The sequence below is a fragment of the Drosophila innubila genome, assembly GCF_004354385.1.
Source record: "Drosophila innubila isolate TH190305 chromosome 3R unlocalized genomic scaffold, UK_Dinn_1.0 2_E_3R, whole genome shotgun sequence".
Lineage (NCBI taxonomy): Eukaryota > Metazoa > Arthropoda > Insecta > Diptera > Drosophilidae > Drosophila > Drosophila innubila.
This window is the reverse complement of record NW_022995380.1, coordinates 13605134-13676566: the sequence shown is the minus strand read 5'-3', so window position 1 is coordinate 13676566 and position 71433 is coordinate 13605134. Positions and strand designations below refer to the sequence as shown.

The window sequence follows — 71433 nt, the reverse complement described above, 5'->3', positions numbered from 1 at the left end:
ATGGTCTCCCTCTAATTTATACGCATCGCCTGCATGTGACACGAACAAGTTGGTCGCATTTGTTCTGGCCAAAGTTTTTGGTCAATCCATTTGCAATTCCGATGATTTTTTATGGCCAGTTGAGAGCTCTTTTTTTTTTTTTATCCTTCCCCTCTCTCTCTCTCTCTTTTTTTTGTAAATGACCACTTGACAAAAAACTGTTGCATTGACAAATCTAATAAACAAATGCCTGACAGCTGTTAACAATTTATCGACGGTGACAAAATGTGCATATGTTAGTTGACCAGCTAAGGCTTTTAGTTAATGAAATAAATAAGGTATTAAGATAAATCAGATAATATATTTATTTTAATACTCTACACTAAAGTCTTTATAGATATCAAAAGCTATGTATAGTAATTTTTCTAATCTGGACCATAGTACACTTTCTCATCAGATTACTTGTAAGTCGCAATAATATTTAATAAACTTAAATTTTAGTACAAATTTCTTACTATTTTCAAACATTTCCATATTCAATTTTGTAATTGTATTCGTACCAAGATGTTATACATATAAGAAAAGACAGAGGCATTCCTTCTTTATATGGAAGCACACTCAGCATTGTATCCTTGTCCCTATTCCTGCTCAGTTCTTATCCTTATGATTGCCTTTGTGCATGTTGGTTAATTGTTGTCAGCACATTGTTCAATTGTTTTATGGTTCATATGCATTTTACCGACGCTCACTTTGCCTAATTGGGTCGCCCATTATGAAAGATGAAGACCCAGTCTCAGTTGCAGTTCCGAGTCCGACTCCGACTTCGACTCCGAGTCCCAGTCTTAGGTCTCTGACTCTAAAGTCAGCAACGTGCAACGTTCCAGTTTTATGTGTGAGCTGCAAGTAAAGACAACCATTTGACAGCATCTTTTAAGCTCTTCTCCCCTCCTCTCTTCCCTTACCTACTTCTGCTCTTATGCTCTTGGGTTTTAGCTGTTCGGCATCATCCGCAGCCGCCCACTGTCACTCAGCTTAACTGCTTGAGGTTTTTGGTTAAATGCGCTGCCTCCATAAGCCATTAAGGCTAAGTGATTTGTTTTTGTCTGACAAGGCAGCTCTCCCTCTGTCCCCATCCAGGCTGCACCTAAGACTAACACCTTGCAAATTGCCAGCTCAAAATGGAAAATTCTTTCCCCATCCAGACAAACACCCAAGGCGCACAATTGGAACGAACTAATTGTGCGGAAGCGCAGGCCATTTGCATGGTTTGAGTTTGAGTTTAAGTCTGAGTTTGAGTGCTCCAGTTATGAGTACATGGATATCTTGGAGCATTGTATCCAAGCAGCAGTCCAAGTAGTGTCAACTGCTCGATGAAATCTCTGGGCTAGAGCCAAAACGTGTCAAAGTTTATTTGAAGAGCCAAAGTTTGCACAATGCAACTAAAACTTGACAAAACTCAGAGATACCAAAGTTTCAGTTTTCATATTTCTTATACAAACTATGGAAATGTCATGGCTGAAATATACAGGGAACTTTGTATAAGACATGCTGATTATATCTGGTCCATTGTTGGGCCAGTGACATACGTGACATTTGCCTTCTGATGGAGAGCAGAGTGTCAGAGGAGTGTGTGTCTCACATATGTATGGACCTGGACCTTGATTGTTGATAACAAAGGGTTGCTTGGCCTGTGTATTACGTCATGGGATAGGGACTGTGCTGTGATTCAATTTAGCCAACACATTTCTCTAATCATATGCAAAAAGTAAAAAATTAATCAATGATTTACAAGAACAATACGTGTGCACATGTCGCTGCCTTGGGCTTGGACTGAGTTGAAACGCAGTTCGGAATCACGAAACCCAATTCTCCTCAGCAACTGGGCAGCAACGTGGCCAACACCCGCTTGTTAGAGTTTGCCAGCGTGGCCACCCATCGCCCAGGGGCAGCAGAGGTTGGCAGGCGGTCACAGGCTGTGGCGGTGTTCATGGTGGTGGTGGTGTCAGGGGTTGGAGGCAGGACGCTGCAATGAGCATGAACACAAATAAGGCGTCGGCACTGATCCTTGTCAACCACCAACAATAATTTCAATGTGCGCACAACTGGCTGTCGACCAGGCCACAGCCTCAGTCTCAGTCTCAGCATCAACCTAAACCACAACCACAACAAGTTGAATAACAACTACAGAAAACCCAACCACTGACTGCAGCCGCTAATAATTCAATTAGTTGCCTCAAAAAGATGCCAAACTGTGATGCTGACTGGTCTTCTGACTTCTACCGTTGCTGGTGCTGGCGTTGGTGATGCTGATGCTGATGGTGGTGCAGACCGGCGGGGTACCGCTGCCTTCGTTTCTCCTCATCTGCTGCAGTCGTTCAGAAGTTTGCGGTGCAACGGGTTCGATTATCATATTGCCCACGGCCAAATATCGCACCACTGCATAAATTTGATGCCCAGCATTGAAAATTGTTCAAAATGTTTGAGTTCTACTCAAAAATTTACAATTCCATATTATATATGTATATTTTATTGTGAATAAGCTTCAGTCATACTTTAGTTAGGACTCATTACTAATGAGAAGTAATATATACAATCTATCTAAAACTTGTAATAAAAATTTCAAACTTCCATGTTTCATCATAAATAAAAAACAAATTTTTATGCATGTGTAAATTTATTATTTGCTGAATATTATAGTTTTAAATTTTCTTTCTTCAAGAAAAGTTCCCCTTTTATTCTTATGTATAATTTTCGATGCATTTTTTTAAAATAAAATGCAAAATTCGAGAGTTATTTTTCCAAAAATCTTACAAAAAATAGTTTTAAGCACTGGCTAAATTCAATCAATCTATTACAATCTATCTAAAATTTCTAAAAAAAATTTCAAACTTCCATGTTTCATCATAAATAAAAAAAAAAAATTTGTATCCATGTGTAAATTTATAATTTGCTGAATATTATAGTTTTAAATTTTCTTTCTTCAAGAAATTTTCCCGTTTTATTCTTATGTATAATTTTAGTTGCATTTTTTTTTTAAATAAAATGCAATATTCGAGAGTTATTTTTCCAAAAATCTTACAAAAATAGTCCTAAACACTGGATAAATTCCTAATAAATTGCCAAGTCAATCGTTAAACCGCAGCTCAGCATAACAAATCCGTAGCTACATACAAGTAATTGTGATATAAATAAAAATCAACATATCAAGATACAAGTCGAAGGATGTACAACATAAGCGTAACGAGGGTTGGTGAGTAGAGGGGGTACTGCGGTCGGGGACTATTCGGCACATGTAAATTTTAAATTGTAAATAATCGTAAATAACGCAAATATCGCCTTAAGCACTGCCAAAGCGACAAAAAGCGACGGCCGGTTCCCAGTTGCCAACTCACACTTGGAACTTGGAATAATCCTATAATAGGTTTGAGTCAAGTGGGAGAAGCTGCAGATACAGTTGAGGTGTTGTGGCTGGAATGGGTGCCAGACGGCAAGTCAGTAGCCACAGTAAGGCTGGCCGCGGGCTGAAGGCTAAGTCGCTAACCACCCCTCGCGTCCCATTATCCTCCACGCTCTTGCCACACCCGAAGTAGTCGCAAGACTTGGGGAACAGATTTATAGAGCAACACGGCGCATGTTTCGGCTTCCAGTCAACGTGTGCGTATGCAAAGTGAATTTATTGAGTTAAAATGCAAATTTCACATGACTACAAGACGAATCAGAAGGAGAAAAAAGAGATTTCACAAATTTTCGCATAACATGTACTTTCGGATTTCCCCCGCTTGATAGATTGGCAGGAACAAGTCGAAATAGTAGCACTGGGAGATTGAGAGAATCAAGTATGAAGGGAGAAAGACTGTTGAAGTCGTATTGTATTTATTTAAGCCTGTCGGTACAAGTGGCTTGCAATTTGTTGAAGATTAAATGCCATCTTATGTGTTGACAATTTGTTGTTTTTAGAAGTGGGTGGGGCCAGGGCTTGAGCTTGTTTGCATGCGATTACTTCTCGGGAAAGTGGGAGAAGCTTCAGGAGCATAGTGCCAGACCATTTAAGTATTTACTCTCACATCTAAAATGATGGCTTATTTGCTATATATTTATCTCTGGGATTTGCTTTACTTAAGACTGTCTTGTATCTAGATTGAAGAAAGCAGTTTTAGGCCAAAAGTCAGTCAGAAATGGTTAGTAATGTAAAGAAAATCAGTGAGTCTGTAATTTTCAATGCCCCACTTAACCATCTATTAAATCAGTGCAAATTTGTGACTCTAAGCTGGTCTGCTGATTTTTTCAAATATTCTTGTGTAAATTATGTGTTTATTATGCGAACTTTTAAGAGTATATACTTCTAGTGAATAACACATTTTCTAAGATTTTAATGGATACAGGATGTAAAAATAAGTATATTACTTTAAAACTGTATTATTATTTCGAGCTTTGAAAAAATAGTATTTACAATGTAAATTGTATTAATCTACAATATAAACAACATGTTCTGGAAAGTATTTTTTAGGTATATTCATATACTAGTACACCAACTAAGTAAATATTCTTATCTAACAGAGGAAAAACAAACAAGTTTACATTCAACGAAATAATTCAGTGGCAGCTTATCAGCCGTTTGTTCATAGACAAGTGCAAAACTTTGGACACACTTTCCGCTAAGGTGAAAGTGAAGGCAAACAAATAAACAAAGTTGGCTAAAAGAGAAAACCAAAACGTCGTAAGTAACCTTTATTTGTTGTTGTGGCAAGTGCGGAAAGGATATCCGACGCTGATAAGGTGCGACACAGAGCCATTAAAAATCCCTTTTGTTTTAGAGCAAACGACGGATAAACAAAGCAACCCCTTCACCACCATCTCTATGCCTCTTGCATGTAGAATAATACATGATGTTGAACAAATGTTATGAGAGGCGGCCAAGAAATTAAGCGTGTCGGAGCTTGTTGTCTGCAAATGCCAAAGTTGTGAATGAAAAGCGTAATAAAGTGCGCCATAGAAGCCGCATATTATAATTTTAACCTTTTACGCGCCTCGAACTGTTGGCCAGATGCCTGGTGAATCTGGGCTTTCCTATGGGTTGGGCGAGGGGGTGACGGCGACATGTGTGCCCGCAGCGATAAGCGTAGAGCCTGTGGCCTCGTCTAATAGAATTAAAACCCAACGGAAGTGCTCCAAGCGAGCATGGCGCAAAGGTCGTGCCGGATTTGAAAAGTACCCCCGGAACCGCACTCCCGGGACCATAACCTTAAGTCTCAACCCCCTCGAGTGGCATATGAGTGAAAATAATAATAACAGTAATTTGAATGCTCAACTAGGCAAGAGTTCAAAATTCATATGCAAATGATTTGGAAACATTGCTCAAACCCAGTCATGAGATGCGGAGGAGATGCCCTCAAGTTCCCCCTCTTTCTTCCCTTAATGGGTAACCCTTATGGCCGTAAATTGAAAATAAACCATTTTTCGTTTTGCATTTTACTATGCCAAATAATAATTCAGGATTAGTCGCAACTTGTTTGCCCCACGTCGACTCCAAAGGTTAATTACAACATTTGGTCAGGTCGTCCGAATTGCCATGAATGGTCGCCCGTTTAGCTCAAGATAACGTAATCGCTTTTCTGAACAATATTCTCCATTAAGTGAGCCCCACGACGTTACATACTATTGTAACTGTAATTAGAAACGTGATCTGTGTGAAAAGAAGGTATGTACAATTGTTATTTAATATAAATATATATAATATAAATATTAAAATTGTCTAAAAACATTGAATTTAATCGTAGAAATAATTCATTTTATTATTATTTTAAAATTGTTATAATTGATTAAGCAACAGGTTAATTGAGTAACTTGTGCTCTAGCTTAGGCTAAGAACAAGTTAACGCTTTGGCAACTCCCACGTCAAAGTGTCAATTCATTAGCACCTCTTTGGGAGTTGTTAACATTGTGCAAATGTTTAGTTTAGTCAAATTAAATGTAAATTTTTGCTGTGAGCGTACTACAAACATTAATTGTAAGGCAATCAGTTGCAGTGAACCCACGCAGTCAAAAAACAAACACAACCAACAACAGCAATTTTCTTGATGGCTTCAATCAGCCAACAATCAACGGCATAGAGAACAGAGATGGAGATTGTGAGGGGGTCAGCATGATCTCTTTCTCGCTCTCTATGGCAAATTGTTGCCAGCACCGCAAATTGTGGCAAGCAACACAAACAGAGGCGTCAATCTGACATATAACACAATACAAATAAAAGAGTGAGAACTTCGTTTAAACCGAAAACACACACACACACACACACAAAATTGTTAACACCACAACAACGAAAAAAATATTTTGTTATTGTGGTTTTGTGGCGTCTGTTGTTACAGTTATGCAAATAAATTTCTGCAGTTCTAAAGTTTAGTTTCAAATGAACTTTAAAGATTTCTAACACTTTAAGACTACCCACTCGTACTCAAGGCATTGTTACAGAGCTACCAATGAATTGATCATGATTTCTCCTATGGATATAGTTTATCTTTAACTTTTCAAAAGAAGTTTCCAAATTGAGTTTTAGTTCGAACAGACATAAGTTGTAGATACTATAACCCATATCCCCTATGATTCGGCCTGTTCTTTCACTCAATATGACCTCTCAAAAATCATTATTTATAGAGATAAGAATATTTCAAAGAGAATATTTAATTAAAGGATTAGTTAGGGTAAAGAAAACGAAAAACTTTGTGCCAATTTACTGAAGTCTTTTCTGTTGCTTTTCTAAAACTGTCTTTGTCATAAACTTGCCATTTCCCGAGAACATGGATATTTAATTACAGAAGGATTTTCACTAATTAAAGCAACGCCTTGTCCACAACAGAATTTAAAGCATATCAATGACTTATAAATAGATGAGACAAAGAGTTAAAATTATTCACGCTACATAATTAAAACGGAACGCGACAAGGAAAGGGTTGAGGTCTGAGCTTTGGCATCGTGTAACCACAGGCAACCGCAATGTAACCACTGAGCAACCACAGTAGGAAAGTGTTGTCATTTGCTTTGGGTATTTGCAAACAGCGGAGCAGGATTTAATTACACACAATTACCGAATACCACAAGGCGATCCATTTACACTTGAGCTCCACTGGGCACAGCCGATGACACTTTTCAAGGCAACAGGTAAAGTCCCCGAATCCCCCGCACTCCCAGTGGCTTGCTCATTAATGCCGTTAGACATTTTAACGAATTTTATGCAAATTGAAAACGGAAACACTTTGAAATCGCAACACAGCTGACTCCCCTGGGTAGTCCACAGACCAACGCTTTGAATCCTTGGCACACGGCACAACTCTTTCGCCAAATGAAACTAGAACCGGAGTAGCATCAGAATTGGAGTGGGAGAATAGCAGCTTGTCGCGTCGTTTCGTGTTAGTTGAGTTATTATTGTAAATTAATTTTTGTTCATTAGATTTTATAATGTCACAAACTTTTCGACACGCAGCTGAGACTGAGTGCTCATCTGTGAGCATTGGATAGGTTATACTTAAGGGCTATGACCAAGATGCTATGTGGTTTCATTTGCATAGAGTAGTTGCTGTGGGGTGGCTGTAGAACCTGAGAATATACAGATCAACTAAAATCAGTAACTTTAATAATAGAAAATTCCTAGTCAAGCTTTTTTTTAGGGAGCACTCAAATCATTTTTACTCCGCTTAGGATTGTGTTTTTCGTATTGTTTATAATTATAATCATAATTATAATCATAAATGTCGGAGAGAACTTGATCTTTAATATTTCTCTTATTAAATGTTCTAGAAAGTAAAAGTACAGTTCATAATCTGCCACTATATCTAGATGCATAGATGATATATGAGTGTCTTCTTTGATATTGAATACCTTTGAGTCTTTTGTGTGTGCACATACACGCTTCAAACTTTAGCCTATTGGCTTCTGCAACCACACACAGCCACACACAGCCACACACAGACACACACATGTGAAATGAGCTGTAAATAATCCTTTTGAAATGCCGCAAAGCAAATTAATTAATGTGCCACACAGCCGGAATTTATGGCATGAATAGCGAAGTGCGGTGGAGTGCAGATGTTACAGGTGCACCTGGAGTGGGGCAGGTAGGGTTTTTGGTTGGGTGGTTGGGTGGTAATGCTGTGGACTTTACATTCATAATTACATTCATGTGCGTTGCCTGATTTCAGCCCAATGGGCTATGCAAATCGATGCGATTGAAACTTTCACCGCAAACTCGTTTTGCATATTTTAGTTTTGAATTATGGCTGAAAGTTGGCTTTTAATTGAAAGTACACAGTGAGTACCACTGTGGCCGTTATGAACTCATTGATATCGTCGCATTATGAAAATGAAAATGTTTATTATTATCATTTTGCACATTTGGTCCTGGCGACACCGAGATGACAAAGCATAATAAATTGCCAGACTCCAGTCCAATTGTGGCTCCCGTTCTGGCTTTTGATTTGGTTGGTGGGAAGTGCATTGAGTTTTAATGAATTTTTAATTAGTTGCAATTAATATGGTAATTTGTTTAAGTGCTAATAGACACTAAGAGTACGATAACTTGATGCTTTTAATAAATGCTGTGCACGAAAGTCAAGATACTGTAAAGTTGATAATTATGAATAGACAGTAGGTACAGAATACTTCTGACAGCTTATTATGTTTAGGGAATAATTGAAAGATATTAGAAAATAAAATCATACATATTTATTGCTGTCGATATTAATATTAAAACAGTGTGTTTAAATTTCCTAATGAATAATATAAAATTAAATAATTATTATAGAAATGAATGTACTAATCAGACTGAAGTCTACGAAAGTCTCGATATACAAAATTAGTTAATTAGTTCCGTTTTACTTTTGTACCATGCTTATAAATACTGTATACGCACATTCGATAGACTAAATTAATTTCTTTATTACTGATAATCTCAACTTAATCTTTACCATTTATTTACACTCATTGCCCGGGGCAGGGAATACAAATGCGCACAAACAATTTCATCAAACTGGAAGGCAAAGCCCTCGGGCCAAAGTCACGAATCCAGCTGCAGATTAATTGCATTAATTAATCGCTAAAAACAAAGTACATAAGCAAACACAGCCCACACTTCCATTTCTGTCATTCCTGTCTATCCCCTTCCTTAATGCCTGGACGGAAAGTACGGAAAGTTGTAATAAGACGCAAAAGCTTTCGGTGCCGTTGATGAGGATGTTGAATGATGCCGAAATGGGAAATAAAACAAGTGGCGTTTCCGTTTTTCATTAAGTCTGTCAGACGAAATCCGAAATGATTTGTTTGTTTAACTTCATTTGAATGCAACGTTGGACAGGCGATTGTTCTGTCCAGTTTACTACAGATTGGTCGCTCTATGGAATAAAGCTCAATTTCATAATTAGTATGGGTTTAATTCCATATCCATATCGTGCATTGCAATAATCATAATAATAGCAGAGTTTCACCCTGCACAGAAAGATTTGTGTGTCCATGTTCAGTCAGTTGAATGAAATGAAATTTGATTTGAATTGATTGATCATTCCCAGCGGGTGTTGCCCAAACTAGCCCACCCGTTGTACTTGTAATGTATCCTGTAATCGAGTGTAATCCTGTAAAGACCTGCACAAAACTCACTCAGCTGGATGCCATTCATTGTTCAGCGATCCTTTTCATCCGAAACTTAACTTTGGGCAGTTGAATTAGCTTCAGTATCTCTATATACAACTGAAAAGGCAGATATTTCTATATCTTTTCGGGAACCTTAAAATAACCCTGATTAGATATTCATTCATTGGAGTATTCTGAAGATTTACCTGACATTCATATGCTTATCTGATGACATCAAAAGTCATCTGGCATGATGTAACTGCCATATCTTCAGTTTGCCCACACGCCGAGTCCCAAGAGTCAATGGACAAACACAGGGAAAAATCAAAATCAAATGCCATAGCAAAGTGGATTTTCCACCCTTTTTATTAGCAATTGCTCAATGCCCCTGCCCCTGCCTCTGCCCCTGCCTCTGGCTCGAGTTCGGATTCGGGTTCGGTCTCTGGCCCTGTCAATGCCAACGTCAGCGCCACTGTCCGCCCAACCATCGTTGGTGGTTGGCGGTGTGTCTAGTGGTTGTGGTCGTGTACGGTAATCCCACAATGAGCTGCCATAATAGATGGCAAGCAAATTGAAGAGCTTTGTCGACGGCATCGAGAACATTTTGTGGCCTCGTTGCGGTTGTCGCCGTTAAAGGCGGTGGGTTTGTTTGGGTGGTGGCGTTGACTTCTGTGTTGTGCTTAACATTTGCGGTTTCGCACTTTTGCAACAATTCGACGATGACGTCGATGTCGATGTCGAAGTCGCAGTCGTGTGCCAGCGGGTGACCCAAACCCACTCCTTCTGCTAGGACGATGCCTAGCGTTGATTGTACGCAACAGGGTGGAAAGTTGAAGTGCATCCGGATGGTCAGTAAATGTGGTTGGATGGTTGCTCTTTGCTGTTTGCTGTTTGCCGTTTGTTGATTTCCACACTGCCTAAATTACAAAATGAGACTTTTTGTCATTATGCGAATTATGAGGTGGATAAAAGGTATTAAATATTTTGGTCATCAGCCGTTCGGCCATTCAGCTGGTTTTAGGCTAATTGAAACCCGCCCACCTTTTATCATGAACCTCAGCTGGCCAACTGTTTGGGCAATTTGCAAATGGTCCATTATAATTCCAGCCTACCGAAATTATGCTCACATTTTAATAACTGACTTTTATTATCTTTGGGCTATTTTAGGTACAATACTCGCATTTTAGTCGATTATGGAAAATTTATTTAAAAATGTATAAAAATGGGATTCCGATTTTTGGTTTTTCCTTTTTTCCATTTATTTGTGTTTTCAGCGAACTCTTTGTCAATATTTTGTTATCAGTTATTCATGCATGACATCATTCACATTTAAATCAAATCAGTGCGGTAGCTACGTGTCAGCATTTTTGACATTATTAAATTTAAATTTTGACAGTTTGATGATGAACTTATGGACAGGCTGTCATTCACCTTTACACATGTGCTTTAATATCCCGTTAGGTTAAGATTTGTAAGGATTCAAATGCGCAAGAAAATCAAAAGTATTATTGAAGATCAAACATGTAGTTGAATCTCAGTCCGTGATTCTGTTATTCTCTACAGTTGTCCCAGACGATTTTAGAAAACTGTAAACTGGACGTGTTCATGAGTTCATTTGCATCCAGTTGATGTTACGTATGTGTTATTAAATTGGGCAATGTGACAATTCATTTTACCCTTTTTTATTTTTAATTTTGCACGCATGTGCAACCCTTTTGCTGTACTGCCACGCCCCGGCACTGTCAACGCCCCTCATGGGTGAGAGGAGGTTGAGTGTTGTTACATTATCATCGACATCAAGGAGCGTTGTGCCTTCTGTGCTCCTGAATGTCCTGCCCTGACTTTTGTGCACATCTCCCTCAAGCTCAACTGTTTGTAGTCGTATTATATGTCATAGCTCTGAAGTGTTCTCAAATGTTGCGCCTCTTCGCTTTTTAGCGTTTTAATGCAACCGCGAGACTTGCGTATTTTAAGTGATTTAATGGATTTTGCATGCATTAATTTGAACGAGAAGCCAAGTTGTTAATTGCATGCGAATTTATTATTATTATTTACTCTCTGTCCGTTGTCAATCCTGTGAAGATAAGGGAAATGCGACAAATATGAAGAGCTCTACAGAGTGCAATGAGGCGGAAAGTTTTTTTTCTATGGACAACAATCTGCATTTCAATGGGGTTAAAGTTAATGGACATTTCAAAAGTATTGTATATAGTAGAAGTACAACACACTGACATAACCAAACTCTAATTAAGAATGAAGAATTATTTGTATATTTTCATGAATTATGCAAAAGGCGACATTTAAAACTCAAAGGTATGTTAAAATAATTTCTAATCTTTTTTTCATACAATACTTATTTATTTTTTTGAGAACGCCAAATGGTAATTTAAGAATTAACAGTTTCATAGCAGGATTTTCAAGTGTCAGTGTAGGAATTTCTCCCAGTTATTTATACAAATCCTGACCAGTTTCAAACAAATCCGATTTTAAATTAAGATCGTTGTTAAAAAAAAATTATTTTAGTCTACGCTCTTTAGCCGCGCTGATAAACTCAAAGCTCATAGCATTTTGATTACAAATTACCATCACTTGTAAAAAAAACTAAATGGAACTATCCTTAAATACTCTGGCATCACCAAAGATACTCGCAGCTTGTTTTCAGTTAAATCTTCATTTGAGACAATTGAGCAATCAGTTTCCCTTTTTATGTTTCTTTTTCTTGTTTTATCACGATACTTACTTTTGCTTTCTTTTTGTCGTAACGAATAATTAAAGAATAACAAAAGAGGAACCAAGAGAACCAACGAACAGATTGACAACAACAACTGTCAACGAGCCAACATTCTATCAAACTGTCAATAAGCAATTCATTTGCAAATGCGATTGTCAATGGGAATAAAAAAAGAGAAAAAAACCAAAACAAGAAAAAAAGAAAGAAAACCACAGAAAATACTCCCCAATAGTAGGTGAGTCCATGTCATTGTTTGTCAAAAAGCCATTGCGTTTAGTATCGAATTTCAAGTAGCAAAATGACAAAAAATACAATGTGCAATCTAAAAAGTGCTCGACTTGAAACTACCCTGCATAAAGATGTAATCATATTTCATCACAATATAAAAAAAAACATGGAAAAAACCTATTTTCTGCTATTATTTTCTTTATTATGAAATTTTCACAATGAGAAGATAAGTTAGGTATATATAAATAATGTATTTTAAATATTTAAAAATCGGTTAACTGACAGATAGTCATGGCTACGAAAGTAAATTTACGCTTTTTAAGTTTCCTTAGAACTACCTTAATATCAGGCTATTAACTTCTTTAAATTGCTACAGGGTATTAAAAAATGGAAAAAATTGTGTTTCGGCTATAACTACATATCATGTGTGAGTAAGTTTCTCTGGTCAAACACTTGGGTTGAACTGAGATGACGCAGGGTGTTAGCTGGGTCGGAATTGTCATGGCAAAAGTACTGTGAAAAATACTCCCCTGGGTTGTTTGGCAATCGCATGTGACAGAGTCGACGCGTTTTGGCACTCAGACTCCCACACGGATGGGCAGGCGTAGCAGGAGTTGGAAGAGCACCAGCAGGAAGAGGTCGGAGAAGTTGGGGGAAGGAGACGGTGGCATTTGCTGGCAACCTATCAGGCCGCTGCCATCTAACCGAGCGTTGACATTTGTGCCTGTTCGCTTCATGCACAATCAACGGTTCGATTTAATGGAAAAAATGAATTTCACTCCACGCTCTGCGGTTTTGGAGCCTTTTGTGTGGCATAAAAGAACGACGGCAAACGAATTTCCATGAATGTGAAAATTGGTTGGCAGCTAGGAAAAGCGTTTAATGAACTTTTTTCTCTCCGTATTGGCTGAGTTCAGATCCTCTCGCACAACAAATCGAAATTCGAAATTGTAATTGAAGTAAGTTTCGCAAACGGATTGCAAAAAAAAATATATATATGTGAAACGTTGAAGTTGGGGGATGATCGAAGAACAGATACCCTGTTCCCATCTTACTTTAAAATACTTACTCAATTATTATTACTCTTATTACTCTTAGGTTATTTGTGTCACCTCACCCCACAATAGATACAAACGATATGAATATGATATATACATATGAACAAACTTAATTTATAAAATAAATTATTCCAACTTTGGTTTTACTTTTCTTCTACAAATACAGGGTATTAAAAATGAGATATATGTACATAGAGTTTGTCTATAAATTTTTGCATCTGGCTCTGTTGCATTGTTGTCAAGAGCTTGTGAGCTTAATTAATTGTGGTTTGGGGTTTGTGTTTGAGTACAACATATCGCAAAAAGTTTAGATATCCGTTAAATGCTTTCTACTTTATCGCATTTTTTACCCAACACTTGATTTAAATTTACAAATAGAAAAACCACCGAAGTTCAATGTAAAAATTGACAATTTTTGACACAATGCCGAGGCGATAAGCATTCTCTGAAGCGTATAGGAAATTAAATTTTTTCCAATCAAAATCATTTCAATGGCAGTTCACACTTGCACCCAAACAATTGAGGGAGAGGAAAACTCAGAGAGAGAGAGAGAGAGAGAGAAAGATATACAATAGATATGAAATCAGGATTCACAGTCGCTGAGCGATGTATTCGAGTGGGATTTGTGTATATATAATTCGTGCTAGTAAAATATAATATTTTATAAAAATTATTTTAGGGACAGCAATTTTCACTTTATAAAGTGGCAAAATAAATACAATATTTTAATTTATTCATAAATGAGTCAAGTTCCTTGTAACTCTGAGTAGGAAATACTTCTCACAACTTGTTGAGTATTCGACTCCGATCGATTTATCACGTTAATTAACAGTGCAGTAATTGTCGATTCGACTACCATCAACAATTTCACTTCGACTTTATCCAATCAGCTGTTAATATAATTTTCTTAAACTTTAGCGAATTTTTATTTGAAATTGTTTAGTTATTATGAATAATTAACTTATGAAAAATGTATTTAAAAATCTGTGAGTTATTTTAAGGTCACGAAAAGTGAGCAAGGCTTTTGAAGTAAAACATTTCAATTAAATGGCATTAATATCCATTAAATTTGTTAGGCTTCTGGTATACGAGTCAACATTTATGTATATGGTGTATACTCGTAGCTCGGGAACTGTTCGAAAACAATAACATTAAATCACTTAAAGTGTCAACGTTGCTGCAACAGTGTGTGGCGCCCTTGGCCGTCAAGCTGCCCCTGCTCAGTGTCCAGTGCAGTCCAGATGGTATTCATTATCATAATCTGCAACATCATAAAGCAATTTGGTGTTGGCATCGAATTGGATGGGGCGGTACGCTCTGAGTTGTTTGCGTCTCATAGAGCGACTTTATGGATGTGTGACCGGTATAGCGGATGCTTGTTGCTGTTATTACTGTGGCTCTTGTTGTTACTCTGAGAGGGGGAAAGCAGCAGAAATCTTAATTACTTGCCCAGCGAACGCTTGACCTCGTGGAGAGTCTGAACTCACACGCCCAGGACGAGTGTTGGCTTTGGCTTTGCCTTTACCATAACATAGTGTTGAATCTGCTTCAAGTGTTGGGTTGATTGTCGTCGTCACCCACAAACTCAGTCGCCCATAATGGGGGTTAATTGGGCTGTGTGCGCGACACGCATACATCTTGGTAATTAACCAAAGAAGCGACTGCCAGGCTCATCCATGTCATGTCCAGCGCCCAACCAAATGGACATGTGCCTTGCGGTTGCTTTCTACGAGCTGTCCCCGCTTCCACCTCGGCTCCCTTTCCCCCTCCCTCTCCCACTACCACTACCACTCCATGTTGGGGGACAATTAAGGCTATGTCCATTCTTTCACTGCGTGTGTGAACTGCTCACTTTCACTGAAGCTGTTGCAATTGTTAGAGATAAGTATCAAAAGAGACCTCGGACTCTGTCACCATATGCACATTTCAAATTAATTTATGAGGCGTTACATTCATTTTGCGCTTTCTCTAGAATTTAATACCCAACTCCATGATAATATTTATATATAACTTTATTTTTTCCTGCTTTCTTTTGCCATCCCCTCGACAATAATAAACGGCATTGTTTGTGTCATTGTACTTTCTTCGGGGTACATTCGCAATTTATGTTTCCATTATGTTAATTATTGACAATTGCTGGCGACCAGTAAAAGATGGTCAAGTGCTAATTATTTCTATTTACTGGATTGAGTGAATAACCCCAATGCACTTAGCAATTTATGCCAAAGACAAGAATCAGTTATATTTTTCTGGGCGTAACATTCTCTTCAAATACTGATTAATGATTGTTTTAAAAATGGATTGAGAAATGAGGAATATATATTTTCTTATATATATTTTTATATATCTAATTAAATAAATATTTCACACAACATTTTCAGAATATTATATTTTTTTAAAGTGTTCTTTTATGCGCCGACTTTGCTTTATCTGTGAAGTGAATCTAGTAACTCTGAAAAGCTGGTGGTTGGGGTATCCCGTTCTTACTTGCAAAAAAGAGACTTTCATAAAAGTTTTAGACTGTATAAAAACCAACAAACAATAGCTCCATTAGGAGCAGTAGAATGCATTAAATCTATCTAAAAACCAAACATTGCATTTCCAAAATAAAAAGTTGAAAAAAGTCATTGTTGTTGAAAAATGTTGGACAATGCAAGAGCTGACCATAAGCATGCATGAAAGAAATAATGGACTTTAATGGATGTTTTCAGGCGGGAGCGAAGTACAAATACAATGAATACATTTAAAAACCAAAAGGATCAGTTCAATTAAATAGAAATTTAAACAACGGCAGGAGAGAGTTGAGAAATCCAACTTAAATATTTTAAAGCTATTAATCATGTGAAATTTTCCACAAATGCGTCACTTTCGCTGAGATTTCATTATCCAACTGTCAAAGGCTGTTAACGATGCTGGACAGTCTGCCCTGCGGGGGGTGTTGTCGATGAGGGCGGGGCTTTGCGAGGGTGCGAGTTTGTGGTTGGTAACCTTAATTGTTATTTGGACAAATTGTTTTACGTTAACAAGCCAAGGATTAATGATCTGGTCAGTCAATAAGTGGCCCTTTCCCATTTAGCCCGTTCGACGGGGGCGGATGACTCAAGCGTCATAAAGCGCAACGGTTGCCACATTTTGGGGCATATAAATTTATAACGGTTACGATTTTGGCAATTAAAACCACACTAATTGCCAACAATAAGACACTTAAGAAAACATGACTTCTGCTTGGAAAATTACAAATGTAAGAAAGAGCTGAGAATAATTCTTAAAGACAGCTCAAAACTGAAACAGTTTCAATCACCAACAAAAGGGTTAAGCAACCACCCACAGAAAGAAAGAGAGAGCGAACGAAAGGCCAAAATTTATTGGACGAAAAGAACAAAAAAAGCCTACAACTCAAGAGGTTGCTGACAATGATGTCATAGTCATGGAGGAACAGGACAACTGACAGGATATGATTACGACATCGTTATCCCACCGAAATTAGTCATTAGCCAAGGATTACCCTTGATTCTTGGCGCTCACAAACGAATTTGCAACATCCACAAAATCTGCTTTTGATGTCTCTTTAATCAGCTTACAGCAATTTTTATATTGCAACGCCAGCAAACCGTTAAGAATTGTCCACCTTTTAAAGCATTTTGGGGCTTAACTGACAAAATTTCTATTTTTTGTTTACCCTCAGCGTGTATACCTGACTGTATATATGTATTATGTGTGTATGTATGTCTGTGTATGTGTGGACCCCATTCGAGCCCTTTGGCTCTTTGGTTGTAGATAACGGACGCAGCCGTGTTCGAAAAATGTCGCGGCCGGAAAAAAGTTTTGCGTCATAATAAATAATTTCAACGCATTCGTCTGGAAGGATTAAAACCGCAAATATCCACTTCTGCCTCCAGAAATAAAATAGGTGAATTTAAATTGACTTTTTTGTTGAAACATTTGGCTTTCCTTATAACAATGTAAAGTTAAACAATTTCTTAGCAGATCATACTCATTGGACCATTTAAGAATGGTGTATTATAGTCATGAAATTTCAACGAAATAGAGAGCAGCTCAGAGAGTAATTAAGTTGTGAAGATTGTATCTGAATGACTTGTCTAACAATTACTATAATAACTGAAACTGAATATTTCCAAGTTGATATATGCACTTAATGTAATTGAGAACGATAAATTCTTATCTGCAGACATCAGTTTGAAGAATACATGTCGAGCTAGGAATGTCAACTGTCTTGAAAGACAATAGCATGAAGAAACTATACCAATTATTATTGCCAATTTGAGTGCGCTTCAAACGTGAGCCTCTTTAGCTCAGTGGTAGAGCACTGGTCTTGTAAACCAGGGGTCGTGAGTTCAATCCTCACAGGAGGCAGTAAAAAATAGTTCTCACTTTTTTGCAAACCTAAGAATTTTTATTGGAAATATTTAATGGTTTCAAATTCCAAAAAAGATTTTAAATTCGTTCAGCGATGAATGCAAAGCCAAAATGTAATGAGATGCATTGTCAATTTAGATACAACAGTCCTTTGACAAGTGTAAATGTTTTAAATTTTTAATTAGAAACTCACACACAGACAGGCACAAGTCAACCACAAGGATATGCGGGGCACTCACGTGTGACATTATCGCTGACAGGATATCAACGGCACGAGCTACACGTCGCTAGAGGGCGCTCGTTCACACCCCGGCAACGGTATCGTTTGCGCTTTGTATTAAAGGGCTTGGACAAACAGAGGTAAGGGGAGTGTTGGTGGGAGTATGATGGTGGTTTGGGCGTATCAAGGACATGTTAAGGATACTTTTGCTATTAGCTGATGTCGTCGCAATAGTCGTTGTCAAATATTTGCCCAATTGTTTGAACAAATTGCGACCCGTGCCGTGAGTTCAAAACTTGTCCGCTGCTGACAACTTTTTGTATATTCTATTTGACTTGTTGTTCGCTTTTAATTATGTTGTTTATTTTATCAATGGCCTCATATCTTTGCCATCTATTTGTTTATAATTAAAGTCGCGCATTTGACATTTGTTTTTTGTTCCGTTCGGATAGTCCCGTTCTATCATCAAGCATAAATCGCATTCAATTTGATTGCATTCTGGGCCTTAATTAAAAACCAACAATTGACAGCAAAAGCTTTGTTTTTAATTAATTTGGCCTTGCCAAGGGCATGAAATGCGCATTAGCCAATAAATCGCAGTGCACCGCATTCATTAAGGTATCGATGGGTTTTTCGTCTGCAACGATTACATCATTTTTGTGTCCACTGACAATAGGCAACAGTTCCATTGTGATCGATATTGCGTGCGATGAGAGATCGAGAGTTCTTCCACTCATTTATTTTTATTAAATTGTAATTCTGATTATTTCAACATTTTTTACTTTGTAAATTGCTTAAAAATTATTAACAATACGTACTATTTACAATACGAATACATTGATCTTTGGCAATCCAATCGATAACTAATTGGACTGTTAAAAACAGCGCCTCAAAGTATACAACACTTTTTTATTGAAGAGAAACGCTTCAGTGCAGTCGGTCTGTATATGGGGAGTGGGAGTGTCAATTTATCATTTTGAAAAGTTTGTCGAGTTTGTTGCAACTTGTTAAGCGTCTGGTCGCAAGGGCGACAGCCACGTAGCACAGTGTTGACGGATGGTGCACATGGCTCTGGGTGCTGAGCAGAAAGAGACTCTGAACTAAGCTGTTGTTTAGGGGTGAGCCGTTAGAGGGCGCCAGTCGCTGGCTTATTGCCCTGTCGCCGAGACCCCCTTTTAACTTTTGAGCTTACTCCCCCCGACAATTGGCCTGCACTGTGCCGTTTTGCGTCTTTTGTAATTAATTTTGATGGACGACACGTTGCGCTTAGTTGGTTCCCAGCTGCGCCCAGGTAAAACAGTACAACTTTTCACTGGTCCAAAACTTTTCTGCCAGCAGATTAATCTGGCCAGAGTTTCGAGTGCCAGCTGTGTACCCAAATTTTTGGTGTTTAATTTTTTGTGGTCGTCGCTGTGAATTTTGTTGCTCTTTTTTTGTGTGTGTGTGTTTTGCTGGTCCATCAATGTCTGGCAAGAGACAAAAAGCTATTAAGGGAATTAAAAATGCATGAAGCTAAAAATGGGGTTTACGCCCGCTACGAACTGAACCACGAACGAAACCAAAGTGAACCGCTTGCAGTTGGTAGACCTGATTCCTGACCGCCTCGCACTTAGCTCGCACTTAGTTAATTAGACCGAGTCTTTGGCATTTTGCTTGACTTAAAATTTTCATAATTCATACTGTAAATTGTTTATGTCTTGAGGTCTGCTCTTGAGGCAGCTGTTAATAATTGCATGTTGCCTGCTTCGCTGTTGGCAGCAATTACAAGTGGGTGGCAGCAACTGCCACCGCAATTGCAACTGCCAACACTGAAGCCGTTTAACTGTTTGTGCACTTTGTCTGACTGGCAACGCCTCCCGCTGGCAGAGTTGCCAGTTTGTTAGTTTGCCAGTTTGCCAGTCGCCTCATTTAGTTATGTAGCAATTGTATCCCATCATTGCTCCCGTTTGTCTAATTTGTGTGTATATTTCTTGGGAATTAGAGTTGAGAAATTGTAAGCACACACACACACTCTTCACATTCATGCACTCATACATTCGTTTAGTTATTTATTCATCTCGCTTAATTGCCTAAGAATACGTCTACAAAACTCTCTCGTCACTCTTACGCAGTTCCGCATGCGGCGAGGTTCTTTTGTTTCTATTTGCTGTTTGAATTCTCTGGGTGCATTTCTTTAATTGTTCTATTAGTTTTAATTGATGTACTCACTAAATGTCCACCACTTGCATATGAATAATGTTTGATTAAGCAATTCAAATTACTTAACTTACATACGAGTACTTACACATTCTGCAAGTGTCTTCAACTCTAGAAATTCTATACTTAAATGAAAGGAAAACTATTTTAAAATATGTATGTATGTATATTCGTTTTGTATTTTAAAAAATTGTCGTAAGATCAGGAATGCTTGGGGCTGTCATTAATTTATGGGTAATCATCAAACTTCTCACAAATCAATTTACCCTTTAGAATCCACATTCTAATTTGATTTCTTAATATATTTTCATATCATAAGATACCCATCAGTTTATGTTGAATTATTACAGCATTTCTTATGAAATATTCTTAAAGATATTTGGGTAAATTGCAACTGCAGTTGCCTTATCGAAATTGCTGTTTGCTACCTCAGCATATTGGTCAACCGTAGGCCAAGTTATTGATGCCTGCGATCAGATAAATCTCTCAGAGACCGACTGCGTTCTTTGGACCAGAATCAACAACAATCTCTTCACCTCTGTTTGCCTCGTTGCAGTCGTGTTTATTCATGTTGTTGTTGCGACTGCTGAGATGCATCTTGATATTGTTTTTTTTTTTTTGGCCATGGCTTGCGACAATGTTGATGACGTTGCATGTGTGACACTTTTGGCAAAGAAAATGCTTCCTCATCCTTGGGATTCCTCAACGGCTGCCGCCAAAAATTGTGCCATGTTGCTGCTGTCTCTACTCGAGGATGTGGTGAGAGGAATTATGGCGATAAACGATCAGCTATCAGCGATCGCTGATCAGGGATCAGTTGCCCGCCCGCTGGGTCTTTACGATGTCGAAGAGGTGCTAAAGTTTGTCTTTCGGCGATGCGAACATCATTTTGAGGCATTTTTGCATAAGTTAGCGGCAATCAGCGGCAGCTGCTTAAAGTTGATGCCTTAAAAACCCACAAATTACCTTGGCTAAACAATCCGATTACCTGCTCAGTTAGCTGTCCATTTGTTCATTCATTTGGCACCCGCACAATGGTCACTGACAGGAGACAGGACACAGGACACAGGACACAGAACATAGCACATAGAGACCCTGGCAAATCCACCCTTGTAACTGGCATCTTAAGTAGCCCACAAGGTTTGTAAACGTCACACGCCTCTCCAGTTGCTTGTTTTGCCCTTTGTTTTTCCCGCTAAATTTCTGGCTACTATTCTAACAAATTGATTCAACCAAACTGGACAACGGTCGCCGGTCACCGGTCTCGACTACGGCTTCTGCTCCCGCCCAAGGCACGATCTGAGCATATGGCGCAGACCTTCGCATCTTGCCAGTGATTTGCCTCAAAGATTAGCCTCTGGCTGCAGTGCTTTGTCTTCGTTGCAGCATTGTCATGGAAATGCGTATTGACTGCAACTCTGCTACTCTGCAACTGCAACATCATCGGCAACTGCAACGCATGCCTTTGGTCCAGTCCTGGTCACATTGTCCCCAGGCAGCCGGAATTGTTTTCTATGGTGAAATTTGTATCGCCTTTTCCAAATCTACTTAGCACACAATGGCGTTGAAATAGTCTTATTGCTTTTTGAGTGGTATTTGTGTAAGATTTATGGTTTGATTTTCTATTTACGAATGACCAAAAAACTTTCAGCCTAAATAACTATGCAAGCATATGACAAAGTAAGACAAAGAGGCAGAGAAAGAGCGAGATAGACAGGGAGAGGCACGCGGAATGAGAGGACAATCTTTATGATCAACATTATTATAAACTCTGAACATTTCTGAGACGAGATTCTTAGTTGTTTTTAGTACGCTACAGTCTATCTTTTGATTAATAATCCATGTAAGGATCGACATAAGATAGGAATCAATAGTCCTATAAAGAGGATATGAAAAGTTTTTTGAAAAAAATATATATTTGTAAATTTTTGGGTTTTTGTTTTTGGATCAGCACACTTTCTCGCTTGTTATTTAGCTGACTTTCATGATCTTTTTAGAGTTAACATTGAAAACGGCACCTAAACATGCACACTGTGCAACATTGGTATGCTCGGGTCAATTACAAACGCCAGACAGATGGGTTCAAGTTCGTGATTTGCAGATTTATTCTTTCACCAACTCAATTTTGTATTGCGGTGAACACAACTTGCAACCACAGCAAGTGACTACCAAACGATATTCAAATGTTGTCAAAGTCGTCGATTATTCAAGTTGAGACGCTAACTACCGTTCCGAGAATGCAAAACCTATACACACACACACAAACATACACACACACACACACACACACACACCAATACCCTCCCACACCTATCCAATCACTTGGTCGATAAATTTCACAAATCTTGGCATCGCTGGGTATCAAAAGCGGCTTTAAACAAAAACAAAAACAACAAGAAAATCGACAGCAACAATAGCAACAACAATAACATCATTCGATTCTGGTGAAAAACAGTTTTCCTTTGCTGCGTCACTCCAGACCAGAGCTTCATTTTAAGAGTTGCTTTTGGGGTCTGGACCGAGCTTCGTATTTATGGCATTTGCATATATTTTGCATAACGCAATCGATGGCATCGACATGGAAAATATGTTTACCTTACGAGTAGCTGCAGCTACTGCCAACTATCACCCTCTCTCTCTTTTTCTCATTCTCACTCGCTCTTTTTTTCTCTCTCTTTCTCTCTCGCTCAGCGGAATTCTTGAGCTGTTTGGGCTTAATTCGTCGGATACAAGATACATTTGCATAGCATCGAGTGGGAGATGCGCATAGATTTGCTGGGAAATGATTATGCTGTGTTTCTTGGCGAAATTTCGCCGTGGAAAGTTGGCCAAATGAAGCAACTGGCAACTGGCAACTGACTGAGAGCCGCCCTCGAACCTGCCTAATGTATTATGTATGTAAGTAAGTATATTTATGTGGCACACAGATACAACAAAAAATGATAATTAAGTCTACTTGTCGTCTATCTACAAATTAAAATCTAAACAAGATATTTTTCATGTTCAAGTAAAATTTTTCAAGCTACAACTAAAACGTGCGCCCAACAAACTTTATAAACCACACAAAACCAAATCTTCAGCAGCTGCTGTACAATTAGAGGGGTATTGAGGGGCTTAAGGGGGCGGCTTATGACGACAAACTCGAGATATAAATATTTAAAATGCAGTAGCAAACTTTTGGCACGTTATTGTTTGAATAAAAAATTTCAATGCTTGCGATTATTATCAAAACAATTTTTGTGCTCGACTTAAGATATTAAAAAAAAAAAAAAATAAACAGAAATAAAAATAGATTTTGTGGCGCCCTCGCCCCTTTAGTATGCCACTGCACCCTGCCCCTGTCACGGTTAAATTCAGTAGCCGGCAGTTGCTTGACCCGCAGCTGAACTCAAATTTTAAGCAAATTGCAATGCTTTTGCCCGTCGTCGTTGAGCCACTCAGTTGTTCAGTGGCTCAGTGTGGTTCATTGTGGCTCTCGATGATTGTCTTCAAATGCGAGCAACCGCAGCAATCAACATAAAACAACAACAGCAATAGCAACAGCAACAATAGAAATAACAACAACAGCAACAAAATGAAGTCATGTTGCTGCAATTGAACTGCAATTGCAAAGTTTGTTCAATTTGTTAGTAAAACAAAGTAGACATTAATTGAACCTGGAATTTATGCCACAATAAATAAATTCATCTACAATGAAAAACTTAAGACATTCGAAATGTAAACGATGACTAAATAATATTAGCATATTATAATTAATTATATTATATTAAATACTGCTACCTTGTAGAGAGAATTAAAAATGAATATATAAAAAGATTTAATGCGGAAAATTATAAATGAATTTATAAAAAGATTTAATGCGGAAAATACTTACTTGTCGGAAGTCTATTTAATAAATTTTACATACTTACAAAGAACTTTTTATTTTATACTTTATATTGACAAATTAAAACTTTTAAAGATAGCGACAAAAAACTGTTCGCTGAGGGTTTAATCCGATTTGATCAAATTCTATTTGATAAATATTCACTTTCAAATATTCCGGACGATAAAATTGGGGAAATTGAAATAATTATACTCAAAACACAATTTATTTTTGAGCATTAAGATAAAAATAAAAATAGGTTTTATATGAGTAGGTTGAAATTTTCTACTAATATCCATACATATCTCTTTATATATTTTAAATATTTGCATTTATTAGAATAAACTGCAACCGCCTTTAGACACATACAGATGTAGCTTTAGTTGGTGTATGAAATTTATTTTGATATTTCAAATATACTTATTTGATATCGTAATGCATGATCGGCTTTAGTTGCATCAACTATATCGATGAAATTTGCGTGCGGCTGTTGTCGATATTTGAGTCACGTACAAGTTGCAATAATTTGCAACACGTTCGCCTGGCAAGTGCCTGCCCATCACCATTACCACCAGTACCAGTACAACAACCAATACCAATACCACCAGCAACAGCAAGAACAACAGCAACAATAACAACAACAGCAAGGCAAACCAGCAGTATCATTGTGGTGCAGTCTTCAGCCAGCAAGCTTATTCTAATCGATGCAACTGATGCCGCGGCTGGCAATAAATTGGCAACCAGAGCCTGACCAGGGCAATCAACACCTGTCCAATGAGCCACAGCAACATCAACAGCAACAGCAACAACAACAGCAACAGCCCTTGGTACACTGTCGAGAGAGCATAATTTAGCGCTGAGATATGGAACAGCAGCTCTATTACAAGTTGATAATCCGTGACGATCGATTGCCAGCGCCGCACTCTGTTGATATCCTTGGTAATGCAATTAAGTAATGTTGCCGGCAACATTACCACAGCAACAACTGCAACATGCACCTGTATGCATGCGTATGTGAAATTCAAATTGCATTTATTACCAGCACTTCGATCAGCTTATTTAGTTCACTTATCGAATTCTGATTAGTTTTTGTTAAAAAGATATTGGCTTTAATGTTGTTATTAGGTTTATTAATGGTTGCGGTTGCGCTTTTGATGCACAACTGCGATCTGGCAATGACAAGCAGTTGGAGAAGCTAGGTTGGTTTCACACCAATAGGCAAACCCAATTGGAGCCCAGCCCACTATTCGAATCTCAGTCCATCTGTGCGCGTTTCCAGGGAAAAGCGCAGCCAGATTTTCAGTGAGACTGCAATCAAAGTTGCGCCGTTGCTTCTTGCCTCTTGCCTCTTGTCGTTTATTTTTCGCAGTTTTTTCCTTCAGATTTTCCGCTTTTCCTCGCAGTCTCACACAGCGCGCAATTGACGCGTGTTGGTGATTGCCAAAGCCTTTCCATTTAATGGTGTCCATATGATTCACGGCACAGCGCACCTTTTCGGCCAACAAGCGGCCCAACAGGCAGCAGTCTTTCTCGTCGGCATCGCCATTTGGATCCACAGATGCTTTTGGTTACTCAAAAATTCGTTAAATACAATTGGATTTCTTTTGGGGCTGAGCCTCGCTGTCGATGACGACTACGACGACCAAGTTGATGATGTGCCTGTGCTCAGACCTCGTTGTTGAATCGTGCCTGGGCCTGGGCCTACTCCTGAGCTGCCTTGGCACTCCCCCGCGGTGCGGAGCATACAGTTCCCGCTTCTCTCAGTCTCGACCCAAAAAGAAAAAAAAAATGGGGAAAGAAACAAAAAAAACAATTGCAATTTTCAACTAATGCTTATTGCTGGAAATCAGTTTAGAAAAGCCAAAGGAGCGAGCACCTCAGTACCTCAGTGTGAGTAAATCCAAGTCTGGCCATGGAGTTGAAGTCAGAGTCGGAGTCGGAGTCACAGCCAGAGTCCAGAGTCAACGTCACAGTCACCCGAGCTGAACTCTGCGCTGTTGTGCACTGAAAAGGTGAGTCCAGTCCACTAAAAGTCGCCTCTTTGATGAAAACTGTAAATTTACGAACTTTACTTTAATCACCAAACATGAATCGCGCACAGCATGCAGCATGGGGCATGCAGCATGCTGCATGCTGCATGAGAGCCTTAAACTTGGCGAGCTCTCTGTGTTACTGCATTCGCGATCCTTATTGTTGTTGTTGCTATTATTTGTGGTTGAATCAAATATGTTGCCAGCTTATATTGGTGCTAAAATCCCAACTCATTTGTTTCCAATCTGCAAGTGATTTTCATATTGCTTCGTTTATAGTTTCACTCTCATTATCTATCTTTAATAAGCTTTTTCCTTTCTTTCCGGCAATTATATGAAACGCAGTGCTTAGGATTGAATAACAAACTATGAAATTGCCATTTAAGACGTTTTCATTACTTTCCCGCTGAGGATAGGAAATTTCTCAATCCATAATTAAGACTGGAGCTTTCCTATTCAGTGTACAGCTCTACGCCAATAGACAACAATATAATATTATGCTTTTTCTAATACCGTGTATTTTTGGAATTTTTAATCTAATCATTTTTAATTTCTCAGTATTAAGAAATGATATGCGCGGATATTAAATAAAGTATAATACTTTAATGGATTTATCTTAATAACTTCATCATCTTACAGAAAGTGTTGAAGTTAAGAAAGAAACTATACCAAAATTTGTTGCTTATATTTTTTATGGGCAGTAAGAGGAGCTCTGTACTTGATTGTTTAAAATTTTTTATACTTTTTAATCTTGAATGTATTAAATACACAGCTTACTTATACCCTATAGTATATAATGTAACATTAGAGACATTAAAAACAAGCTTTTGAATTATAATCTCATAAAAATATTAATACCATAAGAATAAACACTTTTTTGTGTAACATAACATTTTGAGTAAAAATTAAAAAATATTTGAATTCCTATAGAAATATTAATAACACTCACTTAAGTTTATTAATTATGTTTAATATATAATCGATTGTGATGAATTGATTAACTAATTACAGGGACATTTTGATGAAAAAATTATAATTTCCATAACATATTGTTACAATTGCAGGGTATTTAATTGTCGCCAACTTGCATATAAGCATTTGTTCTTTATTGTTTTAGTTCTTTTATTGGCCAACAAGTTTTTGAGCAGTTGCATGTTTCGAGTCGCTTGCTAGAGGACAGTTAAAAAATTTCTTAGCATTTCAACGCATGTTGAGAGTTTTGTTAGCTGTCGTTGTATTCATGTTTTGATATGGAACGCGCCGGGGTCCTTTTGTCTCTCGCATTGGCATTGGGTATTGGGTATTGGTAGCAGCAGACGACAACTGGGAGCAGGAAGGCGCTCATTGACTTTGCCCTCAAAGTTGTCATTCGAACGGCGGCTGTGCGGCTGCTTCCGTCCCGACTTTTGGCCGATAACCATGCCAGAGTCAAGAGTGGAGATAGAGAGAGTGAGAGAGAGAGAGAGAGAGAGCCCTGGGCCAGGTTCAGATTTAGGTTCAGCTAAAGATACAGCTTGAGGTCGCAGCATGTTGTCAGTGTTTATGTTGCTGCATTTTGTCTTGTACGCTTTTGCTTTTTGGGCATACTTCTGGTCATTCTGAGCCGAGTTTTGTTTTGTCTTTTTGGTCGTTTGGTCGTTTGGTCTTTTATGTCATCAATTGGTTGGGTGCGTGCTTTGTTGCCATCTCTTTTGCAGTGCCACTCGAATTGAAGTGTTGTGCCTTTGTGTTGACTACCTCTCTCACTCTCTGACTCGATCTCCCACTCTATTCAGCTGATAATTTATTGCACCGCTTGTGCCAAAAACGGTCGTGTGCCTGAATCCTCTGGTACATGAATGTCGAACCCGAACAACTGAATAGCCGCCGATTCATGCGGGACTCGACTGGACTGGCAACACCTTCGAATAGCATCTGTTGGCAAAACAACATCAACAGCAACAACAACAACAACAACAGCAGAAACAGCAACAGCAACAACTACTTTGGTAGCCAGATACATTGCCAGTGATTTGGTCACTTTGTTGATACAACTTTGTTCTGACCAGGGTCTACTTGCTTATGTCCTGCTGTCCCCCGTTGTTGGCCAACAATAAAAACAAATGAAAAATTCAGTTTTGTTTTTGGTTTGTGTCGCCTGTCGCTTGGAATTAGTAACTACAAGTATGTTAAAAGGTTCATTCAAGTTGCGCTTGTTCCCGACTTTTGTCTACTTTCCACCTCCCCGAACCCAATCTTCTACAATTCGCAAAACTCATTCGCCATGTATCAGTTTCATTTTAGCAGCTTCACGGTCTGCTCTTGTCTGTAAATTGATAGCCACCAAATAGTTGGCATATTTGACTTGTACAATTTGTAGTCGATTGACTTAAAGTTCTTTTCACTTGGTTTCTGTTTCAGTTTTCAACCCATGAATAGGATATAGGATAAACTCCAAGACAGATACCATAAGTTAATAAATTATTCTAAAATATAGAGTTCATTTTTTCACTTTTATTCAAGTTTTCCAAAATTTTATATGGTTTTAAAAATATCTTGAATATAATTTAAACTTTGTTAACAGAATTTATATCTATGTTGCAAATTTAATGACGTTTGCAATTCCTCACCCTAGTTTGAATTATGTGGATGATGTTGACAGCTGAGCGTAGCTATTGCCTAAATCATTATTATAGAAATTATAATTCTGATCCTTATTATTATAGATATGCTCAGTTTGAACAATCTTTTCCCTATTAATATTGTAGATTTCCTTCAAATAATCAGGTGTTTGGTAAGACTCAACATCATGAAAAAAGTCTCTTGCATCGTTATTATTATCATGGTAATCGGGAGATTCAGAGATCTGTTCGGTCTGGAGCTCTTCGGTCTTGTAGATCTCAAAAGGATTACTTTTTTTGGATTCTACTTTGGGCTGCAAAATTATGTTCGGGTTGCTTTCGAGGGATTCAATCAATTTATGTGCCTTTTCACTATCGTAATGCCCAATAGTATCTGGGATTGAAAAGGATGCTTCATAAGGCTTTTTGGGTGCTAGGTAATTCTGTCTTGAGTCAGGTTCACTAGCAGACTGCTTAATCTCATAGATCTCGTTATCTTCTGCTTTAGATTTGACTTCTTCGTGTTGATTATTTTGTTGGATAGATAGCAGGCGATTAAAGCTTCTCTCCTGGAAATTTGACTTCTGGCTTGTATAAGTTTCAGGTGTAGACTCTGGAGTTTCATAGATGAGATCTTCAGTATGATATTGTTGCTTAGATTCGACATTATTGATATTTTTTGCGATACTTTCAGTTTCCCTTCTTGAATGAATTTCCTGTTTTTCATGAGGTTCTGGAGAACGTTTCAACTTAACATATTCTAATTGATATTTCCTAGCAGCTTTCTCATGTTTGGAAGTGCCTCCGTAAGCAGTCTTTGATTTTGATGAGGAGTATGTGCTGAGTTTATCACACTCTGCTAATTCTAGGTCAATGCGTTTTTCGTTGATGACCAAATCTTGTAGCAAATTTGAGATTAAAGTTAGGTTCCTTGGAGCCAAATACTGTAAAATATCAGTTACTTCCTTCAGTTGTATGTCTTTGGTGTAGTTTATATAAGCCAATTGCTGATTTAAATCATTTATCTTTTTTATTGAGTTCTCGTTGATCGTTCTGGTAACTGCAATATTGGGTAGTTCAGCTTTAATGTTGATCTGAGAGGTATTTAGGCTACTGAACTGACTCTTCAGATAATTTAGTTTGGGCAGCACAGAGCGAGAAACTATCTGGGTCAATTGCAGAATGCTGTTATCTATAAGCTGCGAGTTGTTGACTATATTGTTCTGGTATTCTTTGAGCTTCTTCTGCATTTGAATTATCTGTTTTGTAGCTTCTTTCTGTTCGTTTACCATGTTCTCTAGGGCTTGTGTTGTTTGCTCTGTGTTGAACCCAACTTTGTGGGTGGTGTTGGAGAGACTATCCAGAAAATTTAATGATATATTTTTCATATGGTAGCTGGAGTTAGCAAACTGAAGCTCCAATGTCCCAAGCTGTTGCAGATCCGTCATCTGCTGTTTTAAGCTGGCCGAGAACAGAATGACATCGTCCTCAATTTCACTTAGTAAATTGTTAGATTCATTTAATGCCACGGTATTTGAAGTCAGCAGTTTCAGGATAAGTTCTTCGGCTGAAGGTTGGATCAGAGCCTGGAATTCAGTAGTTGAACTTATGGATGTTGTATTTTCTGTAGTTTCCGCCGATGTAGTGTCCACTGAGGTTGTATTCGTGACCGGAAATTGTGTTGTGGATTCTTCATCTGCTCCACTCACAAGAAGTCCACTCAGTAGTCCAATAAAACTAATAATACTCGTAGCTCTCATTTTTTAGATTTCTTTGAGACTTTAGATGTTCTCTTAACTAAAGTTTCAACTTAAGTGACTTCTGACAGCTTACACCTGCGCTTAAATACATTAGCCTTATCAACTTCTTAGCTTTTTTTTGTATGTCAAATGCTCTAATTTCTTTCTTCTTCATTTTATTTATTTAGTTATTTATATCTTTTTTTTATTATATTTACCGAGTGCGGTTTCAGCACGAATTTGTTGACAAGAAAAGCTGGTGATTTGTTTATTTTCAGCTTCTAAAAATACATGTGCAAAAACGTTTCTAAATCATATCTAAATCATGAAATTGTATTAGAGATAACAAATTTGCTGCCCGTTATTATTATAATAACGCGGAATATCTCAACTTACTATCACAAGACATAAGTATACATTAAAGTGTGTTAATTGATTTTCATTCATATCTGAAAGTTGAATGAAAATTGACGAACTAACGAACTTTAAATTGAGTTTTCTCCCACGATAGTTTGCAGTAGTTAACATTTATCTTGAGAAAGACAAAACGAAATGGGATAAAGTTATTTTAAGAATTAGCATAGAGATAAGAAATGGTATCTTGTAAGTGTCAATCAGTTATTTTCTGTATCTGAATCAATAAAATCTTGAATTTTAGGTCTTGACTGTACTCCATTTTTACTATTTAGTAAATATATCTCAAATTTCTAATGTGAGAAAATAAAAATTGTAATACATTTCTCAACTGTTCACAGTAAATTGGATTTCCAATTGTTGTTACTCGTTGACTTATCAATGGGGCCGACATTCAAGAGATATTTACTCACATTAGCCCAATAGAAGTCAACAGTGACAACATGAGGGTCACGCTCAAAGTCAAATTTTAATGAAAAAGTGATTCATCATTTAAGAGCATCGAGCGACATTGTTAGAGCAATTAAAAACGGGGTAAACTGTCGGCCCCTCATATGTCTTCTTGTACCACAGATCGAAACCGAGGAACGACCCCAATATGAGAATGTTACTTGGCTTTCAATAAGCGGGTCAAATTAGAATAAATAGTTACACAAACAAGCTGAGACCCCTTTGGCATGCCCGACTCGAACTTTGGAGAGGAAATATTGCAACAAATCAAAAAATTAAAAATAAATAAAAATGAATTGAATTATTTAGGTCAGCTATGTGGATAACTATTGATGGTACTGCTCATGGTGGTTGAGTGGTGGTTTCTTCTGCCTAGAACTTTGGGTGCCTCGGAGTTTTCCATGTAATTAATTGACGTATTATTCATTAATTGCATGTGCAGTGGTATAAAGAAAATTTGGAATTTTCTCTATTAAAGTATATGAAAATATTTTGAAAATAGAAATGCTTCACTTCTCGACCCTTTCGCCTTCTAGCTTGGGCCTCACATTATGCTGGTTGACATTTAAGGCCATTAGATGAGAACAGCTTTGGCCAACCTCACGTTACCGCAAATTGCAGGCTCTACAGTCTTTGTAGATGGTGCGGGTGGCATGGACTTTGGGGAGATGGCCTGTTGCACGGGCTGCCATGGGTTGCCGCATGTCGGGCATGCAATTATGCATTCATCAAGATTATGACACGACATGCATGTTCCGATCGCCTCAGTGTCTTTAGCAGCAAATGAATTTGTACTTTAGGCACAGCACAGCAGCTATTGTTATTGTTATTGTTATTGTTGTTATTCTTGTTGTTTTGATAGCACACATTTTGCTGAACTGGCGTCGCCGGCGGCGTCGGCACGCGATTTAGAAGCGGCTCGTAATTAATCGTCAAATGAGTTTAATTGTTTATGTCTTTTATGTGAGACTAGGTTCATACAAAGTCGCGTTTTTCAAGTGACTGCTTAGATGCCAGATAAACACACACACACACTCACTTACATACATAAACATAGATGTTTCGTATGTGCGGACTATGCATCTAAATCTAATAATCAGCAGTTGGTCTCATCTGACAAAAAATGTTAGCCATATGATACATCTGTCGAAATGATAATGAATATAAGAAGAAAGAAAAGATTGTTCGGTCAGAATATTGAAATTAAAGTTTATCTTTGACTTTGATTTTGAAGGTAAGTGCAATTTACTGCTAAACTAATGACACTAGCTGAAAGTAAATTTATTTACAATTAAAAAATAGCAAAACGAGAAAAGAGGCAAGTTATACCACATTTTTTTTAAAATATATTTTTTATATTAATTGAAAAAAAAACAATCAAACATTTTTTTAAAAAGTCTGCTAAGTAATTACGAAAAGAAAAAATAACAATTATGTGTTGCAATTACAAGCTGGAAATTACAAATGTGGCCGCAGGTTAAGCCACCAACCACTAAAATCTGCTAATCCTACAGGATGCTGAAGGCATCAAAAACATACGCCGAGGTTATTCATCATCAGCCAAGTGCAACCGCTAGACAGGATGTGGATGTGGATGTGGTTGGTGAGTGGTGCGAGTTTTTGGGTGTTTTTTTCTCTGTGACGGGGCAAAAGCGACGCCCTGTTTGGCCGCTGATTAAAATAGAAACAACAAAATTAACCAAAAATTTGCATTTTAATACAAAAATGCGCGGAAAACGTGAAAAAAACTTGTGGAGCGAGGGAAACAAAGACAAGCTAATAATTTTATCAGTGGCAAACAGTTGACAAAATCAGCATTTTCTATGGTCTGAGCTGCTCAAGGGGAGCAGGGACGGCGACGAAGTTGTTGGAAAGGGGAGTTCGTGGAGCTCTGGCAGAAGCTGCATCCGTTTGGCGGTGTCAACTTAAATTAACTGTAAAACAGACCACGCAGCAAGGACATTTGTCTTGTGTCGGCTCCAGGGGAAAGTGCAGATTTTCCGCGAGCTTTTCTCAATGCATGACAATGGGGAGTGGGGGTAGGAGGGAGAGTGTGTGTCTTTGAGATTATTAATCATCTTTTGTGCGTATCTTTCACTTTTCGTATGCCCCATTGCAGGCAGTCCTAATGCCACTTTTGAACTTCTTTTATCACATTGGTCGCCGCTCTTCCCTCTGCATCTTTCTCTCTCGTCCGTTCTATGGGAGGAATACTAGATGAGTTTCTTGGCAAGCGGCAGGAAATCCTTTTCTAAGGAAATTATTTTGTCTTTACTTTTACAGGTCCTTTATTCCAACTTTTCGCTAATGAATTTCAGTTCTCCACGAAACTGCTAAATTTTCAAGTTAATTAAGTTTCTCAGATTCGTGCGACAGATAAAAAATGTGCTCAGTTAGAAGCGAGGTTAAAGATTACAGGATGGCTCTACATTTATGACGGTAGGTGTACATTTGTTTTATAGATATTTCCATTTTGAAGGTTTTCCTAGGAGTGTAATATTTCAAATTGCCTTTCTGAAAGTAATATTTATCCTCAATTGTGCTTGATTTGATTAAAAATCCAAGTCAAATAGAAAACTGTCCAAACTATGTGCACGGCTTCCAAATCGCATTCAATTCACAATGGAGAGAATACTAGCTTGATTTATAGGTCGGGCAACTACCAAATTGATCGGAAAATGCCGCACAATGCGTTGGTTGTTGTTGGTTGCCCACCCGTGACCCAAAAGCCGCCCCGGAGCTACACAGGGTGCCCCCTCTTAGGAGCCAATCTGACTGCATTTCAAGTTGCATGGCGTTGAGCTTAAAGCGTTAATTCGTAATTTATGTGTCACACAAATCGAAATTGAATGCCAAGCGAAATTATGGAATATTTATCATTTCGCTCGAGCTGCGCCACACGGACACGGACTGGACTGAACTGAACTGGACTGGACTGGAGCACCACATCCAAACACCTGGAGGAGCTGTCTGCCTCCCCCGCCCCGTAGGAGCGTTTGTCAATTCGAATTACGAATTACGAATACGACAAAGTGCGCTTAACTTATGTGCGTTATTCGTGTTGGGGATTGGTGTAAAAAGGGTCGCCGCCATAAACTTGAATTCCCACTTTAGTGAGTGTCGGGTCTTGGCCCTCTCTTGTTGTGGCTGTTAACCGTAAAAGTGGTAAAATATTTATAAGGTTTGTGTTGTGCCAAGAATGCGCTTCGAGCTGCTAACTTTGATGCAGTGGCAAGTGTTAATTGGAATCAATTTGATAATCTTCCAGGCACACACACACACACACACACACACACACACACTCACCTCTTTTTTTTTTGTTGTTGTGCTGAGTTCATGATAATTTCGCGGATGTGCGATTTTGATTGAAAATTACGCTGTGGGGGGTTGCGCCTTGTTCTGCTTCTTGTTGTGGCACGTTTTGCCATTGGCCAATGTTGTTGTTGCTGTTGTTGTTGTTGTTATTGTTGTTGCCGCATCCCAAGGCACATAACTCAAATTGTATTAATTTAAATGCCAATTTATTGCCAAAAACTGGCTTCGTCCTCGGTTTATTTTATTGTGCGAACCAGTTAACAAATGGAGCAGAGAATGTAAGATTTAATATGGGTATGCTAAATCCATTGCTGTAACTGTAAGCGACAGATTGCGTATAAATATTTATGCATTCTACCCATTAAATGTGACTACAGCGGAAAGTAAATTTATAAGTAACAGATAGAATCGGGTGGATCCGAGTAAAGTTAACATCTCAGAGTCGAGCATACCCAGAATGCGCCATCTCACTTGTTTTGCAGACACGATCTAATAATAGTCATTTCCGGTGCAAATGTTGAAAAAATGGTTAAGTGATTTGATAAAATTTAAAATTTTATGAAATATATTAAATTTATTGTTAATAAAAGTTAAAATACATCAAATAATTTTCAAATGATTTTATTCTATTTATTATACTAAAAATAGAATTGAAATTGAAATAGACTTGGGCTTTTTCTGCAAACTCTTGACTGCTCAAATAACTGTACAGTATTGACATTAGAACTCTATAGACATATTTAACAGTCTTTCTACTAAATCTGTAAATGCCACTCTGAACTCTGTAAATGTACAAACGAATAGTAAATGGTGAGTAATCATACCTTAATCAAAAAATCCCACCCACATGGCTTATTGTTGTATCTGAATTGGCAACCACCCGCAATTTGATTTGGACCTCAAGCTGAAAATGCTGTCCTGTCATGTGGGTCCGCTGATTAACATATTATGCGACAAAGTGCCACTGGACAGGACAGGCAGGACAGGACAGCACAGTCCGAGCCATAAACAGAGTCCAACAAACGAGAGAACTGTGGCAATTCAACGCTTGTCACTGGCTGTTTGCACAGATAATTCACGCCAACGCCAGCAGAGTGAGAGAGAGAGAGAGAAAGAGTTTTAGACATATACCCACACCCAGTTTCAGTCAGAGATCCAGCTTCAATTCCAGTTGCTGCTGCTGCTGGATAATTGAAAAAGTTGCTGTCGCCTTCGGCCTGGAGTGTATCTCAAATCTGGCGCGATGGCTATCAATGTCAGCGATAGGTGAGCGGTGGATGTGGCCACAAAATGTCGCCCCGACGTATGGGCCAATTAAGGGTTAAACATTTTGCATATGCAGTCGACGACTCAGTCTTCGATTTGCATAATTTCGGGTTGATATCTCCACATCTCTTTGGCTGCCTCTCTCGCTGTCCTCCTCTGACTGTCAAACATGCGCACGATACATTAATTTATTTGGCCAAATGGCCAAAGGGCTTAGGGGGATGTGGAACAACGCTGGTGTCCAATTTCATTAGGAACGTCAGCACCTTAGTCTGAGGAAAGGGTATGTGGTCTGTGTCGTGTATCTGTCATTGAAATGTGTTTCCCTTTTTGTCACATTACGACAATTTACATGAAATTGAATACGCACAGATTTTGGACATGTGGCTCTTTTGTTGTCCTTATGTTTGCCTTTTGTCCTAGACGTATTTCATAATTTAATTAGCAGAGCCAACAAACACCAGGCCACACCCCTCGGACCCCTTGCCCTCTGCCCGAGTGAACCGCCAAAGGGGAGACACATAATAAATATCTTGCGATTTCATAAGTCATAAATTAGGCAATAGGAATTTGTTTTCCAATTACACATATTTCACACCGCATGCCAAAAGAAAAAAAAAACAGCATAAAAGAAAGGAGAATAAATTGAATACTATTTCTATTTGATAATTTATAACGCACAGCAGCTCCAGCAACAAGTACAAATTGTCAAAAGTGTTTTGCGTCTCTACGTTTTGCATCTTGGCCATGGGCCCACCCATGGTGTACATGCCAATGGTATCCAGGTACATACATATATACATGCACTGGGCAACTTCTGTCCCCCGATCCTTGCCCCCTTGCCCCCTTGCGACCGTTGCCACGCGCTCTTAACGAGTCACAAATTCACGTTGCAATTGCCAGTCTCGACGCAGCTCCCATCATAACTTCTTAGTCAACAACACCTCAGCAGAGTTGAGAGAGGGGGAGTTGAGGTTGTGAAAAAAAACTGAGACAGCAACTCTGGTTGTGCTCCATGCACCAAGTTGCCCACCCGCCTTGCCGCGTCGGCGGCTTGCCACCCAACCAGTTGCTTATTTTTGCGTATTAACGCGCGAAATAATATTTTATTTTGAGCATCGTCAAAGGATTGAAAAATGCCCACTAATATCTTTGGGTCTTTGTGACGGCTTTGTGTATGTCTTTACCTCAGCGTGTGTGTGTGTGTGTGTGTGTGGATACGATATTGTGTATGCTCAACTGTAGTCCATAGTATTGTAAGCACCATACACAGTAGTTGGCTTAGGTTTGCACATTTTTCTTTTCTATTGTTCAGATTTTTAATAAGTTTTTCAAGGATTTAGCTGGAAGTTTATTTCTAAATCCCTTTTAAATTAATGAAAGTTTAAATTGCATGTAATAGTCATGATGTAAATTCCTTTATATTAAATAAAAATGAGTTTTTAAATGTTTTTAAATAGCAGTTTGTTTGTCCCTCAACAGATCGTTATTTACACAAGGATCATCGACAGGTCTTCTAAGGAAAGTAAGTGTCGAGCAACTCATACCCAATAAAAAATACTCGTTAGACTTGACTTGATGCACTCCATAGATTGACATCTCAAAAATAGAATCAAAAACAATATAACATCAAGTTTTTATGGCCAAATACAGTTTAAATTTACGAAACTCGACTGTAAGTGATAATTTACTCAGTTTTCTTTCCACAGCATAAAAAACCGATTTGGTTTCGGCAAGTTAACGCCAGAGAAGTAAGTAATTTTGCTGGATGATATGCCTCATACATATTATGCGATCAGTCGTGGTCAACTCTAGGCCATAGTTTGGTTGAGGTGCAAGTACTCGTAATTCGAATAATTTTCCGTAACTCATTTACAGCTCATAAAGATAATAATTTGCTGTACGAAAAGTAGTGCGCTGACACACCTCCAATTCTTCAAGCCAAATTCCCACGTTTCCCAACCGCAGAACGAATCAATCATTTGCCTAGGCAACAAGAATTCACGCAGACTCTGATCAAGGCATCAAGGCAGTGGCATGCAAAATAGTTAAAGTTGCAACATTGCAACGTTGCAACATTGCAACTGACAGCCTTGTGGAAGGTGGCAACAGCAATAACAAGTTCGCTGTGGATTATCAGGCCAATTGGTCACAAAATTTTAACACCTTCAGCGGGAAGGCAGCGAGGGCATCAATGATGATCGAATCACAGATCGGTTGATCAGTTGATCAGCTGATCACATGATCACTCAGTGGCGGCCATTAAAGTCAAATCATTTTTCACATTTAGATATTACCTGGGGGGCATGTTCAGAGTCCCAGTTGTGCACGGCGGCACAATTGAAGACGCTAACTCCAACTCCAACTCCAACGCCAACTGCAAGTCGTAATCCAACCATCCAAAATTAGCCCGATCACGATTTGAGAAATATGCTCAACTGACTTCAAGACTGCAGATCTTTGGCAACGATCTGACTGACTGACTGACTGACTGAGTGGCTGTCTGTCTGTCTGTCTGTCTGTCTGTCTGTCTGTCTGTCTGTCTGTCTGACTTGGCCGCTTACATAAAAGTAATCAAATCAACACCTTCATCAACTCCTTTGGATACGCTAGCAAAAACCGCAAAATGCCTTCCTTATTTCAGGCAATTTGGGCTCACGGCTCGAACAGCAATTTAATGCTGTCCTACTCCTTGTGTTTTTCGACTCGTTTCTCAATGCCAAGCCGATCGGTGGCGATCGCCTGTCGATCAAAATGCTGTTTTCGATATCTAATTTGTCATTCGGAACCCGCAACGGGCCAATCCACAAGACCCACAAAACCTGCCGCAATTTGTACAAGGTACATTGGACTGGCAACACGCTGTCTGCATTGCACGATCCTTCTTTTCAGTGAGTGAGGAGCCCAGAGCAAACTAGGGAATCCCGGCATTATGGGCGACGATTATCTTGTCGGCGCGTGAAATTTCGCTCTTTCCTCCGCACAGCCAAAAATCGTATTCATGGCGTTGAGAAATTGACCTGCAATTGATACCAATCCATGGCAATCCATTACAGGGGCTAAGCGCGCGAGTTGCATGTCTCATTATTGGCAATTTTGGAGCAGTTCGGGTAATTGCTGCACCACACTGCCTATGGATCCGGCTCCGGCTCTGGCTCCAGCCGAGGGTCATTTGTGTAGAGGTCGAAGCTGGGTTCGCGTCAGACTTGAGCATGACTTGAACATTTATTTTTTTCTGCTTCAACACATGCTATTACAACACATCGAGATGAAAGTGATAGAGGGAAGAACGGTATATTGCTATTTATTTCACATATCTATGCATATATATATTTTTTTAAAATTATTTATTTAGTAAATATAATTAATTTAACTGACACTTTATTTGCATATTGAAATTATCAAATACAAACAGATGTTTTCTTTTTATTATACTGATCAATACTTAATAATAAATTTGATTATAGCAATCAACATGCATGATGTCAATTGCACACACTTGCATATATATACACTCACACACTTGAGTCTCTGTTAAGACTATCAATTGTGATAAGATGAAACATTTAAGTATATACATACTTGATTATGTACTTGATCTATAATAAATGCACTTGCACTTGCAATTTATTTACCATTTCGTTGACATTGATTGTGAATTGATTTATACAAATTTCTCCCGATGTGTCACCTCAAACTGTATTTACACGCGCTCATAAGCTGCATTTATTAAGTAACTGTATTCGTTAAATTATTGTATACGTTGAACTACATTATTTACAAATTAATTTTAAATACACAATCGCGTTGAAATTTATGAAAATATTTCTGTTTAATTTTACGAGTTTCTGTTTAATTTTACGAGTTTGATAATATTTGTTAAAAGTGTTTCACACAAATCTATATACAATACTTTGGCTGCAGTTGCTCAACCTAGAAAAACAAATTTTAATGTAAAAAATGAAAAATGTTCAACCCGGGAAATAGAACTTCCTGACTTTAACGTTGGAGACTAGGTCAAATTTATCCAAAAGTGAAATTAAAACAAAGTAAGGTTCTTTAAAAACGCAATTTTTATTATTATAAAATATATAAAACGTTAATATTTATACATATAAATAAAATAATGCTTAGTCTAAAAGATCGTTTAATAAACTGAAAACTTGCACTGAATTGGTTTTGCCCGCTTTTTGAAAATGATAATAAAATAATAAAAAATTGGCTAAATTTTGTATATTACTTAAATTGTTCAAATTTACCACGTCTTTGAGACATGGCTACGATTGGAGCTGTTGAGAATTGCATATCTTAATTTCATTTAAATTTACATTTACATACAAATTTAAGTTTAAATTTAAATTTAAATTTTACTTAAAGTAAAATAAAATTGCTAAAGCACTCACAAAATAATTGCCACACATAAAGTAAAAATATATTTTTGGTATAATTCTGCAAACCACTGGGAGGAGATTAAAGTACACTATAGAATACATAGTAAATAGGTATCTATGTATAGTTTGTTTATGTAAATGTATGCATATGCTTTAAGAAATAGATAAATATTTTTCCTAACGTACATTTACATTGTCTTTTTAATTTTTTTTTTGATTTTTCTGGGGGGTATATAAAGATTTTTACTTTAGTTTACGCTTTTCATTTAAAAATTAAGTAGAACTCAGTGCCATTAAATATTATACAGATACAGATATAGACTACAGTTATAGATACAGATACATTTCTAGAAAGAGTTGCCACCTATTCAATTGGCAATTGACAACTGGCAACAACTTTAAACGTTAAACGCTTAAAATTTTAGGCCAAAATCGATCAACATAAACCATTTGGCGTTTTGGCGATCTTGAACAAGACATATAAACCATTTTGGATGCCGGTTGATTAAGGAGTCTTGGAGAAAGTTGAAATATGTTTATGTACAAGATACAACAACTAAAGGAGATTTTAAAACAATTAAGCTACACGTTTTTTTGTTTGTTTTTTTTTTGTTTTTACATTTTTCATTAGACATTTTTTGTTTTTTTGTTTTGCTTTTTTTTTTTTTCAATATGCATAAATAATTACACTACTTGACATCCACAATGAGAGGAACTTCGCTGATATCGATTAAATTTGGCGGAGATGGCAGCGACTGCTGCTGCAGTGTCTGTTGCTGCTGCTGTTGCTGCTGTTGTTGCGATGTCGCGACGGCAGTTGCTGTCGGTGTCGACGATGCCGATGCCGATGCCGATGACAGCGAACCCGCTGAGGACGAGGAGGAGGCCATAGCCGCTGCCGTGGCAGTGACCATTGCCAGATGCTCGTTGTTGCTGTTGTTGTTGTTGGTGCTGGCCAGCAGCAGTCGCTGGTGGTGTTGTTGCAGGCACTGATTTGCATTGACAGCGGCAGCAGCCATCATCATAGTGGCAGCATCGCAGTAATTAGACAGCATCGTTGTTGTGTTCACATTGGCTGGCATTGTTGTTGTTGTTGCTAGTGCTGATGTTGCTGGTGTCACATATGCAGCAGTCGCATTGGCCATATAGTCGAAGCTGCTGCTGCCACTGACGCTGCCATTGCTGCTGCAGCCGGCGCCAAGGAAACTGTTTGCACTCATGTTGTTGTTGTTGTTGTTATTGCTGTGGCTGTTGTTATTGTAGTTGCTGATTTGCTGATTGCAAATGCTGTTGATGCCGTTGTTGCCGCAGTTGTTGCCGCCGTATGTTACGTGCATGGCAGCAACATTGCTGTGATCATGACTATGATTGTCAGCAACAAGACTGCCTCCACCACCAATTCCACCACCACCTCCGCCTCCGACACTGCCGTTGTTGATGCTGATATTGCTGCTGCTGCTGGCACTGTTGCTGCTGCCGCTGCCGCTGCTGCTGTTGCTGTTGCCAGTGATGTTGTTGCAGGGATTGATGTTGAGCGTAGTGTTGCTATGATTGGCTGCCACAGCGGCCGCCACAGCTGCGGCTGATGATCAAGTTGTTGTCAATTGGCGCCACATTGTGTGTCACATTGAAGGCAGATAGGGCCAAGAGAAACTGTTGCCGCTCAGCAACATGTCGCGTATCAGCGTTTCGATGGGCGTTTTACCGACTAGACGCACAAAAAACAATTGCTCAATGACCTGGCCAAACAGAAATTATTGAGAAAATAGCAAACAAATAAGTATTAGCATCATATACGAGCAATAGAATTGAAAATGAATAATCTATGAATACTACGAATAGTCAAAATACACTCTTGTTGAGCTCAACTTACTTGTGAGGAGACGGTTCGCAAGGAGGGCAATCTCAGCAGCAATTTGCCAAATCTCGTGGGCTGATTGGGATACTGCGTTCGACAATATTCCTCGAGGGCGCACTGGGATTTCTCTTGCAGGGATTCAATGTGTGTCACATCCGACAGGCCGCAGGCATCTGTAAGATGTAAGAGCAAAGACAGATCTTTTAGTGGCAAGCACAAAACTCGGACAATATGCAATATGCAAATCAGGTTTGTTGTATCTTATGTTTGGATTTGCAGTTCACCTGGCGCTGACATACATTTGCGGTTCACTAGAGTTTCGTTTCCAGCGACGTGGAAGCCCCTTCCATTGGTAAGTCAACTACAATACATCGAATTGCAGCCACGCCCCCCCACACACAACTACAGCTATAAATGGCACATGACGGAATAAGGCGATTGCGTCACTTGCGCATGATTTATGCCCAATTGAAGCCCCGGACATATGAGCGAACGGAGAGACAGGCCAACAAGAGGCCGTTTAATTAAATTTTGGAAAATTAAACAAAGCGGCAACGCCCTCAACAAAGTCATGGCACACTATAATAATATGAGGTTGGCCATAAACTGTATGTTTGGGTTTTGTTTTATGCTGTTGACTTGTCGTTAAATTACAAAGGCGAAGACATTGCGCATACGCAGCGTGTGCCGTCAAGTGTTAATTGCCGAACGCAAAGTTTGCTTATCAATTTTTTCGTGACAGCACAGAGTTTACATGTGTGTGTGTGTGTGTGCATTTGTAAATGTTGTAAAACAACAACAACAACAATTGTACACACACGAGTTTGCATATTTTTAGTGGAACACACTTGGCGTATACTTATTATTTGCTAGGTTTGCCTATTTGAAATTCAAATTAGACATCAGCACTTGCAAATTTGCATAGCTTTAAGCAGTCTCAATAGCTGTAAAGAATTCCGTGCCGAAATAGCATATGAGATTGGTTTGTTTGTTTAATTAGCCAGAATGCATACGGGTCGAGAAATTGACAAAACGATATGATTTCAGTGCCAAATGCAAAATGCAAAATGCAAAATGCAAAAGAGTACAAGTCGCTTTTGATTTATCTTTTTTTGCTTAATGCATTACGCAAAAATTCACAAGTGGCATTAATATCGTTAGCAGCTGCAATTTGAATTTGCCAACTTGCTGCTTAATGAATTGGCCATTTGCCGGCTTACTTGACAATCTGATGGCATCGTTCGAGTCGCAAGTCTGAGTTAAAGTCGTTGCCGGAGTTGAAATCGTCAACATATCCGATTGCGGTGTGAATTCGAATTTGATTGCATTGCAAAATGCCACCAATGGGACGTAATGTGTCGTTTTAATGTCTCGTATTTCAGTTTCTTAGCTCAGCTCTTTGAATTTCATTATGCGATTTGCTGCATGCCACATGCCACATGCCGCATGCCGCAAGCAGGCAGTGCTGTCTTTAGCTACACGCAAGCGTACTTCAAATTAACAACTGTCAATTGAAAGCCAATACATTGAGGTACAAAGTAAAAATAAAAATAAAAACTTGGCTCTAAGTTCATTAGAGTTAACCTCCTCACCCCTCCTCTTCATTACCTGTTACTGATAGCTAACACGCTGAGACTTGCTTGGAGCACTAAAGATTGAATCTCCAAACTGCCCATATGGGTTAAGAGCTAAACTGTTTATGACTTAATAAACGACAAAGCCTGTTTCTGGTTACTTAAAATTATTAGCTAAGTATTTTGTTAAATATATAAAGCTAGCCATAAGTGTATAAAATATTAATTATAATTTAATTTACTAAACCCAAGCAAATAATTTAAATTATGGATATTATTCTGTTTTTTAAAAATAGTAAATATATCGCTTAAAATATTAAAATATCATTATATGTATTGTGTACGTATTTATTATAATTACATTTAATAAAATAAAATAAATTGTATATTATTTTTTGTATTAATATTGTTTATTTATTTCTATATATATTTTTACACCTTCTTAACCAATTTATAAAATATTAGGTGTTAAATTTGAATGTAAAGTGCATAAAACTTTTAAAACATTCTTAAAATGTTTACAATGCATTAGCAAAGTTTTCTGTCAATTGCTAAGTGAAGTGTCAACTTATAAAAAAAATAAATAAATGCACAAAAACAATTGACGTGCAATACTCCGGCTAATGGAATTTCTAGAAATGAAAAATCTCTGTAAATCAACTTGAAAATTTAAGAAAAATTGTGCTCTGCCCCACATTGATCCATACTTTATGATGCCCGTTTTGCCAATTTCAAGCTGCAAGTTCAACTGGCCAACTTGTGGGTAAACAAACCACAAATAACCAACCTTAACTGAAGTGAACTCCAGTTGGCAAACGCCCCCACACAATGCGCGTAAATCAAGATAAATGATTTGTCGCCAAAGGCAACAGAAATTCAATTAGCAATTATTAACCATTTCATTTCATAAACAAGCAACAACAGCAACGACAACAACAGCAACAACAACACTGAGTAAAGGCAATAATCGTGAACCAAGCAAAGATACAAATTAGACATGGCCCGTTGAGATGAAATGCTGAGCGAATCACTTTATTGACCATGGTCATAATTGTCAATTGACTTTGCCATTAGCTCTGATGATCCAAGTTGCCCAAGTTGCCCATTTTGACCACAAGAAGTCTAGAGGAATGCCCAAATACCATAAAGAAAGAAGGAAAGGTAGGACATGCAGCAAGAAGAGAAACAAAATTGTGCCACAATTCGAATCAATATGCCAGGTAAAAATTTTATTTTCATTGAAATGCAGAAGACATCGACATCGACGTCGAGGAGGAGGACAAAGTGAAAGAAATTCCAGTTTTAAGTTTGGCCGAAAAGAAATGCATTCAACGAGTTGGAGGCGCAGCTTTCTCGAGCTATAACTATGGCTGTGGCTTAACTTGGCTTTGATTTTGGTTTTGGCCTTAGCTCTGTTAACCGTTTCTGTGGATCCAGCTTCGATTTTGGGACCTCTGAGCCTCCTCCTATCATTGCCTCCTTTTGTGCAGTTACTAACTCAGCGCGGAGATCGTGACCGCGTGTTTTAAATGCATAATGACCGTAAAGTAGTTGATGTAACTACGTAACCGAATTGTGCTTCCAATAACAACAACAACAACAACAACAACAAGAGCAACAGCAACAACAACTTCATGCATATCGAAAAAGGAGCAGATTTTTTGGTCACACAAGAACGTGGCACAGACTCCAAATCAACCTTCGCCAGCTCCCTCCCCCTCTGCCCCCACGGTATTACCAACTGACTCTGGCCATAGGAAAGGTTAAGCTCTTTAACGAAAATTATGAATTGCTGCATTATATTTTATTATATAGTTTTTTTATGGCCAACGACTACGAACAACATTGTTGAGGCCAACAAATCGAATCAACTTTTTGTCTTGGGCTTCGTGTCTGCCCGGCAACAGTTATAACTTTATTTAGTTTTAATAAGCATTAGAAAAAATGCCTTTAGATATGGTCGAAGCTTTGGACAAAACTGAGGTCCATGTGAGGTCAACTATGAATTTATTTTCAAGCCGCATTTCTGTAAGTTGTACAAAAAACCATTTAAGTAACAGGTATGTACTTGGCGACAAGTTGGCTTAGAGGATCAACAAGATACTTTCTCGAGGTGTATGTAAATTAACTGTTGATATCCACTCAAAATTATAAATAAAATCCTGCTTTATAGATTGCTTTACTTAATCATTTTTTAAACTATTATATTAAATCAATAGCAACAATGTGTTTTATTTTGTTTTTTCATTGATTGCTATTACCAATAATTTCACTAGCATCAGCTTGATCTAAGGTAAATGTTGTGTCAGAGTTTAACTCGATAAAACAGGCAACATCATATCGTATGGTATCGAGCTGAAGCCTGAAACGCGCCCAAATGATGATTCTAATCAAAGATGTCTGCTCGAAACTGTTAATTACAAGGCACAAAAAGCATGTCTGTGGCAATTTTCAGAAAGTAGCGCAGCCAGATCAATGAGCAATCCACAAAACGATTTGGGCATCAGTGAGCGAGCGAGCGAGAGAGCAACAAGGCAAACACAAAGGTTGCCTGAGAGCCATAGACGAAGCTAAAACCAACACAAAATGTTGGTCAAAAAGTGTGGCCAAGACATGAAAGCTACAACTCTTAACAACTGCAACAAACGACAGCAATCAGGCGAGTTGAGATCAAGACGGAGACGGAGACAGAGACGAAGACGATGACGATGCCGAGGCCACAACCAGATTCGAGATGCACCACAGAGTTGCAGACATGTCGTCAACGTGCCGCCGTTGTTGTTGTTGCTGTTGGCTGGGCCAAAAAGCAGAAGATCTACTAAGTCTATACCAGGTATTTTAGTACAGCGATCGTGTCTACCACAATCATTGGAAACGGAGGAGGGGAAAGAGCTGCAGCGATGCAGCGATTGATCGGCTGCAGTTTATGGACTCATGCAGCCAATTCAAATGCAATTGCTGTGCAACAGTCAGAGTTGCAGTCGGAGTCGAAGTCGGAGTAGAAGTTGGAGTCGGTGCTGCAGTCCAAGTTGCAGTCGAAGCACAGGCAACACGAAGTCGCGACGCCCCCTCACAATAGACCCAAAACCCAAACTCAAAGACCGACACACACAGCGTTTTGGAAATTGGAAAATTATTTTCATTGCTTGCTGAGGCTGAAGCTGAAGCTGGACCTGGGTTTAAGCCTGGTCAAGGGGCTTGGACTTGGCCAAGGAGCAACCGTTGCGGCTTGTAAGTAAGCGACATAAACGAGTGTTGTATTAATGTTCATAATGTGGTATCTCGACGTCAATAAACGTCGCCAGCTCTGGAAGGAGCAGCGTCCGGAGAGTCAGAGGAGGGGCAGAGGGAGTTGTAGTCAGTGTCGCAGATCGAGGACAGACCCGACGTGCGCCCGGGACAGCTGCTTGACATGAGCAGCCAACGGTTTGACAAACGAACTGAACAGCCAGTGAAGTGCAGCCGACTGACTTGCTGACTTTTGGCCAATGTAAATGGAAATTGGGGAAAATGTCTACGTTTCGCTCTCAGACAATATCTTAGAAAACTAATCTTAAACTTAACGTAATATAAAATTTAATTTAATAAGAATTTTCAGTTGCGTTTAAACAATAATAATTGCATAAAAATATCTTTGATTTATTTCAAATAAAAATCTAGCACACAAAACTCAGAATAATAATAATAATACTATAATAATAATAATAATAAAAACCTTAAGTGTAAGCCATGTGCCATATTAGTATTAAAATTTGTATATTTATGAATTTGCTTATGATATATGATTGTATGTATGCGTGTTAGATGTGTGTGTGAGTGCAAGTTGATCCCAAAGTCCAGAATGTGTGCCAAAGTGTGCGAAGCTGTATTTTGTTTGTTTTTTGCTTTTGTTAAAAATAAAAAAATGACAAATTAGTAAACAAAACAATAAATGAAACGTAGTTAAAAAACTATGAAAATAGCTAAACTGCCTTCAAATTGAGCTAAATTTAGCTAGATTCAAAGTTTTTTTTTTAAGCTGGTGTGAAATTGTCTATGAAATAAAAATAATGCATTTAAAATTGCATATCATTCAGTTCATAAACATTCACTTCATTGCCAGACCCCTTAATCAGCAAGGTTTTTTAAATTGTTTCATCATTTTAAGGTTTTCTTGGCAATTTAATTTATGCTGAAAGTGATTTTAGATAAGGTTTTTCAATTTAACAGTTAATGAGGAGTGAAACTTTGTTTTAGAAGTGATCAAGTCTTTAAAGCTTCACTTTGTTTTCAGTTACGAGAGAAATTAAAAAGATTTGATATCTACAAGATATATAAAGTAAGTATTAGAGAATATTTTGAAAATATTTTTGAAGAAGTTGTTTTTAAAAATTATCAAGTCTTTTTAAATTCACTTTTATTTCAGTTTATAGAGAATTGAAAAAGAGTTGATACTTAAAAGATTATTGGAGAATATTTCGAAAATATTTTTGAACAAGTTGTAGTTAAAATTGATCAAGTCTTTTTAAATTCACTTTGTTTTCAGTTAAAAGAGAATTTAAAGAGAGCTGATATTTGAAAATTTAGTGAAATGTTAAGATATTGGAATTATTAAAATAAGTTATTTTTTAATTTCCTTGTGTGAAGGAAGATTTCGAAATACTTGTAAAATTGCAAATATCATTAAATTTCAAAATTTGTATACATTTTAATATGGAACTTTTTGAACTATAGTTTTGCCTACGAGTATACGTAGCATATTTTCCAAATATTTCAAATCCAAAGTGTTAGAAGCATGAATGTAATGGAATTAGTAGCAAAAATCAAAAGATTGTTAGTGAAAACTAAATAAATTAAAATAATAAATAAAATAAAGTTATAATACTATCAATTTTTATAAAATTGTTTAAAAAATTAGTCAACAAGCCTTATAGAATTAGTAACAAATATAAGAAGTAAAAACACAAGCCAGGATTAATTTTGGTTTAACAGCAACAGCAGTATATATATTTTAAAGTTTTTCTATCTTCGTCAATTCCATCAAACTTCTCTTCTATTTTCATGTTTTGTTCATATTTGGTAATGTTTTGTTTTTGGAACAGATTCTAAACTAAATTAGCGCTAGAATAAATTAGACTTAGTTTAAGGCAATAAATACATATGAAATAGGCACTAAATATAACTTTACATACGGGTAGATACATAATTAAGTACGTGTACTTTGTAGATACATAAGTTACAGTTACAGTTACAGTTAGAGTAGCTAACCTAAGGCAATCGACTAGGAGCTATCAAGAACTGGGCTTCGATTGTCTGATTAACTGAGAGACTGATGGGTCTACAACTGCCATCTACTGCCCGCGAGGCTGTATGGCGAGTATCTATAGCTGGGACTACCAAAGCTGCCACCGCTGCCAGAATGTGCAGCTGCCGCAGCCGCTGCCGCCGCATGGCTAACACCAAAGGGCGTGCTGTGGTGGAACATATCAAAGGCTGAACCGAAGGCGGTGCGGGGCGGCGTCTGATAGAACATGGCCGCCGCGGCAGCCGCCTGCTGTTGCTGATGGCCCGACGTCTGATATGCTCCAGCCAGCGAGCTGCTCGAGGTGGTGGTCAGCGTGTTGACCACTGAGGCGGCAGTGGCTGCGACGGCACTCACTGGCGAGGCCGTCAAACTGAGAGAGGATGATGCGCTCTGCGAGTGAGATTGGGAGTGGGATTGGGATTGAGTGGGAAGTGAAGCGCCCAGGCCACTGCTGTTATTGTGACTGTTATTGGTGCTGGTGGCGCTGCTCTCACCATTGCCATTGGAGCTGGCATAGAGCGCAGCGAGCAGATCGACCTCGCCGACATTGGACTTGGCGCAGGTGCTGAAAGCGCTGCTGGCGGAGGGCACAACAGGCACAGAGCTAGCAATTGGCTTGGACTCATGCTGAGCAATTGAGAGTAGCGGATGTTGTTGTTGCTGCTGCTGCTGTTGTTGCTGTTGTTGCTCCGCCTGCTGCACTGCAGCCTCTACGCCAGCCACGCTCTTCATGAAGGTGGCCAAGTGCAGCGGCGCCTGCTGCAGCTGCGACTCAAACTCCTGGCGATTGAGGTCGTCGAGATGCTCACGCACCACGCTGAGCACTTCATCATTGGTGCAGTCAGCGGTGGCGGTGGCGCCACCAACGTCGCCCACAGACGCCGCTCGCTTGCCAAGCAGAGCTGAAACTTTGGTTAGCAGTGCGGGCACATCCTTGTACAGGATGTCCAGCAACTTACCGGTGGTGAAGAGCACGATCGCCTTGAGGCAGGAGTACTCGGCCGAATCGACATGTAGCGCCTTCAGCTTCTCCACCTGCTCCTGGAAGATGCGTATGTGATCCATGAAGGCAACCACACGATCCGCTGCCATCGGCGAGGCATGCAGACCGGCGGCAGCCAGCAGTGGCGCCACATGCAGCGGCATCGAGCACTGGCTCGCATTCAGCACGAACAGCTCGGACCAGACGAGGCGCAACAGTGCCACCTGATCGGTCACCTGCAGTTCCGGAAAGAAGGGTATATTCTTGGCCCACTCAACCGCCGAGAAGAGCAGCCGCGCGGCCAGCTCGCAGATGTTGTCAATGCCCATAATGTTGTTCGGCTGCAGACATTGGCCGTATCGGGATGTCGGATACGGTTCCGCACGCAGCAGCAGCGAGATATAGGAACTGAGGTACGAGTGCCCATTGAAGCCAGCCACGCCCATTGGATCGCCGTTGGCCAACTGATACTGGCCGTGCATACCCGCTAAGCCGGGCTGTGTGGGCGGTACGCGGCCACGTTGAACAGCTGCAAGAGAGAGAGATGGAAAGAGATAGAGTTAGTATGTATCTGCATCTGTATGTATATGTGTATCTGTATCTGTATCTGTATTTGTGTATCTCTCTTTTTTCTTATTTTGGTAATTCAATATATGCGCCTTTATGCGCTTATTTTGACCGCGACATCACACGCCGCACAATGTTGCCCCATTCAACTGTTGGCAAAGCTGCCACAACGCACAATGCCTATCGGGCACCTCAATCTGGACGCACTCTTTGCCTGTGTCTGTGCTCTGTGTAAATCTGGCTTTTGTTCAACCGACAACGTCATAAGATACTTTTCTTCTTTTGCTCTGGGGTTTTGGAACAACCCTTAACCCCTTTTTTCCAGTCCCATTTCCATCTTCAGTCCCAACTTGCAACCCTATAGTTTGCTTCGTTTTGTTGCCGCAACTGCTTAGATATGCAAATTCAACTAAATACTTTCAACGCATCTTCAAGATACAAGCACGTGTATCTGACTGCGAATGTGTGAGTTAAATTGTTGAAGCTACAATTTATAAATGGAATGCAAATGTAGGGAATACTCTGTCTTCAAAAGGATCAGAGAGAGAGAGAGAGAGAGAGAGAGAGAGCATTCAAAGAGCTAAGCTATCAGAGAATGAGAGAAAGATTGACCAAAGTCTTTTGGATATTGGGGAGAGGAAATAAAGTAAAGAGAATATATTCAAAAAGCTTAGAGAAATAGATTAAACACTCTTTAATGATGTTTTAGGTGCGTTACAAGCTCCTCAACACTTGAACTTTGAACCGCAATGCAGTGAACTTAATATGTTTCGATCTTACACCTGCATAGCATACAAAACTTCAAAGGCTTGGCCATTCTTTAGACGCATTTTCATACAATGGCGCAATTGAGTACTTTATGTGATAGTAAACTGGGTTAGCAAAGGTTTTTACACCTCAAATATGAGGTACACACCTAGAGGACCAGTCCGTACCACACCTAACCCCACTCGAGACTCAGTTACAGGCTGGGTCGCGTTTCAGCTCCGACATAATCGAACCCAAAAATCGCACAAATAAAAAACGGCACAAAAATGTTGCCTTAGGCGCATTTGAAACCGAAATGTTTGAAAGACAGAAAAGCAAATAAAGCTAAACATGATTATTGATCAGGCCAAGTGTTGGGTTTAGCCATTGTTTTAGGCATAACACACACACTCACACACATACACACACACACAGTCATACATGCACTGGGGTAAGGAAAAGTAACGTCTTTTGTTGCTTGAAACGGAAAGCGAAAGCATATTTGGTCAATCGCACAATGAGCACAAGATCCTAAGAGTTTTGAATATATAGGATCAACGGCAGGGAATGCAAAATGGGTTTGTTTATTGCTTTACCCAAGCAATTAAGTTCCGGGGGTTGTTGTTGCACAACCGAAACCGGAACTTAGAATTCAAAAATCCAGAACCCAGACTGACCACTGTCCAGCGAAACGGCGACACAATTATTTATACAATACATTTGCGTAATTGTGACCCAAGTAGATCCTCTACCAGACCCATTCCTGCCGAGCCGCTCAATTGCTGATCTATGTGCAGGCAGAAGATGTAGCAAACCAGTTTTAATTCTCTCTCTCTCTCTCTCGCGCTCTCTGTCTCTGTTGTCCAGTTTGGGCTTATTTATGCGCCTGGGAAAATAATTCTCTGACCACAGAGATCAGAGCAAGAGTCGCAGTCGCAGTCGCAGACTGACCGCAACTAAGTATTGCAGATGCCTCGCAAGATCAACTCGATCGACTTTACAGATAACGCCAGCAACAACCACAACAACCACAACAACAACAACGAGCAGTGGAAGCTGTGGCTCAGCTCTTCCAATTGCTGATTACTTAATAAATGAATCTTGGCCTCAGCACGTGCTCAAGTCCTGGCTGCGCTTTTCTTTGCCAAGTTCACTTTCTGTAATCGAATATATTGCATGTATTGAATTTGTAGAGATGCGCTCTTGTCAATCGCTCTTGACACACACACTTGAGAGCGTGTCCAAGTGGCTAAAAGCTAATTGTTGGCCAAGTGGATTAACCAACTCGTTGATTTCCCCAAGCCTTTCTGCTTACCCTTTCCCCATACGAATATACGATGTTTCCGGCCTCAGGTCCAAAAACCTTTCACTTGCCGCAATTTGCGCATTAAATATTCGCCCTGCTTGATGTTTTTTGTTTTTGTTATTGCTCAGTTAAAAATTTCCATTGTTAATTGTAATGCATATAAGATTATATAAATCGCAATGTACGTTTTAAGCAACTGCAAATGCATTTCACAATTTGAATAACATCTTTTACATTTCAACTTCTTGCTCTTTTTTCCCTCTCTCTGTCTAACTTTATCTCTCTTGTGAGCTTATGCGAGAATCCCTGTTCTACCCATTTCAGAGATTTGTGAATTCAATTTTATTCTATTGAAAATACCTTTATAATATGCATAATTTGAGCTGTGCCTTCCCTTGGCTAGTGAAAAAACGAGTTTTTTTTGTCCAAATTGTTTGTCCAGTTCGCTGACCCACCCCACCAGTCGACTGCTCGTCCGATTGACACTGCAGTTTAATTAGAACGACCCCGAAGGTTGATTTTATGCGATTTTTCTGGTTTTTCTTGACCGCGGCAAGTTCAGGTCTCTCAAAGGCATAACCTTTGTGCCGCTTTTCTGCTAAGTAGCGCCCAGTAGAAAAAATACCAAAAAAAAAAAAAAGGGTCCGAAATTCTGTGCAGAAAATACATTTTCTCACGATTTTTCAACTGAGATATGTGGGCATATTGTGAACTAGTTTTTACGAGGAAGTTGTCATTAAGTAAAAGGTGTTGAACTCTTTTTGAAGGCTTTTTATTAGGTTGACAACTCGTCGTCAACTACAGGTAATCACACACATTTTTATGTACCAAGAACAGGTAGCCAAAAATTGTCCAGTTGAGGCCATGTGTCATTAGCCACAAAAACAACAACAATGCAAAGCAGAATTGGTTGTACTTGGCCTAGGCAAATGTATCATAATTTTGCGAAATTGCCGGAGCACCAGAGTCGGTTAAATCAATGTTTAGATACATTTAATTACAATGTATTGTAGCTGTAGCTGCATTTTAATTGCCATCGTCGCCATACATTATACTCGTTCTTAACCCAAATCGCAGTAACTCGAATTCAACATCTGCTGCCGCGACTGCGGCTGTTGTGGGTTATTAGCATTTTGCGAAAACCTGTCAATATTAGTGCAAATAATAACAGCTTTGTGCAGTAACTCGACAGGTCCCCAGACAGATGTTAATTGTTAATGTCGACAACAGCAACTAACCAAACAACCAAACAACCAACCAACCAACTAACCAACCAACTTGACAGTCAATCAGTCAGTCAGTTAGTCAGTCGGTTGGTCAATCTGACAGTCAGTCATTGTATAGAAGTATCTGTCAATTTGTCGTCGTTTGCCAATTTGTGGACAAAACATTGGCCCAACTATGCCAAATATTTGCTGACAATCGCTGCTCACAAATTAGTTGCATGCATTCAGTTTGGTCTGTCTTGGATTAACTCGCAAAATACACAGAGCAAAATCATATGCAAAATTAAAATTTATTTCCCTATTCTATTTTTCCTTAACAATTCTAACTTTTGAATTATATAAAAAAATTTCCCATTACTCTCTTAACTTTATTTGAGACAGAAACAACAATTTCTTGCAGTGTAAGATCTAATCGAATTAACTTTAATACTTCAATTGTGCGCTACAAAAAAGTGTCGACATACAAATTACAATATCGAGCTAATTCCCAATACTCACTTGAGTATTCTCAACTATTAAGCTATTCAGCTTGTCAGCTATTCATATATTCGAGTACTCGCCATGCTCAGACTTGTGTCTTGTTCTTGTAGCTGTGGCAATTTTTTAATTATTAACCAGCGAACGAACAAGTTTGCATTTGATCTTTAGGGTCAATATGCTGTTTCAAATGCTTAATTATTTATAGACCCTGTAACCGTAAAAGCGAGCTTCATTGGGTATAATAAACTAACGTATGTATGTAGCAAGGCATAATTGTTTAGCAAATTACTTTAATTTAGTATTTAACGTACCTTGTCGACAGGGTATCAAACAGTCGAGTAAGTTGGAACCTAGCAGAATGACAGGTTTGATATTTAATGTAATATGACAATGCATACGTATCTAATAAGTTGTCTATGAGGATTTCTTACTATTCCATTCAATTTCTAATAATTTTGCTGTTTATTTGAAGTATTTTCATATAAGATCTATAGGCAATAACCGAATATTGATTTAATTTTGGGGTTATTTGAAATGTTTACTGGGATTATCTATTTCAGGCACTTGCCACTGTGGCCACATTCCTTGGCATGCCACTTGGTACCCAAATAGATGAACCATCACCATGTGAAGAACCCCTCTAGAGATCATCCCACACTTGTCAATTGTGTTCTCAACGGATTCCTAGCATCTGACATTTAGTCGTCCCATTTATTGGACGTAATGTAACCCAAATTCACAATAAAATCAATTTTTTTTTAGTTTCTCTTACAATTGTTGTTGTTGTCGTGTGCTACTTCCGATTTCTTGTTGTTTCTGTTTTCTTTCTTGCCTTGGTCTCTGCGCCTTTAATTTATTTATGTATTTGCCTCACTGTTTGACTTTTAATTGACCCACACCCGTTGCGAGAATTTTCGAATTTTATTTTCTTAGCATTTTATATATACTATAGACTAGACAACTAAAGGCTGACAGGGAATTGGGGGTAGAGACTTACCTTCGCGTCGCATGCCCATTTTGAGGCACTTTTTCAATCGGCAATATTGGCATTGATTGCGATGATGTTGATCTATCGGACAGTTTCTGCTGCCTCGACATGAGTATGTGAGATTGCGTCGCACGGAGCGTTTAAAGAACGATTTGCAGCCTGTGGAAAAGATAAAAGAAAAACAAAATATTAGAATATTTACAATAAAATATATATTTGCATGTATTTAGAATAGAAATAAATATTGAGATTATTAAGCGAACGTTTTAAAAGAAGAAATTGTTGTTAATAAATATCTTAAGACACTCTCTTTCATTACACCTTTCTCTGCCGCCTTATAAACAAACCAAATTACCTATACCATATATATTTCGACTTAAATACAAGCAACTCGATGTCAGTTACACCTTCAAAGGCTCTATTGCAACAAGCTAAACAAATTCTATGGCACTTGAATCAAAAAACAAGAAAAAAAACTTATGTAGGATGAAAAAACGAAAAGAAAGCAAAAATTGTTACCACTTGTAAAGCAAAGTACCTAAGCGAAGAACATGCCACCAAATGCGGCAAGTTGCGCTACACTTCCATGATGCCTGGCAGTTGTCCTAGTGTTGTCCCTAGGACTCAACCCCCCCCCTCTGGCCATCAAAGTGTTGGCTATGTCAATGGTCATGTTACACGTTTCATGGCTTAACGCCTTCCATAAAATTACCTTTAATGGCTTTCAATTAACAAAGTGTATCTTGGGCACGAAGATACGACTGACTTGATGCTTCAACTGGATCTCTTACAAACACACACACACACACACACACACACAACACAAACTCATGTCGTTGGGCTGAATTGTATTTTCTTTTTATTTATTTTTTTTTTTGGCTGCTTCAACACGAATTTACTGTTAAGACAGAAGACTAGTCTACAGTTTGCTGCTGTTGTTGTTGTTGTGGATACCCATTAAGCACTCTCCGATATGCTTAGACGTAGCTGGCGTGTTGTTTACAAGCTGCAGCTCAACTACAATTCGATGTCGCCATGTAGCTAAACATGTGTATCATTCAGTTCAGCATAAACAGCGAAAAGCGAGAGAGACAAAGTGAAAGAGAGAGAGAGAGAGAGAGAGAGACTCGTCCTGATGGGAGTCGTAGTCAGATCTCGCTTTAGGCCATGCCACACAACAATTTCTCACAATAACTCAAAACAATGGCATATGCTCATAAAATTCGTTTTAAGCTGTAAAATCATCATCAAACAAAATATGTAAGCACAGTACCAGACACAGATACAGACACGGACACAGATACAGACACGGACACAGTCAAAGCTATTAAAGATATTCAATGCCCAACCATTCGACGAGGGTGGAGCAGAGGAAACAGGGCGGGGATAGCGGTGGGGAGGGGAGGGGGAAGCTGCATTGCGATCGTGTGGACCAAAACGTGGCTAGCGCAATGAATTTTCCGCGTGAGCTGCAGTCGATCAGTTGATACGCTACAATTGAGCTTAAAGTTTGAAAGTGCATGAAAAAAGTAAAGCTTTGGCATGAGTGTGATAGTGAAAGTATAGACTAGATACTAGCTATAAAAGCTAAGGTAAAATATGGCACTTTTTAAATTCAAAAGAGCTTTTTAGGTTTAACTTTTCAGTGAAAAGAGTAAAACCTTATTGAGAAGGGCATGTTGCAGTGTCGACCCAAGCGTTGGCCTCACACGCCGCGCTAGACAAGCCCAAGACCCAACTAAGAGGCATCTAGGAAATATCTAAGCACACACACACACACAAACACACTTGGATGCAACACACACTTAAGCTTTTACACCATATGATCTACGAATAACGATATTGTACCAAGTCACGATTTCTGCACAAAACGTACCGTTGCCTTTACCTCTTTTTCCACAAAACTTTGACTGCACTTTCGTCGTTGTTGTTGCTGTTGTTGTTGTTGTTCCTGTTATTGTTATTGTTGCTGTTGGGACAGCTGGACAGCTAGGCCTCGCCTGGCCTGGCCTGGTTGGGATACCTTTGGGTTTTGGCCAGCAAGAAGAACAACAACAACAACAACAAAAACAAGCAAAGGCCCATATGCGCATATCGCGGCTTTATCTGGAGCTGAGACCAGACGATGCGAACACTGTGCCGTGTCGTTATTGATGAAGATACGAGCAGAAGCATTCAACTATGAGCAGAAGATACCGTAAACAAAATCTGAGAACGGAGCAAACGATTGGAAACTGGACAGCGATGGCATATCATGTTATATCAATAACCGAAAAAGGGAGGAGCAATAGATACATAAACGAAGATACAGATACGGATGAAGAGGATAGAGATGCAGATTGAGCTGTGGGTTATGGCATCTGTTAAAGGCTCTCTGCCAAAAAAAACAACTAGCCAAGTGCATTTTGCAAATCCTGGCCAGCAGAGGAAGGAAGCCTTAGAGCAACGGGAGTTGTCATTGTTTTGCTATGGCTTCAAAATGTATCTCATAAGTACAGACAGTTTAGCCATAAGCTGCAGAGCACTTTGCGGTAGTTTCAATTACGCTTTGGCTTAATTGCCTGACTGTCTGACAGAGGCGTGTGGAGTGTGCAGAAGGGGGCGTGGCAGCTTGTGGACGCCCTCGCGTGTATGCTACGCGCCATAAAGCGTTCAATACAGTTAGACTTCCAAGAACTACAGCTACGGCTAAGCGTTCTATTAATTGAACTTCCTGAAATATGTATGCGAATCTGCACGATACGATACCCCCACTTCTCCAACTCCTACCCCCTTTCACCTACCCTCTGCACCCTAGCGTGACCATGGCCATGAGGCCCACAAATGAAAGTGCAGACGAACGCGAGACTTTTGCCGCATCGCCGCTCAATTTAAAGCGTGAAATTAGTTTGCGAGTTGCAATGAATATGAATATGAGTGTCTGTATGAGTACTAGCTATTTATTCACACAGCAAGCGCCTCAATATTGCCTATCATCGAATGCCAATTGCCAATTTTTGGACAATTTCATATGATTTGCAATGTAGTTCGATGTTGTTGTTGTCGTTGGTTGCGATTTGCGGTCAATGCACCGTTGCCAGAAGTGTAACACAAAAGTCAATAGCAGCTCAGACACCGCCCCATTGTTGGTTCATTTTCTAATTATTAATACACACACTCGCAAACACACACACACACCGACTGAGAGACTGAGCACAGCGAGAGAGCCATCATTAAGTCGCAATAATTAAATGTTAAGCTTACATGTGCAGGCAACTAGTCAAAGTAATTAGCACAGAGACTGAGCTGAGATTGAGCTCGAGTCTCTGGCGGCGGTAACTAAAAGCGAACCAGCAGCTAGACAAAGTATCTGGAGTACAACCAAAACATAATTGCACACCAGACACGAACCGCAAAATGTTTTAACTTGCATGCACTTCGAGTATCTACAAAATGCGCTGATTATGAACGCGCTTGAACTTCAAGCTGAGGCGGAAGCCAAGTTCCAGTTCCAGTTGCAGTTCCAGTTGCAGTTGCAGTTGCAGTTCGAGCTGTTGCCGTTGCAGGTGCCCAGCTGATTACTGGGTAACAGCAGGGCACCCATCATTTGGGGTTGACATTGCGATAAAGCAGCAGGGTTTATGGCCCAATATAGGTCAATGGTAGATACAAATACCTGTGTACTTGTGGGAAGTACGAGTATCTTTTGCGCGTGTCCATGCCGCAGCCACAGCTCAACTGTGCAACTGTGGCAAATTTAAGAACTTTCCACTTAATGAAAATACTGGCAGACTGCGCGAATCGCAAATTGCTGCGACTGAAATTGAAGCTAGTTTCCGTAACGAGTACCTCAAACAGTTCTTCAAATACACATAGTTGATTGACCTGAGATTGATTACAAGCAACGATAGCAAAAAGATTGATATCATATTGAAAATATATTTGATAGATAAAAGTAACTTATCGAAGAACAAATGTAATTGCAACTTTCTTTTGGATATTTCATTTTATACTAAATTAATTATTATTTTTATAATTTTTATTTATTCGAATTTTATTTATCTAAAATATTTAATGTATAAATAAAAATTGTTTATCCTGTTTTTCATCCAAATAATTGGTTGTTTCTTTGATTTTTGTTATCTCAAATACAAATATTTCTTCGAATAGATACTTTTCAGAATATTTACAAAAAAATTACATATATTACGCAATTAGTCAAAAGAATAGATACTTTTCAAAATTCATACAAAATATTCCATCTATTACGCAATTAGTCAAAAGTAAATCCGTCTTCGAGTCAACATTTTCCAAAGCTAGTTATGAGCTTGAAGGAAACTCGTTTTGGCCTACAAATGAAAAGGGCTTAAAGCTGTTACAAGCCTGGCCCATATGCCACCGACACCATATGCAGAACAAACTGCAGCAATTCGCAACAACTGCAACAGCAACAACAACAGCAACAGCAACATCAACAGCAACATCAACAAAATGCCGACTGAAACCTGGCGAAAATAAAGATAAGCGATTTAACTTTGATTTAACTGATGCTATGTGAAGTTATGCAGCCCAAACTCTATGCGAAGTTGCAGAGCACAGTTTGAGTCTCAGTCGCAGTCGCAGTCGCAGTTCAAGTCCAGGTCTACGGTCATGTACAAAGCCTGTGTATGAGCCCGAGTCTGGGCCCGAGTCTGGGCCTGGTTGTTGGGCCTGTTACTTGGGCAATGGCAGCGACACATGGCGATAAGAAAGGTTATTGCTGCGGAGTTGCACTATTAAAGAGACGCGGCGCACTCTCTGCACCGCGGGGCATGTCGTCATGAGATGCAACTGGCAATTCAGTTCAGTTCAAGCTCAAGCACAAGCTGGCTACAAATGTTGCAAGTGCATAAGGCACAAAGAGCGAGAAGATGCAACAAAACGTGCTAGCAAAAGCTGTATCCAAAATGAAATAAAACCAAATGTATTTCTCGAAGCTAGACAGAGACAGAGACAGAGGAGGAGGAGAAGGAGAAGGAACAAGGAACAGGGGGCATGCGGATGCGGCTTGCTGCAGCTGATCGATTAGCCAAGTTAGCTGAAAACGAAAATTGCGCATGAAGTGGCAACAACTATGTCTGCTGGGCCTGTGTTGCACGTTGCACGTTGTTGTTGATGCTGCTGATGCTGTTGTTGTTGCTGTTGCTGTTGTTGCTGTTGGCCCAGAGAGCCGCAGCTTAACATAATTAATTAAACCGTTACATTATAAAGCGGATCAAGTCGCTCAGTTGCTCGGTTTACTCAGTTGGTAGTTCACGATTTTTCCAGCCCAAAAGTTTTTCCACTCGTTGTTTCAAAGGGGGGAGGCGGGGCATTTTCGAAATCGCATCGTGTCAGGATGCATTTTTTGCGCCTCATTTGGCAGAGACGATGCACAGCTTCAAGCTTCAAGCTTCAAGCATCAAGTTGCAACTGCAACTGCAACTGCAGCAGCTTTATTGGCTTTAACATTTCCTCTAAGTACAACGATTTGTACTACAAGTCGGCGCTTAATGATTACAATGTCTTGCCGCATTGTTTTTGCTGTTGTTGCAGTTGTTGCAGTTGTTTGTTTTTGCCAAAATCTGTACAATTAAGTTTCTGCTGTTGCTTTTAATGAAGGGCTTTGCTGGCGCTTGTGCCAAATAATTTCCAGGCCAAGTCGCTGGCTCATTAAATGTTGACAGGGAAAAAGTTAAGCAATTGCAACAACAACAGCAACAACAACAGCAACAACATTCGACAAGCAACAACTCGAGCTGCTCACAAACAAATATCAATGCTTTTCTTATTTTCCCTTTTATTTGGTTTACTTCGCAGCTACCTCACTATTTTATTGCCCCATCGTGTGGCAGCAACAGCGCGTCATAATAATAATTTGTCAAAACAATATATTGCGGCGATAAGTTTTTGCTTGGCCAAATCGTACGGAAGTTATAAATGCTTACCAAAATACGATTTATTTTCATATTATAAATGATATATGTTTAGTGCTAGGAGGGGAAAAGATTCAAGTCCACAGATTCTGCAATGCAAATTTAATACAAGCTGGAAATTTATTAAGCTTTTCGTTGCTAATTAATAAGTAAAATACGTTTGCTGCAGGCGTTGCTGCCACGCCCAGAGCGCCCCCAAAACATTAAACTGCATAAGGCTGCAACGTCATAAATTGCAACGAAACACGAGAAAAATATACCAAAACAGATCTGAAAAATGCGCAGTGGGCGTTGTTAATTTTTTTTTTTTTTGCAGTTGTATTTACTTTGTTGCTCTTACTTTAATTTTTGTTTATTTTGTTTTGATTTTATTTTCATTTTTTTGTTTTTTTGGGGCATCGAAGAGACAGCTAATTGATTTATGTGCGCCTTTGTTAAAGCTCAGCAAATGTGTCGACCAAGGGGAATTTTCATGAAATTTATTAAAGGCTCTCCGATCAACTGAAGAACTGCCCATTCGAGGTGCAAAAGTGAAAAGCCAATGATTTTATAATATAAGTCGAAAATAAATGAATAAATCAATAGGGAAATGTGCCAAAAATTATGCATGGAAAATGTGAAAAATTAGCAAAGAAAATAATACAATTTTTTTCAATACAGTTTTTATATTAACAATAGTTTTAATTTTCAATTAAATTATGAATACAGTTTTATCCAATTTAAAGTGCTTTTATATGTATTTATTTAATTTGATTTCAATTTTTTTTTGAATGGTTATATATTAAAATATATTTTGTGTGGCTTTTAAGATTGTTATATGGGCTTTACTCTCTGTTTATTGATTTATTTGAAAATGTGTATATTTTATATTTTTTTTAAATTTACTTAAAAAAATTGTATTAAATTATATTACAATTCTTTGGGAATTTTGCGAGAACTTTATTTGCGGACAACCTAATAAAGTGAATTAAAAAGCCACACAAGTTGTTCAGCAGAAGAAATTCCCGAAAAAGCAGCCAAATGCACAACAAAGATACGCGTACACAGATACAAAGATACATTTATGGACAAACAAGAAGCAAACAACAACTGTGACATTGTTAACATCAATTTTTTTATATCTTTTTTTTTTTTTGGACGATGACTTGACCGTCGTGAGGTTCTCTTTCTGTCTCTCCAGATATAAATATGAATTTTTGAGCTTGGGTTGCGCTTTAATTGCGGAACGTGGGAACCTATTTAAATGAGTTTACATCAAACTTCCTTTTCGTCGAATGCATTGCGTTGCGGTTTGAGTCGGCGTGCCCACAACAGTTGACAAACTATCTGTGTATCTGCGAGATACACACTAAGCAGACTGCAGATACTTAATGCGCGCCGCTCGCGCTTAACAATTAGACATGTTGGCAATTTTTCATATGTTTTTATCAAGCGCCATGAGGCAGTTTTTCTTCATGTGCTTGTTCTTGTTGTTGTTGTTGTTGTTATTTTCCTTTTAGCGCATTGCATTTTAAGTGTTTCTCGCTGGAATTGTGTGTTGTTTGACTTAGTTTATGTTTATGTGGCAGTTAATTAATTGCGTGCCACAGCTACGAGTACTTAGTTTGTTGCAACAATTTTTCGTACCTTAAATTTATTTGTCATTTTCATGTGGGGCAGGTAGATAAATCAACTTAATTAGCTTTTGACATGGGCGCTAAGATACTTTTCTTGTCATAAATAAACGCACTGCATTCAATTTGCAATTCAACAGAGAAAACCTAAGGAATTTTATTTTTTTTTTGAGAATACAATGCATAATGCAATCTGAAAAGAGACCATATCAAAGCTCATATTAATGATGAGCCAAAACGAAACTCGAGTGCGGATATGGCCAACTAATAGCCATGACAAATAGCTAAATTAATAGGCGAGAAGTTGAGTCGACTGAAGTCGAGTGGAGTCGAGTTAAAACTGTGGATTGCCCCATTGTCGGGGACTTGGGACTTGGTACATTAGAGGCATGCACTCATCATTAATATTATCAGGAGGCTTTTATCAGCGGGCATTTTTCAGGCAGCTTGAACCGTGACTTTTATGAAAGGTTAGACGGCATTTTGTAGCTAGTACGAGTACGAGTGTGAGTGTGAGTAGATACGTGTATCTTCCTGGTTAGGCTCATATAATGAGTGGGATTCGAACGTTGTTTCAGTGCCTAATTTCAGCAAGTGCGACTCGAGTTGGGAACGATGAACAGCTGTGTGTGTGTGTGTGTGTGTGTGTGTGTGTGTGTGTGTGTGTGTGCTGATATCAAACAAGTTGCTACTACAATGAACTTCCTAGACAGGAACAGGAACAGGCCAAGGAACAAGGCATAAGGGAAGAGGCAACACGCATAAGCTACAATTAATCTTACGGAGAGAATGAACTACGGAGTGGGGTGGCTTTTAGAATAAATTTCACATACTGCGCCCTGGACAGACAGCGCCGACAGGCAGACAGACGGACAGACGGACAGACAGACTGACAGACACTGAGACGTACAAGTGAGACAGACAGCGAAACGAGTTGTGAGAAGTATCTTGCAATAGCAAAAGTACATGTATCTAAGCACTTTGAGCACCTTGAAGTGAATCAGCTGAAAGGACGCGCGGCAAGCGTGTACATTATGGCATTTGGTTTAGATCTACACACACACACACACCACCACACACATCCGAAAAGAAGAGGAACAAAATATCTAACTGGGAAATGATATGAGTCTCAGTCGCTGCGAAACAGAACGCTTTCTATGCGCTTTACTATTTATTTTGAATTCTTTTTTCTTCCTCAACTTGAGGCTGGCAACTTGCAACTCGCAACTTGCGCGTTGCAACTGAAGACTGAGTGGCCGTCTACAACTGGCGATTGCATAGAACAAAATAGATTGCTATCGTGGCAACATCATCAGCCGCAGCCCCAAAAGATACACAGATACACAGATACATAGCTACAGATACAGATACATGCATGTGCATGTAGAACTGTGGCAAGCGGAGAAACACCTTCAGAATGCAACGAGGCGGTCACCGAGCAACATATTTTGATTGTTCTTGTTGTTGTTGTTGTTGTTGTTGTTGTTGTCATTGTTGTTGTTGTTGCTGAGCATGCGTACAAAATGCTTGGTGATTAATAATAATAAAAGCGCCTACAATGCAATGCGCCAACCTCTGTACAGTGGATAAAGATACTTGTATATCTGTGAGATTGTTTTTTGGTGTTTCAAAAATTATGTCCTAAAGCATGCTCAGTCTATATCAAAGCTAAAAAAAGATAGTTTTCAATCTATTAGAATATTTTAAGACCTAAGCATGACTTTCATCATATTTTATTTCGAAGTTCTATTCAGCTGTTAATTCGTACCACTGTGCAGCGTATCTATGCATTACTGCAGTCATTTCTCTCTGACTAAAAGCAGAACATTTGAAGAGATACGAATATGACAAGTTCAACTTGAGTTTGTACTAAATGCCAAGCGCTGCGTGCAGCGTTAATCTTCAACTTCATAAATGCAGTTTTCCCCCTATGCGAGCTACCTTGTATCTATGTGAACAACCTTCCAGATCCACCCCTCTATCGCTGCCACAGCTGACTGTCTGTCTGGCTGTCTGTCTGTCTGTCCGTCTGTCTGCCTGTCCCGCTGTCTGGCTGGCCAGGTCTAAGACAATAAAAAGGTGGGCGCTTCATTTAGCAGGCAGCCGCACAATTTGCATGTTTGCACAACAATTGTTTGGCTTAGTACAAAGCGCACCGTATTTTATTTAGATAATAATTTTGTTTTTTTTTTGTAGTCTTTTTCCCTTTTGTTTTATCTAGCGATAAGCGAGCTGAGAATATGCGTGCTCGGGTCGAGCTGAGCACTACAAGTGCTGTAACGGCATTTTGACCAGATCAGCGGCAGAGCTTTCTGAAATTTGCTGCGAAATTCCACTGAATACGGTACTAAATGCAAAAGTATAAAATTCTGCAAAATTACATTAAGTTGGGTAAAAGATATGAATGTATTTAGACTACATTTAATCAACTGACTAAATACTGCAATAGATACAAAATTCTTTCAAAATATAGTACAAGTGTCTAGAAGATCTTAGATCACTTAGGCAATTTTCACTGTATATTTTTCAGCAAATAGTTGCCAAAACTATCTTAACTGTCTGTCTCTCCCCTTGTCGCTCTGTCTCTCTGCAAATTTGCAAGCACACACCCACCTTAGTAGACAACTCGCCGTACATCTCCAAATTTTATTGCCAACTCATCAAACTGCCATAATTCACCGTAACTGTCAAAATCAGCGGCTGGCAGGCACGCTTTTGAGTGGTTTCTGAGTTTCTGAGTTTATGAGTTTCCCAACCAACTATTTAGAGATGAGATTTCTGTTTGGTCATCATCACAACACAGCATAGCAATGCGCAGATACAAAGATTCAAAGATATGAAGATACAAAGATTCAATTGAAATCAACTGGCGATATCTTTGCTCGACACTTCACTTACAATTACCCCCGGTACTCACCTTCACAGGTAAATTGTCCATAGTGCTTGCCGGAGCTCTTGTCGCCGCAGACAACGCACTCGATGTTCTGCTTGGAGTCAATCTGTGATCCGCTGTTGCTGCTCTGCGAATGTGAGCTGTTCGCCTGGGAACTGGGCGTGGTGCTGCCGCCTCCGCCTCCACCACCGCCGGTACTGCCGCCCAAACAGCTGGCCGACTGTGAACCCTTGATGATGGGAACCATATCTGCACCATGACCGGATTGACCGGAGCTTGTGTGATGAGCGGATGTGGAGCCGCCATTGGCGCTGGGCAAACTGGACAGATCCTCCTTGATGACATGATGCGCGCTTTGGTTGAGATTCGCTGTGGAGGCACTCAGGCCGGACAGGTCCTGTTTAATGCCCGACGACTGTTGGCTGGCCACACTGCTGGGCGTGGTGCCGCCGCCGCCGCCGCCACCGCTGCTGCCGGTGCCACCCAGCGAGCCGGGTCCGGCCGAGGCATGCAGATGGCCGCCCAAATTTGGATCATGCCAAGCGCTGTGCGGCGGCACGCCCAGCGTCATGGAGCGCGAGAGGCCCAGGTCGAAGGCGGACAGCTCTGCGCCGGATTGCGGGCGCGGATTGAAGAAGCCGGGAGCTGTGGACGGTGAGGCGCACATGACGCCGCCACCGTACACGCTCAGGGAATTGTGCGTAATAATTTTGGCGGCCGGATCGGAACACGTGGAATAACCGCTGGAATACACTTTGCACGGTCCTCACTTGGGCACACTTGGGTCACAACGCAGAAAGTCGCCAATTCAAAATATTTCTTTTTTCAAACAATTAATTTTCTTTGAATATTTTTTTTCTTTCTTTTTTTCGAATTTATCTCTTGCACTTTTTGCGAAGTATTTATTTTTTTGTTGAATTTTTCGTTGCAATAATTATGATAATAATTATTTATATTTATAATTATTTGATTATTGCTCTGCACATTTTACACAGCACGAAAAACACTTTTGCGTTTTTTATTTTCTATTTTTATTCAATTTATTTGCTTTGATTTTATATCATTCTCAACACACACGAATAAATATAAGTAAATGAAATTTGTTAGCTCGCTTGCGGCACTTGGAAAATATATAAAATTTCTCAAAAATTTTTCTATCTTTTTAAAAATGCGCGTCATGCGAGCAGCAAAATCTCAGCTGTTCTCGTAAGGCCTTTTAGAGCCTGACTGGCAAAACATTCGTGGCAAAAGGTACACGACCCGACCCGACTCGACCGTTTCGACCTAACGACACATCACACAAATCTCTCTCATTCCACCACTGTGGCAGCACAGCCAGAGCCGCAGCACAGGCACACATACAGTGGCAGCTAGAGATACAGATACAGCTACAGATACTGTTGCACCCCAATGTCCGCTATCGCTGTGCCGCTTGCACTCGCATCGACCCAATGGCCTGGCTTCATTTGAGTGGAAATTGCCGCTCGCATTCGCACACGCTGCTCTCATTCTCTCACTCTCTTTCTCTGTCTCTTTGGTGGCGGGGCAAGACCTTCAATGCGTTTGGCTGATTTGCTCACTGGCGCTCCGTTTACCACCACCACCACAAGTCCAACTACCACCACCATATATATTTATAAAAATATACAAATACACATGCAATTCCGCTCTCAGCTCTTTCGTTGAGTGAAACTCTCCCTGGGCTCTCCTGCTCATTGGATTTGTTTTGGTCTTTGGTCTTTGGTCTTTGGGCGTCCAACAAGAACTCGTTCTCTCATTTTCTGTTTGGATTCTGGTTTCTTCTTTCAGTTAGCTTTTTGTTGTTGTTGTTGCTGTTGCTGCTGGCTGCGGTTTTCTGTGCTTATTAGTTTGCAGTTGGCGCATCTGTTAGCTGCTTTACCGTTAATGTTCTTATCAGTTCCTTAATTTGTGCCATGACTTTAAAATGAGCTCCACCTCCCCAACAAAAAAAAGAAAAATAAATAAGCCAGAACAAAAATAAAAGTTGATAACACACTTTTGGTTAAGTTTTCTGGTTGGTTGATTAAAGTGCGTCGTGCTCTACTTTTTGGCCTTATCTCCAGCCAGCTTCAAAATAATGGCCGAGCTGTGAATCATGACAATATCCAAAGTTGTCTCTCATTGGCTGCTTTATAGAAAAGCTAAGCAAACTGACTAGTTAAGGCACTTAAAAACATACGTAGTCTATAGATAGTGGATTGTTTACTGTTATACTATTTAACTACTTGCAAATGGGTATTCGGAGGAGACTCTTCTGATCCTATAAAATACCAGTAATCCTTTGAATGTTCAAGAGGGTCTAATTTTTAAAATATCATCCTCAGTTTTGCATTAAATTCAAGATTTGAATTCTTCAGTTCTTTAAAAAAAAAGAACATAAATCAATCTGAGAATGAACACATAAGCTATACAAAAATGATCGGTTGATCTCTTTGAAAATATATCAAAAGTCCTGCGACAGCAAGCAGTCGGCAAGCAGTGCATATATTATATTCTCTAAGCCGGCAAATATAAAATCCAAAATTGTGCATTCTCAATGCGTTATATATGTATACAGCCAAGTCAGCTGATTTTTTTGACCAATAGAATTGCTTTTTCTTACTAATCATTTATTCAACTGAAAATAAAATTTATATTATCAGAGTTCTGTTAAATTTTCTTATACAAAATAAGTCATTAAAGCAATTGTTTTTGTTTTTAAAACATACATAGGATTTTTTTTTATTATAGCTTTAAGATTGCTTAAAGGTATTACTATTTAAAAACTAATTTTCATTTAAACCCCCTCCAACTGTTACTTGGGGGCTTTCACTGTTGACGCAGAAATGAAGCCCACTGACTGTCTGGACTCTAATAAAATTAGAATAATATTTGATGCTAATTGGATTGGACGTGTTGCGACATGCAATACGAGTAGATAGCACTTGGAAAGTGCCAAAACATGAAATCATAATTTAATTTGATTTTAACGAGCACTCCTCCCCTCCCCTCGCCACCTCTTTCCCAGCCCCAGTGCAGTCCCTTCTCTTGTAGGCGCAGTTAAAGCTGCAGTCGGGAATGCTAACTGCTCTCAATTAGAGACGCCAACATAAATTTTTGTATAACTTTATGAAATTAGCATTTTGCGGCAATTTGCACGCAAAGAGCGTAGAAATGGAAAATTTAAATGGCCCCATTGCAACAGGGCCTAAACAATTGTTAGCCTCCAAAACAGTAGGACAGCGTGGTTGTGGGAGGTAGGGAAAGGGGAGGGGAAGAGGGAGTCTGCAACTGCATGTGCTGCAGAAATATTGGAAAAGTGTCGCCCCAGTTGAGGGGCCAAATAGTGGCACGCCACTTGGCACCTTCCACTCCATCTCCCTCTCTCTCTCTCTTTCTCTCTCACTCCCTGTCTCAGACACTTCGCTCACTCTGTTTGTTTGACTGGGGGTAGGGCAAATGTGCATGCAGTGCAAACGTATAATTGGATGATCAACGGGAAACTGTCCATTTGAGCAAGTATGAGAGTTGGCCATGGAGGCAGGGGGGTTAAACGCAGCTGCTAATAAGACGCATTGTTGAGTTGGTTTCCAATAAGCAGCGCTCAATTCACTCAAAATGTTTCGTTGAGTTTCGTTAAGTCGTTTCCTTGCTCACACAGCTCTCTCTCACACACACACACACCGACACACACACAAACACATACGCTCTCACTCAAAACGTTGGCTACGCCTTCTGCAGCCCTCTCGCTCTTGCAGCCATTGCAGCTATCTCGCTCGCACTCGAGAGACCATGTGTACGAGCTTATCATTAACTGTATCGGAATTCGCTTTTTGTTTGCGCTCTTCAAAGCACGGGGAAAAAGGAGAAGGGAATGCCAAGTGGAAGAAGCTAAAAATGTTGAGTTTGCTTTTTATTAACACCGCTAGATGTCTCTCTCTGGCAACCATTAAAGTCTAATTCAATTGGATTTGGATGCTGTCGCCAGCGTAGTGCCGCCACCCCAACAAAATGAAAAAGACAACAACGCCGAAGAGTTATGGGGCGCCTCCACATCCTGCAGTCAGTTTTTTGCGTCCTGCCTGCGCCTTTGCTTTTGCCTTTGCCTTTGAACCTAATCTCGTGGTTCTCGGCACCTCTTGTTAGTGCCTCGTATGTTATTCGTGTACACACACTGAGAGTCCGCCAGCCGCCCCCTCCCTTCCTACCGCCGCTCTATTGGCAATCCATTGTCGTGGTCTTGGTCGTGGTCGTGCTCTGCGCAGAGTTCGCGCAGCCAGGCAGCACCTCCACCCTTTTGGGTTAAATACTGACAACCCCATTTGAGCGCCTCTTTGCACTCGCTGCTTTGGCTCCTAACCCACAACTTTGCCATCATGTTGGCAACTGGCCAGTTTCACTTCCATCATTCTATATTCTTCGCTCCCTTTCCTCTCTCTCACTTCTCTGCTTCTTCTTCCTCAGATCCTCTATTTTTTCCCTCAGCTCGCTGGGGCTGATACTTTGGACAGTTCATTGAAAGTAGGTGGCTGCCCGGAACATGTTCCCTTTAAACAGAATCTCAGTATGTGTACCGTTAGGCACAGTGACTTACTGTAATTTTTTAAAGCTTAGTAAGATTTTTTTTGTAAACGCGATGGATTAATGAAAGTAAAAAATATATAATATTAACATATTTAATATTTATTTTCTCTTAGTCCTAGGACCGTCAAAGATCACTTAAATTATATCTAAAAAATATTTTTCGATTTTACATTAATTTTTGTTTTACGTCTAAATATTTCTTTAACAGGTATAATACTCCTTAAATAGACAATGAAATAATGAGCCTTAAAATCATATTAAATTTTAAATACTTAAATACTTATATTCTTTATTTTACTTTTTAAATTGCACTTTGAACCAAGGTGCATTGGTCAATTGTGTAAATATATGAGAAATGGCTTTTCAGGTGCTGCAACAGGGAAAACTCAGTACAAGATACATATGAATATGGTTTTTAGTACACTAGATATACAGATAAATATATACAAATATATATAAAAGATATAGCACACTTTACTAGCTTAAATAGTTGAAAGTAACTTTTCATATTTTTACTGGGAGTAGTTCTATGTAAATAGTTGTATGCAATTGTACGAGTGTGTGCAGCAAGGACTTTTCCAGGAAGTGCACTTATATAACTTACATGCACAGATACATATGCATGTATAGATACAGATACACGTATTTAGATACTGCATATCCCCCCACTGCTGTCAGTGGCGGACAAAGAAAACTTTTGCACCCCCACCCCCCTCCCCCCGACCGCCAGCCAACCAGTCATGCAGTCAACTGGCATATAATTTACATTGTTGCTTGTTTCCTTCAGCAGGGCCCCGCCCACTTTTTGTTGTACATCCGTCTGCTCCCATTTGGCCAGCAGTGCAAACTTTTACATTGATAAATTTTTAGTAATTCTTCTTTGGGTACGACGCGTTGCTTGTTTTTCATTTTGGGGCAAGTTGT

At 39.2% G+C, this 71433-nt stretch overlaps 2 protein-coding genes, 1 long non-coding RNA gene and 1 other non-coding gene across 5 annotated transcripts; 1 reads left to right on the top strand and 3 right to left on the bottom strand.

The window, feature by feature from the left end:
- Positions 1 to 8882: 8882 nt before the first annotated feature.
- LOC117791855 lies at positions 8883 to 9188 on the bottom strand. The gene is made up of 2 exons (XR_004618107.1): positions 9099 to 9188; positions 8883 to 9037 (listed from the first exon to the last, which is right to left on the bottom strand). It is a non-coding gene; the product is annotated as an uncharacterized LOC117791855 (long non-coding RNA).
- Positions 9189 to 17913: 8725 nt separating this feature from the next.
- On the top strand, positions 17914 to 17985 carry Trnat-ugu. Its single transcript has one exon. It is a non-coding gene; the product is annotated as a tRNA-Thr (tRNA).
- Positions 17986 to 41094: 23109 nt separating this feature from the next.
- LOC117790625 (putative uncharacterized protein DDB_G0277255) lies at positions 41095 to 41845 on the bottom strand. Its single transcript, XM_034630122.1, has one exon. It carries the CDS (start codon positions 41809 to 41811, stop codon positions 41164 to 41166), a length of 648 nt encoding a protein of 215 aa, XP_034486013.1. The 5' UTR covers positions 41812 to 41845; the 3' UTR covers positions 41095 to 41163.
- Positions 41846 to 42062: 217 nt separating this feature from the next.
- LOC117790624 (steroid receptor seven-up, isoforms B/C) lies at positions 42063 to 67296 on the bottom strand. 2 transcript variants are annotated; one of them, XM_034630121.1, is made up of 5 exons: positions 65950 to 67296; positions 55496 to 55645; positions 50150 to 50701; positions 42348 to 42505; positions 42063 to 42213 (listed from the first exon to the last, which is right to left on the bottom strand). In XM_034630121.1, exons 1-5 carry the CDS (start codon positions 66590 to 66592, stop codon positions 42097 to 42099), a joined length of 1620 nt encoding a protein of 539 aa, XP_034486012.1. In that variant the 5' UTR covers positions 66593 to 67296; the 3' UTR covers positions 42063 to 42096. The 2 variants fall into 2 exon arrangements, with proteins under 2 accessions (XP_034486012.1, XP_034486011.1); XM_034630120.1 differs by lacking the exons at positions 42063 to 42213; positions 42348 to 42505 and having other exon boundaries at positions 48950 to 50701.
- Positions 67297 to 71433: the final 4137 nt, after the last annotated feature.

Excerpts from the sequence above, each read along its gene's own strand:
- LOC117790625 (XM_034630122.1), bottom strand. The coding sequence starts at position 41,811 with ATGCACGTAACATACGGCGGCAACAACTGCGGCAACAACGGCATCAAC.
- LOC117790624 (XM_034630120.1), bottom strand. The coding sequence starts at position 66,592 with ATGTGCGCCTCACCGTCCACAGCTCCCGGCTTCTTCAATCCGCGCCCG. Across the intron at positions 55,646-65,949 it reads TGGACAATTTACCTGTGAAG|GCTGCAAATCGTTCTTTAAA; the intron begins GTGAGTACCGGG and ends TCTTTTCCACAG. Across the intron at positions 50,702-55,495 it reads AATGGGCATGCGACGCGAAG|CTGTTCAACGTGGCCGCGTA; the intron begins GTAAGTCTCTAC and ends TCTCTCTTGCAG.